At 41.5% G+C, this 72,089-nt stretch overlaps 1 protein-coding gene across 1 annotated transcript; it reads left to right on the plus strand.

Moving 5' to 3' along the window:
• Positions 1 to 18,483: 18,483 nt before the first annotated feature.
• Positions 18,484 to 48,548, plus strand: sema3d (sema domain, immunoglobulin domain (Ig), short basic domain, secreted, (semaphorin) 3D). Its single transcript, XM_083973203.1, has 18 exons — positions 18,484 to 18,620; positions 25,687 to 25,945; positions 29,830 to 29,990; positions 31,817 to 31,879; positions 31,973 to 32,092; positions 32,200 to 32,293; positions 32,825 to 32,953; positions 35,288 to 35,424; positions 37,265 to 37,379; positions 37,628 to 37,697; positions 37,786 to 37,930; positions 38,444 to 38,666; positions 39,200 to 39,300; positions 39,527 to 39,568; positions 40,179 to 40,336; positions 42,326 to 42,390; positions 42,539 to 42,678; positions 47,400 to 48,548. The coding sequence occupies exons 2-18, from the start codon at positions 25,738 to 25,740 to the stop codon at positions 47,853 to 47,855; spliced, it is 2,427 nt and encodes an 808-aa protein (XP_083829329.1). The 5' UTR covers positions 18,484 to 18,620; positions 25,687 to 25,737; the 3' UTR covers positions 47,856 to 48,548.
• Positions 48,549 to 72,089: the final 23,541 nt, after the last annotated feature.

The following is a 72,089-nucleotide window of genomic DNA, read 5'->3' on the forward strand; positions in this document are numbered from 1 at the left end:
GTCATCAAAACCACAGTGTGTCCTGCAGAACGGCAGGGCAGACATCATCCTAACTACGTGGTGACAGGACAGACGAGATGGTAAATACACATTAGGAGGCGCGTCACAGTCCCTACAGGGAACAGAGACAGGAGGAATGGAAGGAGACAGAAAGAGATGACAGATCGGTATATCAGTGCCACAGCCTTGGAGGTCTTATGAACCCAACAGACTCTGCCAGATCCCCCCTGCGGTTTTAATCCTAAAAGGTAGCACACAGGAGAGGTACGAGTTTTGGCACCTAAGTGACTTTGTGATGACAGTGTGAATTCGGGTCGGATAAAAAGAGAGCATCCTGTAAACGCTTGGTCCGAGGTGCGGAGAGGTGAACATACAGCAAGGCACCTTCTCTGTGTGTATCACCCAGCCAACATCGTGAGCAGTGCAGTGGGTCTGCTGTCAGCAGAGTGGCTCTGTGACAAACGAGGGGAAGGAGGGTTAAAAGAGGCAAAAAGTTGTGGTTCTCTTGGGTATTCTTTGAAGACCAGAGCCCAGGAGATGATCTGACCCCTGGAGCTGCAGCCATCCCTTCCACCCCCATCTCCTCGTAACCTAGGTACAGGAGAAAGAGGGGGAAAAAGCAGAGGGGATGGAAATTTGTCACCGCTCTGTTTTTTTGAGCCTTGAGGCTGCAGAGAGGAATAACATCTCCAAAGCTAAGAGTCTTAGAGTAACAACAGAAGAGTGGGAAAACAGTAGAAAGGGAAATAGAAAGGATGAAAGCCTTCATTGATTTTGTATAATCTGCTTTGTTTATTGTTATTATGTTGATTTAGTATAACACAATATTAGTACAGTATTATTTTGGTCACATACAATAAGTCTGTAGGTCTAGAATTAATTTCAACATTGACTTAAACTTGTTTGTGTGTGTTTTGACCACAGGGTGCTGACATTATGAGATATGACTCCTCCCTCTGGATCTATTGAAATCCTTGAGACACACTCCTTCTCCCTGTTTATTTTTGTTCTTTGCCTTCAGAGCCCCTGCATGGAATCATTCTCTGATTTTTTTTAAAGAACTCATCCCAAAAAAAAAAAAAACTTGTCTCTTTCTTTTTTACTTATATTGTTTGTCTAATTGATTTCAGCCCCCCCCCCTTTCCATTGGAGAATTTTGCGGTTAAACGTGACTGCGACCCTGGCATAGCAACAGCTGTTTTTGCTTATTTATATCCACCACTTGAACTTGAAGCTGAGCTGTTTTAAGGGTAATTGCCTCCCCGTCCAAGTATCACGTACTGAATTGCCAGAAATGAGTTCTGTAACAGCCACATTACAGAACTGGCCCTAAACCTTCACACTTCTATGATATCTAACACCAGATGATGCTGTCTCTTTACACCATCTATCAGCATCAACATGCAGCCAAAGAACACACTGATTCATCTCTCCACACGTGTCAGAGATCTTGATTTGGAGCTGGATGCCGTGCATGGGGACTATCTGATCTTAAGCTTTGCTGCCATTATAAAGTTAGAGCACTGACATTATAATGATGTCCCTGTCCCTGTTTTCAATTTCACACTCAATGGCTTCCATGTGGTAGGGCTTAATTGGAGCATCATCAGGGGAGTGTTTAAATCTGAACGTCTGTATAGGTATGTGTGTGTGTGTGTGTGTGTGTGTGTGTGTGTGTGTGTACTGTATAGAGTCCCACTGTTTTATTACTAGAGAAGCCTTGCTAAGATACTTTTTTATGACTAGCACAAAAGCAGCACTTTTACTGGGCTTTTACCCCTAGTGCACACACTTAGCATGCTCTTAAAAAACAACATCAATGAGTTTTTTTATATAGATATATCAAAACCAGAAAAAGCATTATAATATAGTGAACATCTGGAAGTAAAAACAACAGCAGCATGACTCCATCTGTGGTTTCTGCACAGTTTTGAGTTCTGGGTTATTAAAGAATAGTGGATGAGCCGATCAAATAAAACAAATAGAATAAATATGTCAACAAAAAGCAGAATTTGTGTGATAGATGTACTGTTAAAATCATTCCACTGCAGCAAATCCAGAAGCAAAAACACAGAGGGAGTGAGAGACAGTTGGCACAAGCACTGCTTTGCCTGTTTTCTTTGACTCTTGTAAGTGTTTGAGTTAGGTGTCCACACCTTTTCTTCCACCACTGGATGAGAGGAGGATGTTGAGTTTGGACAACGCCTCTAATACCCTGATGGATTGCATAAAGTTAATAATCAATCTTATTGCATCAACTTTTTGTTAAAGGTCACCAGTGCTAATGATCAAAGCAGTCTGACTTGATGATGCATGGAGATAAACTTAAAATAATAATAATAATAATAATAATAATAAAACTGACTATAATATGTGGAGTTTGGCTTTGTAGTACTCTTTTGATAAAACAACTTTTTTTTTTTTTTTTTTTTTTTACAGTGTTCCAGGTGTGTCTCCTGAGTTTGACTGTTTGACCTGCCAGGCTCAGCCCAGCTCGCAGACATCAAACACATCAACCTGAAGCTCCATCGCTAACCACACATCAAAGGTCTGTAGTTCTTTCTGGCTCCATCCGTCCTTTCATTCCTCCCAGTCACTCCCCAGGCCCAGAGGGATTGTGTCAGCTCTTTGGGATAGGCAGTCAACAGACCATTTCCTTTTAAAGGTAATAATAAAATTCACTGGCCTTAAGAGGAGAGTGAGTCCATGAAACTAGGTTTACAACCCTGACTTTCTTTGACAACAGTCTACGGTATTGCTGCAGCTCAAGTCAGAATGGGTGCATCTAAGACATTTTGTTAACACTCTAACAAAGCAGAGATCTCTTATCCTCAGCAAGGCCAACTCTGGGGCCCCAGAAACATTAAATTGCTCTTCCCCCATGGCATTACTGAATGTTAGTAATCAACCATCACTACATTTTTCTCTTACACTGTACAGCATCCAGGTTTGGCATATGCTTCACCTTATGGTTGTGCTATTAGCTTTTAACAGGGAGATGATGGTACAAACTTGATAATTGAGTTCTCTGAACCAATATTTCACCTTTACAGCTCAATTCTAAAAATGCAGAACATATGTAATGTACAGACACTGACCATATGGATAGCCAGGTGGCTCAAAGTTTATACTGTAGCTAAGCCAAAGACCGAACAGCTGTTTTCGATGTGTTAAAATCTCTGACAAATAGAGGAATGAAACAGTGAAATGCACTCGGCTATACTGTGCTCCAGCTGGAAAGGTAAAGCAAAAAAAAAAAAGTAATACCGCAAATACAAAAGTTAGTAGTTACACTTCCACATTGCAGTTGTGTAAAAGCTGAAATATTCCTTTTCTAATCTCCTCTGTATCTACATCCATTCATCACTGAAATGAATGTTGCAGGTCCAAGCTTGCCGAAGCTGTTCAAGTACCTTATTTGAAATTCTAGTCCAAAATGAAAAACCTCTGAATATTTTCAAAGTTGTCAAAAGATGAGGAGATCAATAATACTATCACAGCTGTCCTTTAAAAATGAATAGCACCAGGAGACTATCTTATCTTAGCATTAAAAAACTGGAATTGAGAGGGGAATCAGTTTGCCTGGCTCTCTCTAAAAGTAAAAAACTGTCTATTCATACAAGTTAAAGTTGGATCTCCTTTGGGCTATGCACGAAAAATTAAAAACAGTTTTATGCTAAGCTATAATAACAATTTCTTAGCTGTACAGATGTCAGAATGGTATCGGCTTTCTTATCCAAATCTGGCCTTGAATCCCTCCTGTAAGTGTAAGATGGATCTTATAAATTGGAGCAAACTTATACTGCACAAATAATGTTGATTCATAAGTGACATTGTTGCAGAGCATGGAAAACATGAAGTTCTACGAAGTGTGCACCATTATGGTTAGACATGTTTAGACAAGATGGCTTTTAGGACATTAAACCTATAAGTGTATAAGAGGGTAAGAGTCTAACATTTTATACATTGAATGTATTGTGGATTGTTGAATTGGCAGTTTGCTCTTACACTTCCTCAGACCTGTACAAGAGCTGACAGTAATGGATATGCTATGAAAACAATCTGCTCCGTGACTTGGATTCTGTCTCACTAAAACATGTAATGTACACACATTTGCTGAACGGTAAAGAGGCATGATGAAAGGAGGATGTGTCACATACGATGATGTGGTACATTAACCACAGCTACCAGCTATATCCATTAGAAAGCTCCTAAAAATGGTTTGAAGAGAGGGAAAGAGAGTTTGGGTACTTGAGAGAGAACGTATAAACAGCAGGAGAGTGTGCATTTACAGACTTTCCCCGTTCCTCTGTTCAGCCAACAGGTGTGGTGTATCAAGCTGCATATGACTTAACATGCACACCATAATAATTTCCAGAGCTAGACTGAAAAATGCGAGCATCTTTTTGTGCATGTAAGACGTGTGTGGGAACAGGCGTCTGTGTGTGTGTGTGCGTGTGCGGTGCACATGAAAACAGGAAGCTAATCAAATGAAATACATTCCATATTAATGTGATTTATTACTGCTGTGTAGCCAAAATCTGAACTTGCAGACCGTCAGCAGAGGGAATGAATCTATTTCAATCCTAACTAGCGACACATGCCACAGGCCCCAGGATGTATTGTTTTCCTCTTTGCTGACAGCCTGTGTTCTTCTGCTTTGCCCTAAGGGATTGTGGGGTTGAAGAAGCGTGCTCTAGTTTTCTTGTGAATGATAAACGTGAACACACAGTCACTTGTTAGAATAAAATGTGTAAGAGCAAGTGTGGATTTAACAAGACAAAGCAAGTATTACACAATTTTTATTGCCTAATTAAATATTGAGCCTCAGCCAGATATGGATCAGTTGGCCATATGATATACAGTAATCCATTTAAAAGCAAAAAAGCTAAATGTAATGTAAGCTTCATCTGACTTCATCTGAAAATAATTAAAATGTATATAAATGAAAAGCAGAAAATGCAAGAACACAATGCCAGATGAGACACTACTGCTGAAAGGAAGGAGCGGGTAAAAAATAAAACATGTCAAACCAATTTCCCCTGTTCCACTGTCAGACTAAGGAGACGATGTGCCGCTCGGAGAACATGCTTTGAGTGTGTCTACCTGTCAGTCAGAACTTCACCACTAATTGGAAGCTGCCTTGTTGTAACCTTGGAAACAAGGGGTCACACTAAATTCACAGACCACGGCAATGAAGGTCATCTCACAATTTCAGTCTCCACAAGAAGCATGAAAAAACATGCTTTTCATGAAAGTATTTTTTCCTGTTACAGCATGTCGGTCATAATGAGGTTTCCTGTGAGGATGCGTCCAAGTTTTGGTGATGCCAAAAGTGAACTGCTTATTACTGTGGCAACACAAATGTGTTAGTCCCATCGCCTTTTGCTGTTTTACCAAGGTTGGACAGGGTCATATCTTCGGAAGTTGCAATTCTCAGAGTTCACAGTATGTTGGCAACAATGAATGTTTTATACACACACACACACACACACATAGAGGCAGGCAGGTGACCTCATGCCAGACACCTCATGATTGATTACCAGCCCTCCGGCTGTCCCTCTTTCCAAACTTCCTGGTTTTTAAGTCTTGCTTCCTGTGAGGATGCCATGATCATTGCATTTTGTGATGTGATTAACTGGCCAAAGTGAGGTCATGATTTTAGCTGATTTTAACAGGCCAGATAGGTTCTAGGTTAGCTTGGAGGGGCAATCATTTGGCTTGAGGGGGCAAAAGGGTTGTAAAAATGTGGGGCTCTTTATGTTCTTACAAAAGATCAGAGGATGTAAAAATAATTATTCTTACAGCCATTTAATTGCTTGCCCCTATCACTATGCTAGATAAAGGCTACAGTCCAAAGATGGAGGAGATGGGAAACAATATTTCAACAAAATCTACTGGCAATTCTAAAAAAATTACAAATTGTGGTTACACATGTTCAGTAATCTTTAGAAATGCTGGTGGACTAGCCGTTTCCTCATGACTTCTGTCTTCATGCTAAGCCTAGCTAAACCCCGCTGCTGACTGTAACTTCACTTAGGCTAACAGACGGACGTCAGAGTGGTGTCAAAATTCTCATCTAGTAACTCTCAGCAAGAGAACAATAAGTGTAGCTCCCAAAACGTCAAACTCTTCCTTCAAGCTAAGCAGGTATAATTGTATTGATTGCCTCGGTCCTCATTGTCTCTCTCCATATGTTTCATTTATAAAAGTCAGTGAGAATCACTCCTCTTTCAGTCAACTTAACACACATGGAAACTTTGTCTCCTCGTGTTTCGGTCCATCACCATATGTAGCTTCCTTTTTTTCTGTCTGTCCATCTCTCGTCTTGAGACCCTGTGCCCTTATATGACCCTGTTAGCTTGCTAATTGAGTCGCTTCCGTTAACAACCATATGGTATTGGTTTCAGTTGCACTGGTCCGATATAATGAGCTATCCCATGTGGAAAAAAATAAAACCCTTTAGATTTATAACTGGCTCCTTCTTGTGATTCTACAGAGTGACCCTGTGATTTAAAAGGTTGAAAATTTACTGCAAGCTCGCACATACTCAGCTAATGACCATTGCCGCAGATGAAAAGCAGATAAAGTGTTTCATTTTCAAACTTTATCACTGCTTTACCCCTTTCATTCTTCTCCTCCGCTCTCCCTGCGCTCTATTTATTGCCCATTTTTCCTGTTATGGGTGTCAAAGTAAGGCATCTTAGTGCCTAGACTCCTTAACTGCTACCAACCAACACCAACCAACACACAAGCAGTCTTCATTTACCACAAAGAAATGTATCCAGGATATCAGGAGGATTACAATAATATGTAAATAAATAGGATCAAAGTGTCTAAAATTCACTTAGATTTCATGTGTGAGGTAGCAGTGGTGAGGCTTTAGCTGTTAAAGTTTATTCACACCATATATTTTGTTTGTGCCTTCACACAGTACTCCATCTGTATTCATGCAATCAGCCGTTAGAGATTATTGTTGCATGACACAATTAAGTGTTACCAGCCTGTGACAGCGTGGAAGCGGGCGTTAAGCTAACATGCCGCAGTGGGGAGAGTGGTGCCAGAGAGTGAAATTCCATATTTAAAACTTTGCGCCGCTGCTTTTATTGGACCCATACGCAGCCACACACACAGAGGCTCGGAGGCTACAAGTTGCTTCCTGTTTCACCATCAACGCCCTGCAGGTTAATAAGCACCGTGGCAGATGGAAACCTTGCCATCACTTGTAACATATATCCCTGGCTTGTCCCAGTGCCACCTCCACTTCATAGTGAGTCATTGTACCAATCACTCCTCATTTCCTCTCCAGTGAAAGCTTGAGCTGTGTGGTGGCAGCCAGAGTGCAGTATCCAGCAGCCTGACACGCCACTCATTATGGCCTAATAGAGGTGAAGGTGTTTTTATGGTTCAGTCTGGCCCATTCAGCCAATCAGGTGCCACACAAGACTCTCTCTATGGGCCTTATTACAAATGCCCTTACATGAACACTTTATCGACACATACACACAAAATAGTAATTAGTCATGTCTCCTACCTTGTCAAGGCTCTGGGGTTTTGCTCCTATACCCCTTTGCTATGTGCCTCCATTGTAGGCCCCTATATAGACCTGCTCTACTGTATGAGTAGCCTTTCTTTTATTCGAACTCCTAACTGCTGTGAATTGTTTCCAATTAGTTCAAATTGGTCAGTTAAATCTTGGGTTTATAGTAGGTAAGTGACTTACTGAATCACCTTTGAATGGATTGGTACCATATTAGCATTGAACTTCTCCGTAATGATGCTGGGGTTCCACAGTAATCAGGATGTGTTGGTAATTGGGTGCTTAACTGCTCTTAATTGTTTTCAATTGTTCGAAACACTGTAATAGAGTGATTTATGGCGTACAACAGGCCAGCCAGAACCAGACATCAACGCTGAGCAGTAGATTAAAAACACACCTGATGTAGACTTTTCGGATTGGTAGTGAGTCACGCTTCAGTGGCACACACATTATCGTCTGTACGTTCCACAGAGACCTAATGAAAGTCATGTAAACACATTCCATTGTTATAATGAATAAGTGCAGAGCTACATGACTAATAATAACTGGCAGAAAGCGGGAGTCAGTGGCCCGGTAAAGAAGATTAGAAGTAACAGGTAAGACTTGATGCTGTATCAGTAATCTGATCATATTGTCCAACGTTGACTGTGGTGTGTTGGCATGTCTCTTCTAACTTCTAGTGAGAGGATGTTAAACAGGAACAGAGGAAATTTGGCTCTTGTTAATGTTAAACGAATCACGTAGATTCTGGTATTTGTAGGACAGGATTCAAGGAGGGACATTTTTCACAAGCAAGAGAAAGGTCATTGGCACATTGGCATGCAGATGGTTTCCAATCCAGTTCTCGAATAAGGGTAGCGAGCTTATCGTGGAATCCATCTCCCTTTATGTGTTCTCCCCTTCTCTCTCTTGCTCTTTCTCGCTCTTTATGCTTGAGTGACCACAATTACAAGCTGAAGCCAGCACAGGATGCAGCAGTGATTTAAAATGATTCATTTTGTGGATGCAGAGGGCTGACACACTGAAACACATACTCCCATTGCAGCCTCACATCCCACCCTACACAAAACAATTGATTAAATGTAGATCTACACTAATTCTGTAAAGAAAACATGATGGTACATATATGTCCTTTACAGAGAACAAATATGCTGCCCATTAAGGTGTGATTAACAATAAAATGTTTCCTTTTTTCTTACCACACACAAGCATGCAGTATTCCCTTAGTGGAGCCAACAGTATCACTGTTTACTCTGGCACGTCACATCGAAACTCTCTCAATGTTTGCGAAGGCAGGGCCCCCCCCCCCCCCTCTTTTTTTTCTCTTCTCATTGCCCCTGAGTGAGTGAACACTGATGTTTGATAATCTGAGAATTCAGCCTAGCTGGGCCACAGGCATTGCTATGTCTCTATCCGCAGTCCTCTCTCTACCCCTGGGATTTCGCTATCTATACTTACCCCCACCCCCATCTGATAGCCTGAGAGTGTAGATATGAATCACATGTAAACAATGTAGCTGTAGAGAAAAAAAAAGAACAGAAAAAAAAGAAAGCTAGCAGAGATGGAAAGTGGGTAGGTGAATAAGAAAGAAAAATCCACCATCCCCACTGGCACACAACAATTAAGCCCACTGACAGGAAGTTGAGTGCACATGCCTCCTGTCTCCGCTTCCTCTGTCAGTCAGTGGTTGCTGCCAACATCTGACCCTCTATAACCAGTGGAAAAACCTGCATGACTGCTGAATACCATAATGACATGAGGAACATTGTGTGTGTTCTTTTTTATGCCACCTCCTTATATCTGCTTCTGGTTTGTGTGACATATCCTGACATATATCTCACAAAACACATACTTGTTTGCTATTCTTTTCAATTCCTACCTCATAAGGAGTCTTAAGTTAAGAGATACAGATAAAGTTTGAAATGTTTTGCTATCTTTAACACCTAGCAGTGAGAGATAATGGGATCACCAACTTGAAAACGTTTTGTGTCTGAAGCACGACTGTAGAATTTGGATTTATTTTACACAGTGAGAACAACTGATCGAGGGAGGATAGGTCTCCGTGATAAAACGGCACAGTACGCAGCTGTGCCGCATCAGACAGACACACACATATACACTCACAAACGACACAAGGGAGGATGTTGTTAAATGTGTTTTGTTCAAAGACTCGCAGACCATCTGAGGCAGCATGTCAGCCTCCTCCCCAAGGGTTTAATTTACACTCTATCCTTCTATCAGTCACTCTTTTTCTCTCTCCTATGAAGTACCACTGGCTAATCAAATGAGATTCACAGATGTTTATTTCACCGAAGAGGAATGTAAAGGTCTATCAGGTTCTCAGACAGACGTCAGTTCAACTATGTAGTCTGGATGCCATGCCAAACAATTTCTACGGTTTGTCTATGAGAAAAGCGCTTCTTTTGTCAGGATGGGGTGATATTACGAAAATCCCCAAAATATGAAGCCCATGTTAACATCCGTGATCTGTGAGTTAGAATTTCTGCTGCACCAGAATCTGCTGATGATTTTCCTTAGAATAACACTCAGTAACTTTCACGAATCACAAGATAACATCCATCCATTTCCTAGGAAAGCCACTCCTTCCTTCATGATCAGTACTTTCTTCCTCTCTCCTGCAGAGAGCAGATAAATGCTTGGGAGACAGTGATGCTGATATTGGCAGTTCTTCACTTGGAAACATCTGGCACAGCCTAAGTGAGACATTTGTGGTTTCCTCTGGTTATTTCCTGCATATTATAATTTCAGATACAGAATAATTTCAAGAAGATCCCTTTGTGGTTTACAGTGGAATACCCTGTTCACCAGCTACTATTTACAGTAATATGGACCTACCACATGCTATTGTAATTGAATTTCTATAAATTAAGATAAAAACACAAAAGTAATATTTGAAAGCTAGGTTACTAATGTTATACTGTGATTCATATCTCACCCATACAAATATGAATGTTAGGTTGGATAATGAAAAATGTGTATAAGCAAATTTTTTTTTTTAATGCTGTTTCAATAAGCACACCTATATGGATTAAAGCAGAAGTAAGTGGAATGTTTGTGTTAATATAAGTGTTAAATAGTTATATCTTCCAACAGCAATCACTTATACAGAGTGTTTGGTCTGAAACACGGGTCTGTCAGTCACTCTGCTCTGCTGTAAGCCGAGGAGAAAACTTTCCTTGTATCCTACAACCTTTATCCAATGAGGAGAGAGAACGGCATAAAGGGGCGGCCCTCTCTGTGTGTGCAGCCAAGGGATGCGCGTGAATGTGGTGACGTAGGGACGAGGGCGGGGACTGCTAACTCCATCGGCTGACAAGAAGTTAGCCAAAATGACCGGATCGCTTACTTCTGCTTTAAATAAAATTATATTGTAATTACCAAATATAGTTCTACTGTAACATCTTATTCCAATTAAAGCAGAAGTGAGTGATATATTTGTCTTAATATAAGTCTTAAATAGTTATATCTTCCGACAGCAATCACTTACATAGAGTGTTTGGACTGAAACACGGGTCTCTCAGTCCCTCTGCTCTGCTCTGAGCCGAAGAGAAAACATTTATCGTATCCTACAGTTTTTATCCAATGAGGAGAGAGAACGGCATGCAGGGCTGTGTGTGCAGCCAAGGAACGCCGTGAATGTGGCGACGTAGGGACGAGGACTGTTATGGTGCGTTCAAGGAAACTCGTATTTTTCCGACCGTGAAGTGGTACCAGTTCGATCTGGTACGAGTTCACCGGTCGGAAGTTACGAGTGGCCGTTATAGTGACTTTCACCGGTAAAACAGGTCGGAAAAACACGAGTGGGTTGCCTGGAACGCTACAAAGTCGTAAGTTGTGACTTGAAGCTGTAATTTACGATTTCAAAAGCCTGCCTGGAACGCAGCATTAGCGAAAACGACCGGATCACTCACTTCTGCTTTAAGAATGATCATCATGTAGATATTTTTAACATTTTTTTTATTTGGTTTATCATCTCCTTTACTGTCAAACATCCTACATGTTCCTAATAATCTGATTTTAAAACACCTGTGTGTCAGCCTGCCTACAGAGGTAGTCATGGTGATTTTACCTGCTTTGTTTTTAATGAGTGAGATTCAGTGAAACTCAGGCATACAACTGAAATGAATTAGCTAAATAGCTATAGGGGTCAGTCCCTTGGAGCATTAGACATGTGCCACTAAAAGAGATTCAATATTTGTAAAATAAATAAATAAAATAATATGTACAGAATATGTACAATCCAGTACTGAACAGTGACAAAATGACTATATGGCATATATTGCAACATCACTCCTGATATACCACAGGTTACATTTCTGTATCAGCTGAGATGCCAAAAATCTGATAGGGGAGACACCTTGAGAGAAATAAAGAAAGTATTTTTCTTTTTTGACTGCATTCAGTAGTTAATTAAGTTCAATCTTTCTCATCCTTCGTGTCTAACAAGATAACAAAGACAACATTTTCCTGCTTTAATCTTTGGTACTGAAATTTCTTTTACAGTAATACTTACTTTTTCTTTACTTTACTTTACTGTAATATATCTGTCACACTGTCTTGATCACTCTCCTCTCCCAGTTTTACTGTAATGCATCCCACCTGTTTTCTACTTTCAGGTCACTTCACTCCAACTGCAGAAGTTTGTTGCTTTAGTAAACCACAGAGCTGTATATTCCTGCAGAAAATAAATAAATAATCCCACGCTCAGACACTTGCCAATCACCAACACACTTAAAGTAAGAATGTAAATAAACAGAATACAGCTAGCGGGAAGGGGAGAAAAAATCCCAAATTTTTCAGAGTTTGTGTTTGCTCTCCATATTACCTTGTATGTTTTTGCTGCCGTTGCTGCCTGATGGGCACGTATTGTTTAGAGTTTAACTTTTGACGGTATACAGTAGCTTTGTGAATTCTGAAATATGTGTATTTGGAAAAAATCATTTAATTAGGTTGTGGGTTTATTGTTTAGACTGTGTGACTGTGATGTTGTTTGCCTCCAATTTTGTGAAGGAAATACAGTCTGGTGGTGTTTTCTTTGGGCTGCTGTGTGTGTGTGTGTGTGTGTGTGTGTGTGTGTGTGTGTGTGTGTGTGTGTGTGTGTGTGTGTGTGTGTGTGTGTGTGTGTGTGTGTGTGTGTGTGTGTGTGTGTGTGTGATAGAGAAAAAGAGAACACTCAGTGGGTTGACTATTCAGAAAATGTTTTTTCACGCCTGAGAAGGGCCAGTGTTTGTTTAAAAGTTACAAAACTATTGAGATATAACGAAGGTTTTTACAGGAAGTTAGAGGAGGAAAATAAGCAAAGATGAAGTCATGTGTGACTGGGCACTGCAGCACATTCACAGCAGTAGTAGAAAAGCTACTTAAATCCTTTTACAATGACTGATGAAAAGTAATGATGAAAAATTGTGTTTCTCCAGTGAACTTTTACAGCGGTTCAGCAGAGCACCTGTAAATTCATGTTGTGCAGTCAGTTACCAACTTCACACTGCAGAGAGGCAGAGCTACAGTTGGATCTATAAGTTACAAAGTGACACCCACAGGCTGAAAAACAGCCCTGTGATATACGCAGTACTGCTGATGTCATCCCAGCACACAGCCATAAGCTGGGAGTATGTTGAACAACAGTTTGAATGTTGGCCATATAGTTTTATTGTGTTTGCTGTCGTCCATCATTTCATGGTACATTAACGTTTTACTGTAACCTCTCTGGGAGTCGTGGAAAGAGAAGGTAAGTTAGATTCCATGTGAATGTGTGTGTATGTATGTTCATGTGTATGTTTTTTTTTGGTGTTTGATTTGAACTAATGATCGGTTTTATCACTGAAAAGCAATCAGCTACTAGGGGAATAAACAGCACAGTAGAAAAATGGCATCTCAGCATACAGTATGTTAGAAATTTGGGGGGGAGACTCCGACATTCTTCCATGCTTGTTGACATGTCTCGTTGAAATCTAATTAATAGTCCTTATCCCTGATCATCGATAAGTAACAATAATTGATAATTAGCTGGGCTCCAGCTGTTTTAGAGCACTACTAGCCTGTCAGCAGCTCAAGTAATCAAGATTAGTTAATCAGTTCAAGTCTGTTGGCAGGCCTGTGTGTGTGTGTGTGTGTGTGTGTGTGTGTGTGTGTGTGTGTGTGTGTGTGTGGAGTCGGAGCTCTTTGGGTGACCAAGCCTGGCTGACTGCCCTCTCACTGGAGATCTTCACGATTACTCAAAATTACTCACAGCTTGTACTGCATTCACTATGCATGTGTGACTGTGCACAAGCCCCTCTCCCACATGAACACCACAAGCATTCAAGAAAAGCTGTTTCCTTCTCCAAACAACCAAGGACCAAAAACCTATTAATGGAACATTAATGCCCAAGTTTATTAAAAAAATGCATTTAATCTGACTGGAGACCATAACTTAACCTTCACTGTTTTACCAACTGCCAACTGTTGCATTACAAAGAGGCAATGAATGTGGAGCAAACACAGGGAAGTGAGATATTAGCTACTACTAACACATCCGAAGTGTGGCACAATAAGCAATGTGTTTCCAATTGATAAAGAGTGGTATCTGTTAGGCCTATATAAAGTATTTTTATGTGGGTTTTTCTTATGTTCCTATATGTTTCAATGAGAGGAGAGGAAGACGAGTGATACTTGTTATTGAAATTTGAGGTGTTACGTGAGGTTATCACCAATAGATGGAAGTATAAGTCAACTGATGGAGTGTACATCTAAAATATGGTAGTGAAATCACGCAAGACTTTGAGTGTGTACAGAGGAAGGAGAGAGTGAAGCCAGAAGTTGTCGTACACCTAAATTGATCGTTGGTATGGTTATCCAACCGTTTATTAAAGGTGTACAGAAATGGCCATTTGTCCTGTTTGTCGCGCCGAGTTGTCACGAGTTGCCGCACGAGTTTACCCGATTAAGGAAAAGGAATTTGATTGGTCGTTATCGAGCGGGCGGGACATTCAAAACTTGGGGCGAGACCGAGCTCGGCGTGTGTGTGTGTGTCTCAGACGTTTAATTGACGGATGACGGATCCAATATCACCGTGTGCCTGCATTATCCAAATGCGAAAAAAAAGTACCACACTTTCATCCCGGATTTAATCAAAAATAGAATTTTGCACAAAGTTTGGCCTACATCGTCTGATAGATGAGTTATTACACTAATGTTAAGACCCACAGTGGGCTCAAATTCAATTTTCTTTTCTGTACAGCTTTAGATATATATAGCACCGGTTTGAGATGACATCATTCTGTGCACTGCTACACAAGCACATAATGTACCACTGAAAGTGTTTTCAATTTGTTTAGCACTGATCCCTGCAAACGAGTGAAGCTTTTGCATCCTTACAGAGAAATTTCTGCTCCTCTCAAACACATTCTCTCTCCTTCAGTGTTTATGATCTTTAGTGTGCATTGTCCAATGCTATTACAATTTTGGAGAGGGATTGTTAGTACCATCCAAGATGGAATATCCTTATGAAAAAAGAAACATGACTATACCTGCTGATCTCCCATTTGTGCAGCTTCCCACCTCATCCAGAGTGAACGGTTGATCCTCCTTAATGGAGGATCAACTGGATAACAACATTGTAGAAATGACTGGGGATTAGGGGCCTATTCTTTGGTTTGCTTTATCATGTCTTCCATTGGCAAATCCTCTCAGTTCACTCACACTCCATACATCAGGGGATAGGGATATGGAAAAAAAACAACATAAAACAAGCTTCCATTGTGTACGGGGTTTACATTTGGGAAAAACACAATTAGCATATAAGTGTATGCTGTGCAGATCAGTACACACAAATACACTTTCTGTGTAGAGACTGAAGATTCACTTTAAAATGAAATCACATTTGGCAACAGTAAACTGGAACCAAACCATAATCACATTGCTCAGCCACAGTTTTCTCCCTGTTGTGTGACTCTTCAACCCAAAACATTCATTGGCATTCATTTGGAATAAATGTCATTACAAGGAAGCTGAACAACCGATGATCGACAATTCTGTCCCTCACTCAGGCGTCGATGAACTGCTTCTGCCCCTAATTGGACAGATTGGACCACTGGCTGGGCTGTCCTTGGTCTTTTCTCCTGATTTCTAAATAACTTGGCAGCTGTTCTGGGAACATTGCCAAACTCTCTTGAACTATCCACAAAAAAACAGTTTCTCAATTAAGCCACAACAAAAAGCAGACAATGTTCTTGTGCTAGCGACGCACATGGCTGTCAGCATCACTCTCTTTTTTGATACTATGACGACGGGTTTGCAAGGTCGGAAATGTTCAAATCCTACAAATAGGGGAAAAACACATAGTTACTTAACAACTGTGGGTGCCACTGTGGCTGGGTGCACACTGTGACCAGCTATGTCCCAAGATTAAATAGAACACAGAACCTCTATGTCCCTCATTTTCTGTCATCTTTGTACAAAAATGAAAAAATACAGCATTATGGATTTCTGAAAAACAGCAAGTACCCGTAATGTATTTTAGTAATTGTTTTAACATGTGTCTGGAAATTCTGAGACTTATTTACATGTCCTTCACCCCATATCAGAGAATAAAAATGATTTATGTTCTGCTTTCAGTGTGGAGATTTGGTTCTCTAAAGTACAGGAGCATGCACAAGGCTTAGCACAACTCTCAGGAGGATGGGCAGGGATGGAATAGACATTGGACAACGTTCAGTATTTGACACAATTTATGTCATCAGTACTGCTCATCACTCTAACTGTGTATGTGTGTGTGTGAGGGAGAGAGGGAGTGGTCCTGAGGAAGTGCACACCCTGACACTGAATCTCCCAGCAGGGAGGGAGGACACTGCTTTAACCTGTTAACCGACTCACATCTGCTACGATTTCCACCCAGCAGGTTATCTGCCACTAAAGTGCAATAACAAGAATATCCAAGCTTGTATTGAGGGTGGGATACACTGCAACTGTCTTTTCTGGGTCCAACATTGCAGCTCTCATTTAGAATGAATGTGATCTCTGTGTGTACTTGGCTCCAACCCTTCTGCAAGTTTTGTTCAAATAATAATGGAAAAAAAACAACAACATGTGGATTTCAAATTGACCAACTCATATCTCCGTGTAGATTTACATAGAAGAGAGCCATGTTTACTTCCAACTCAGCTGGGGGAATGAGCCTGCACGCTTCTGTCTCGTGGACACGCGGCAGAGGCATCCCACCCTACTGGATCTGCTGCCTTAACCCAAATACAGCTGTCCGTTCTTTCATCTCACCAGCACTTAAGGGAAACCCAAAGGAGCAAATACATGACTCAGAGAGATGACCAGTATGGACCTTGACTGGACATTCATGCCCACATATCAAAAAAGATTAGATTAACCATTAGAGGATTATCCCAAAGGCATGACACACATTTTCATGATCACATCCATATGAGCAACTCCCATTTACTAGAACTATGTAGCTCTCCGCCCAGTATAAAAGTATTATTGTTCGTAGTGGTCAGTTTTATTGAGCTCATTGTATCATGTCTTGTCTTATCCTATCCATCATATTTCTGTGACATTTTCAAAATTGGCACACTAAAGACTGTAAGGCCGCGTTCAGACTGCAGGCATATCTGATTCAAATCTGATTCTTTCTCATATCCGATTTTTAGGGCTGACTGTCCACACTGTTTTTAGCAAGTGTCCAAATCGCATTTGGCTCTGTTCAGACTGGGCCACATTATTGACCCATCTGACAGGTTGCTGTAGCAACGACGTCGGAGCGGAGGCTCCGCCGTATGTGACAGGCGATGCCTCGCGGACGCGGCGGCTGCAGCACCGGACAGATCAGCTGCTGCACAGTGATCTGCCCGGTGCTGCAGCCGCACTACCCCGCTAGTTTCAACCTCAGCCCGCCCGGTGTGTGTCTACGTGTACCAGAGACTGGTGTGTGTGTGTGCGTGTGTGTGTGTGCGTGTGCACTGTGCAGCCACAGAGACGGGAAACTCCAGCACCCCAGAGCTGGGAACGCGCCGTCGCCGTCACTCCTGTCGCCGACAACACGGTAGTTTGCATAAAATAAAAGTAATAAGAAGGAAATTGATGTTTAACTGGAGCTCACGGGACCATACGGGACCTGTAACACAGTGACAGCGCCGCGGAGAGTGACGTCACGGACAGTCAAAACCGATCTGAGTGTTTGGAGCTGTTCAGACTGAGACGCATCTGTCCAAATGCGATCTGAAACTACCTCCTGGAGGTGGTTTCCATCCGTTTTGCAAAAATCGGATTTCATGTGATTTGGGACTGTTCAGACTTAAAAAGAGCCATCCAGTTCCAATCTGGATGGGCTAAAAATCGGATTTTGGCTGGCAGTCTGAACGCAGCCTAAGATGTTATATAATTATGTCCAACCTTATTATAACCTGTTATAAGACATTAAAGAGAACTGCTGTTCTGATGCCAGATTGTGTTTGCATGACACTTGCGTTGGACAGGCTACCTCCAATGGACCTTGGAAGTGCTGCAGAGATCGTGGATCAGAATCCACTACTTTGAAACGAAATTCACAGCTGGGAGGGAAGGATTATTTCATTATACTGTAATTGTCCACATGCCACAATCAACCTTTGCTCTTTTTAAAAGCGTCAAGGACATGAGGATGTGAAGTTACCATAGAGGTCTGGACTCAGTCCTGGCTGGCTGGCAGCGGTACAGATGCTGAGGGCCCCACCCCTCCAGGAGCAGCAACATAACAGGGAGTTTACCGTCTCTTTCCCGAGGCGAGCGGTCACAGACTAACCAGCCGTCCAACACGCACATACGCATGCACGCACGCACGCACGCACGCACGCAAGCACAGAGACGCGGCGCAGTGCATCGAAAGTTCAAGAGCGCTGGTGTGCGTTTAACAACATTGAAGGGGAGTGGAAATATCTGGGGGAAGTATTGAGTTTATCCATCCACTTCTCTTTTGGTCGGGACGTCGCTGTGCACGTGTCACACTTTTAACTGCGTTTCTTTGTGAGTCGGGGAACTTTCAGTGAGAGTGGGCATGTGTTGCGTGTGAGAGGAGACGGAGTTTAGAGTGCAGGTAAGATGAAAACAACGAAGACTGAATTCAAGTATAAGTTTAATTGCTATAAGAGGACATGAATTTCTACAGAGTTTCTGTTTGTCTTTAACTTTATTTGATGCATCATTTTTGACAACATCATTTTGAAGATTTGCCTTTTTACCTAGAGTCACTTTATTTTCTGTAAACCTGCCTCTGTATTTATTTTAACATCTGATAATTTCAACAATTTCTTCAACTGCAGTAAACTCTTCTTACATTCTTTAGCTAGCAACCCTTCAAAACCATATGTGTGAGTGCTTTCCAGGATGCTAGCTTTTTAAGAAATTCGTAAAATAGCTGCATTGGCAATACAAAATAAAAAAAACAGGTGATACAGAGGATTTTTTAAAGACTTTTTTAGCTGAAGATGTTGGACAGTTGTGTATGTAACTCCTCTTAAGACTCACCATTCTTGGTAATAATTGCAGTTTACTGGGGACCAGTGATGTCTTTCTTAATTGTATGAGCAGTCTTGTCTACAGTATAACATATTTATATAGAATAGAGCCATAACATGCAATATGCATTTTAAATTATTTTCATTTAAAGATTTTCAGCATCAAAACTAATCCATCAATATTTTATTTTATTTTCACCCCCGAGATCTATGGAGGCACAGTAATATTATGTTTGTAAGAAGCTGAGTGGCAGAAGTTTTGGGAAGTATTTGATACTGTAAGTGTGTCGACGGAGAGGGTTAGTGTGGGTGCTCCAAGATTTAATGTGACCAGGGACATTTAAGCAGAATATTCACATTGCAGACCTAGTCTATTTAATATGTTGCAGTACTTCATCAAATGTGTTTACACTGCATTTCTGTGGTTTACTGTTCAGCTGAAAGGATTTTTTCTTCTTAAAACAACAACAAAACAAACACACAAAAAAAACTGTTGTGGGGTCTTGATGTTATTTGGTGGTATTCCTCCTGCCTGTATACAGTGTTGAGGATCCTCTCTCCACTCACTGCACTTCTGAAGGTTTATCTAACTCCCTACAAGGAGCTTTGGGTCGAGCGGGTTGTGAGAGAGGCAAAGAAACTGTGTAAGGAAAGCAGAGGGAGGGGGAGACATCGCATTTGTGTTGATATTGATTTCACTGGCAGTGTTTCAGGTTTTTTCGATCAGCATGACTCAGGTAAATAAATGATTTCTGCTTTAGGCCACAGAAAGACAGCTCAGAAAACCTGCTCTGATTTTCTTCTTTAGACTCTGTCCAGTTGTTACGTCAGTGGGATGGTTTCTGCCAGGCATACTAAATACAGACTGCTGTATATACCAGCAGTTAAAGCTCTTTCTTGACTGGGGATGAGGGAGGCTTAAGACTGCCTCTGAAATCATAGCCAGGATAGCCTGTGTGTTTGTGTATAAGAGAGCTCTGAGGAGTTTGAAAGAACTTATGTGACAACACACTTAGTGGCTGAAACTGTACCTAATCTCATCTTTGTGACAGCTCTGGTAGGACTGATTGGAAGGTTTTAGAATAGGGTGTGCTATATTAATCAATTCAAACCCATGCTGTGTTAGCCCAGAGCCTCCTGTGTGCTCTAAGTCACTCCTGTTCCATGTAATGTGCGTGTTTGCCCTAAAAATCACAGCATCAATATTCAGCTGTGTTTTGAATGGACTACAGCACCATTCCTGCGCTCCGTGACAGCGTCATGCAGTTCACACTGAGGCTTTTTCCTGGACGGTGATGAAAACTAAAAAGTGAAAGAGTGCTTTCTCAAAACTCAACAGGTTTTGGGTGGAAAGTGTTATTAAAACATTCTTGTAGCCACAGCCTTATATGGCCATTTTGCCAGAATTCTTCAGTGGAGACGGACAAAGGAGCTGGGACACCTTCACTGCAGTGGTGATGTTAGTATGTTTAGAGAGTCTACAGCGGCTAGGTGCCAATGACTTGCAGACAGACAGACTGGCTGGCTGGGTTTGCCTGCCCTGCAGCTCTGTGGCCTCTGTGTTTCCCTTGTTGCTAATGAACTGTATTGAGGCTGGTCTGGAGATAACCGCATAACAAAAGCCTTCTCAGGGTTGAGGGGAAAAAACAATAGATTTATGTCCCACATTGGCAGAGGACAGTAATGCTCTTGAGAGGAGTCACTGCATAGCATGCATGGGTGTACCCTTGTATCCTCAGGGCACAGCGAAACAAGTGAGAGCACTCAGAACTGTCAGTCACTGTTTTCATGCCCTATTGCCTCCATCTGCCTACCTCAGGATGGTATTAGCTTACATACACAGATATGTTCGTACATGCAGGCGCTCATACACATTCAGAGTTTCATGGCTGGGTCATGCCCTGTTCAGCACGTGTAGAGTTACTTGTTTCGTTGCCCCTTATCAACAAACCAATCAACATGTTTATTGTATGTGGCGTCGTCTTGGTTACATGGTTTGTTCTCCGTTGTGAATAGCTGCTTGAGTTTGTTTCCTACTTGTATGTTTTTCCCATTTCCATCTTCTCTATACAGAAGAGTTGCACCACCACCCATACCAGATCTAGTATCACCTCCTACCCCCACTCTCCCACCCTTCCATTCACCCTTGGTCCAACAGCAGACCTTAGCTGACACTGTTCCAGTTATGGCTTAGCTAAGGAGCTGTGGGCTATGTCCTCTATTCTTCACAGATGGAAGGATTAAACGGCAACATTGAACATAAAGCGGGTCTGTAACAAAGGCAGGGCAAACTCTATTATCTGGCTGTGGTGTATTTGGTTACCATACCGGCAGTTGCACAGAGTAGTGTCTCACCAGGGTTTTGAGATAATAGATTGGGGAGGGACAAATTGTGGACAGACAGGACCCCAGGGTTGGAATCTTATCCATCTCCTTTGGTTTTTCCCTACAGACACACTCTTCACTTCCAAAACGGAAGGAATTCCTCTGGAATGTCCTCCAGTCTGGGCAATACCATTCACTGATTTCATGCCTAAAGGTTTCATGCAAAGTGTCTAATGTAGTGTTGTAAATTTGTTTATATGATTCAACACAGGGCCTGAACGATTCGCTCTGAGAAATCCTCACTTAAACTCTTTTGCTAGGTCAGTGGTGTTAACTGTCATGGGGCATTTGGAAATAAGGCAGCTTGCGGATATCTGATCTATTGGATTTATTAGAAGGTAAGCGACTACAGGAAATACGGACTTTCCTAATGGCAAGGGATCAAATGATCCCGGCTCTAGCCCGTGGAGAGGTATCAGATATCCTTACCAAACATGTGTTGCTCCATTCATTCATTATTTAGGGCTAATTTACTGCAGCATGTTTGGCTTCAAATACCATCTCACTCTCAATCACAGTGTTTGCATGATTGAATTTTGTGTGTGTAAGGGGATATTTTGGCAATTTATTTTACATTCATTTTTTGGAGTGATATGTAATTTCCCAAGAGATGAGCATGCTGTGCTGATAGATACGGTGTTTCACTCAGATAAGGTGTGGTAATGTTTGTGGTTTACATCTAAAATGAAACACAGCTTCCTGCCTTGATGTTTACTTTACGACTTGAGTAAGCAAATCACAGAAAAACGAGCAAGGATTCTATAAATCATGCCAAAAAACTTTAGTGTAACAGTATGTAGGCTGAGGGTTTTTTATCTCTGTCCAGAGTAATGTTTCATTGCTCCAAGGATCACATGTTTCATATTTACTTGTTCGCAGCATACAGTAAATCATGGTGAGATCTGCAACAAGTGTACATGTTGACATTGTTATGGCAAAATAGTTTAGACAGGTGTGAGAGGATTTTCAACCCTTCAAATCAATATTATGACTTTTTATTAGTAGCATCTGTACCTAGAGCTGACAGCACTTATTTACTTTGTGTCCAAAATCATTTATCTTGTTATAAAAAGTGTAACAACGTATCCTTCTCTTAAAATATGGAGCCAAAATATTACGAGTAATAGTGGTTCTTGTCTGTATTTTTGCACAGGGTTGTGTTCCCATCTTTACTGCCATCTATGACCGGTGTTATTGGGAACAGAGCAACTTTAAAATTTAACGCTCCTTGTGTGTGCTTTACAGTTTGTGTTTAGTGAAAACACAAACAGTGTGGCCTGGTGGCAGTCCGGTATTTTCTCTATGAGACATGAACTCACACAGACTCACAGGGGAGTTACATGCCTGTTTAAATGCAATGGGAAAAAAAAGAATGATTGACCAGTGCCAAGAAAAACAAGTAATGTCTTGAAACTAGAAACAATTAGCTATGTTGTTATGCCAGGTCAGTGACTGTGGTCAGGGAATAAAGACAAATAGCTGTGCTTATGCGCTCTGTCCTGTGGAGATAACGAGGTTTGATAACAGTGTATTCTACAGAGCACCTGGGTGTTGCTAAATGCCTCATTGAGGGTGGTCTCACTCTCACTCTCACACTCACACTTCTTCACTGTCTGCTTCTTCCTCATGACCGCTGATAGCTTCTGCTAATATTTCATATATCATTTCAACTCAGTAAAAAAAAAATGTAGACGCCGTCCAAATGTCTTGATTTTGGTCCATTATTGATTGATTGTTTTACGGCACATACAGGCCTGCTCTATATTTGTTTGATGTTGAACCCAAACAGGAAACACCACTTCATTTTTGATGATGTGACACTTGTAAGATGCTATATGTTTGACATCAGTGGCACTATACCGACTGCTGGCTTTAAATCTGTCACCATGGCCATCAGGATTGTTTCACATCACCCCCTGCGCCGTGTGCCGGCCATGCTGCCAAAGACAACAGGGACTCTAGCCGCCAGGAAACAGGGGTGTTAGCTTAAACCACATGGCACAAGCTGTATGTTTCTCCTCCTCAACCCTCACTCACTCGCTCTCTCTCTCTTTTTCCTCTATCTCTCTTTCCATCTCCATTATTCACTCACTTTCCACGGTATTGAATGACGGACATGCCCCCGTTTTCATCCTTTTCCCGCAGCAGATGGAGAGATTTTAGTGCTTCTCTTCCAGCACTTGAGCTCTCTCTTTTGTTTGGGGGCCATTCTTGTAGAGCGGTGTCTGTACTGCTGATAGATGTTTGTACTCAAGCGGTAAAGAGAGATACATTACTTGAACGCCACTGACATGGGTGAAATTGTGTCACTGCTCCCCTTAAGATGCTGTCGGGAGGACGGGCCCCACAACCAGCACTTTTGCCGTCTCTCACAAAGTATGCAAAGACAGCACAGAGTTAGACCTCTTCTCTCTCTCCGTCTCTTCACTGATTGCCCATCCATCACCCGCAGCTCTATATCTGTATTTCTAACCCTGAAGGTGTGAAGGTGCCTCAATTTGTCATCTTAAATAAACAGCAGTCTGTTTATCAGGTTCTAATCCTATCGAGTTTAAAGCCACAGGGGGTTTGGATGGGTGCCACTCTGCCCTGATCCCCCCTGATGTTTAAAACAGCAGATGACAAAACTGGACAGGAAAAATAAATGAAGTGATATGATATATGAAAAGAAATACTGTTACAGCTTGTATCTGTCTCCTAACATGCCGTTGTACATTTTATCACACTATGCAGATCTGTGTGTGTAGATGTGAATGAATGAGTGTCACCTTATATACTGTGTAGGTGCTGCAAAAACAATATTTCGCCAGTGTGATGGTTGTGTTTTCTCTTATGTGTCCAAATCTTCCAGCTGGAAGCATTGTGCTGGGCTTCAGCCTTTAAGACATGTGAGTGTGTTTGCCACAGCAGATCTATTAATTTTAGGATGACATTGTTTATGTTGTCACAAGACAAGTTGATGCATGTTATCTGAGATGGGGGTGGGAGGAAATTAACGAGGGAGATAGCAATAAGGTCTAAGGAGGGGGAGGCATTCTTTTGATGCATTCATTAATTTCCTCATCGATTGGCTTGGTTAATTATTAGCTAGATGGCTGTTGATAGGAATGCAGACCAAGTAGCTTGGTATGAGGTGACTAATCTGTTTGTAATTGTGCTGATCTGATCAAGAGGAAATATTTTATTGAAAATGTTATCAAAGTTTAGTTTTAGACAGATACCAGCAAATTATTGGGTCATGGCTCTCTGCCATGATATCTTGTTTTGAAAGTTTTGAGAGTAATTTGAGAAACAAATGAATAAACCTTCCTTTGAAGTTATATAGATATTAACTCTCTGTATAAAGCATTAATTAAAAAAATGATATTTTTAATTTCATACCCTACAACTCACTCACAGAACAACAAAGTTTTTGAAATCAGCATCAGAGAGATAAGTAACACCTACACATTAACTCCAAAACATGATGGACGATCATCAGGTCAAAAAGGCTGCAATTGAAATGTCATCATGTCTCCAGTGATTAAATGTTCCTAGTTCCTAAGTGAACACAACCAAAAATAAAGAAAAAAGAAAATTCAATTTTCTGGTCAACTTCCCGCTTTGCTCTATGTTCAATTCCTGCACGTCGCTCAAGTTCTCCCTGCTTATTAGTGGCAGAAAGGCCAGTGAATGTTCCCATGACTGCTCACGCATACAGCTCACTTCTCACACAGACTGAACTAATGTCTATGCCACAGGCCTCTTTAACACACTGTGAAGTCCCTGATAGGACATGGACCATTTTTTAGACGACATATAAAGGAGGAGCTGACAGGGTCATCAGCCAATGCTAAAAACATTGGCAAGTATTATTTAGCTGAAGAGTTAAATGAGTTATCCATGTGAAAAGGAGATGGAGGAGAGTAGGAAACTGAAAGATAGCAGAATGTGACTGTTTTGTTCCCCTGACCTTTGTTTTGGGCAAACAGATTTAAAAGTGACACAAAGGAAAAGCTAGTGACAGGCAACAGCTGATGTGGGACGGGTAAAGAGAGGCGACATGCCTGGAGGGCTCCATGGTGAAATGTGTGTACATATCCTGTGTGAAGTTAGATGAGACTGCACTCACACACACACACACACACACACACACACACACACACACACACACACACACACACACACACACACACACACACACACACACACACACACACACACACACACACTTATGATTGCTCCTCCCTAGCTTAACTCTATACACCGGTCTCCCTCCAGGGTTTGCAGAAAAGGACAGAGTGAAAACGGAACAAGACCACTCCAACCACCATGAAGAAAGAAGGCTCTGGTAATCAGAGTATGAATGAAGTTGGGACTCTGTTCTCCACGTCTGGCAGTAATTATGATGGCAAAGGGAAGAGCATTAAGGTGCTATCACGTCCTGGGTTCCCATTAGTGGGATTGATGTTTTTGGCCACCCTCCCTTTTGGAACAAGCATCAAACAGAGTGTCCCCAGGGTCAAACTCAGCCACAGAGGTAAGAAGTGAAATATTGTTGTTTTGTGTGTTAATGTTATTGTTATTGCCTATTTACGAATTTGAGGTTATTTTCCATATTTTATCTCAGTGCTCAACATGCACCTTACTAGAGTTGTAGTTGTAAACAAGGCAAATGACTCTGCTGACACACAAGTGTCTCCCTTGTGCTTTTTGTCTTGTTTATATATGTTTTTTTTTCTTAATCATTTCTATTTTTCAACCACTCAGTGTGCATTTTCTAAGGCTGTGTTGAGCTTTGTTGTCTCTTGGTAACACTTTGCCCCCTCTTCTCTTGTGACACAGCCGAGAAGAAAAGTGAAAAGAGATATTAGCACACTTAGTTGCACTGTTAAATTAGAGTGAGGGATTCAAGATACACTTACTGATCCATTAGCCCACTTAATAATTCCCTATTTGTCACATTTATGAGCATGAGAATGTTTTCTGGGCACTTTTTTTTCTCTGTGAAACACAAACACAATATTTTAATCCTCTCATCAACATAAATCCGCATGACATCAACCTGAAGTCTGGTTTGTATTTAGAAAATGTATGACAGGGATGACAAAATGGTAAATGTGTGTTATTTTAGAATATGCTGTTGTATTCGAAGTCTAAGTAAGTCACATGTAGAACACACATTTCATGTTGATGCTCCTGGTCCATGGGAGACTATCGCTGGATCTGCTGTGTGTATGTTGTGGCCGTGTCCCTGTGTTTATATTTGCGTTAACTGACTCTGTTTGCTTTGTGCCACCGAGGGAAAGCTAAATTATTGCTCCCCTTAAAACCCATTCTAAACTCCAGCGCAAACTTTACTTCAAAGTCTCCATCCCTCACGCTATGTATCCGCTGCACCCAACCACACAAATGAACTTCAGTCTTGGTCCATAAAATTGAATCCCCACTGTGACCTAAAAGTAAACTCACTGTGACTTCAACCTCCAAAATCTCTCTTCTGGTCAAAGGCTTCCAAAACCAGTATGGCTGGAAATAGACACACATGTATGGTCTGAGTGTCCAATATAAATATGTGTAAGTATCTGCAGGAATAATGATTGCTAGGGACAGTGTTTACTCAGCAGTTAGCCTTGTATTTAGCTCCATAGTTTGTTTTATTTCATGTTTGTTCCAAACCAACCAATATAAGATATTGATAAAACAGTTCATTATTTCAGATGCAGCTGCATTTTATTGGGTCTAGATATTTGAGGCGAGTATATATATATATATATATATATATATATATATATATATATATATATATATATATATATATATATATATATATATATATATATATATATATATATATATATATATATATATATATAATTTTTTCATATTCTGACAGAATGTGTGTCTTGGCTTTGCTTCACTGCCTTGACTGTGAGCACGGCTGACTAAACTGTTCATTCAAGAGAAAGGCCATCTGACTACAGTATGCAGTGGTTTCCTTTGGACCTCAGAGTATCAACAGTAGAACAATGTCCATGTTTGGCTTTTGCTGTCAGAAAGACTTAAGCAAAGAAGAATCCATCAAAAGCAAAATCACCTCCAACCCAGTGCACACATCATGCACACAACTTGTCATCATCTCATCAGTGCACACTGCTCTAAAGCAACACCAGCCAGCAGTAATCACTCTTCAAACATCATCAGCCTCCTGTGAAAGCACAGCCTCAATGAGCAAAGGGTGAAACCATCAAAGTGAAATCATCCCTGAGTGGGTGAACACCTCCAAACAACTGCTCTCTATTCTAAACCTATGACCCTAACTCTGAAATCACAAGTTTAAGTTTCATCCAGAGCCACGACATAGACTGTATGGCCCTCTGCCAAATAAAAAAGTTAAATCATCTTGCCATGATTTAAGTATCTTTAATATGTATTTTTTTGTTCTTAATGTGTGAGCAACAGGATTCAAGTGACACTACAGTAGATCATTAATTATTGGGACGTTTTCTTCCATTTTTAAAACTAGGCTCAATAACTAACCTCCATTTAATGGGTAAATTTAAAAGGACATTTGAGTAAATAAAATCTGGCTTCCCTTTAGATTATGTTTAATAGCTTATTTCTTTCTTCTTGTCCCAACATTTCATCCTGGCTATGATGTCACTCCATGTATTATGAAACCATGGACAGAACTACGCTGCATATTAATGACAGTCATGCAGCATGGAAACAAAGGCCTCATTTCAACTGTAGCTTTAATGCAGCTATAATGATCAGCAGGTTTCTTCTAATGATTATTATGCTAAAATTATTCTGCTCCTTTTCCCGACGCATATGGCCGATTTGTATACAGAGTCATTACATTAATGTATCTTGCCCAGTTTGTGCTCTGTTTTAAGCTTATCAGACAAAAGGGAACAGTGAGATTGACGGAGAAATGCCTTACTTATCCTGAATTAAGTTAGGTGGTCTGCACGTGTGCAATATCAGGAGTTATAGTATTATAGAGCTTAAATCTAGTTTATCAGAGGAGCTTAAACCTGTTGGCAGCCAGCCAGCTTGGTGATGTCTTGCTTAAACCATGGGCAGAGGAGCCGATCATGAGCTGCTGAGGGCTCTCTTCTTTGGAGAAAGGTGTGGAGCCCAACACTAAGCAGGCTGTTTCAATGGGCTCATAGTGCTGCGTGTTTACAGAAAAGATTAGCGTTAGCCAAGGGCTAGCAGCCTAATCTCCCTGTGAGGTTTAGTTTGCTGCTGTGGCCACGATGTGTGTATATGTAGGGGTGAAAGATATGAGTGTATGTGTGTGTGTGTTGGGGTGCTGTGTGTGTGTGTGTGTGAGCCTGTGTATAGGAGGAGGTATTAAGCTGGATTGTGTGGTGTGGAGGGGTCCTAGAAGTTCAAATATTGGAGGTTGGTAACCTCTTCAGTCCTTCACACCAAGAGGGTAATCACAATGTCAATCCTTTCAGAGTGACTCCCACAGGACTCCCCCGCGTTGAGCCGGTGTTTATTCAAGGCATGTTGCTATACTGGCGCAATGAAAAGAGCGTGGTGATAGAAGAGATTTCCTCAGATCAAGGAGATCAAGGACACAGCACTGCACTGAGGATGAAGTCGGTTTTCAGCTAGCAGAAAACTCTCTTTGTACTAGACTGTGGAGGCTGGGAGTCCAAAGACCAGCCAATACTAAATGAAACACTGTCTATATATAGTGTGTTCTTATTCATTTTAAACAACAATATTAAGCAGCACAGATCATAAGCATTTACAGCAAACTATTCCATCATTTAATGTGTGAGCAGCAGGAATTGCACCTGCTCTAGTGTGATCTAATTTAAACTTTAAACTACAGCCACAGCTCATGTTTATGAAGATGTTCAGTCATCTGCAAATTGGGTCTAGTCAGGACAAAATTGGTAGAGAGACAGGTTGTTTTTAGAATAAATAAACCCCCATCTTCTTGTCGTCAGCTGGTTTTAAACTGAGACATATCATTGTGATTAATGAGGTAGTTATGAAAATACCCTGATAGAGGTATGCATATCTGTAATGTGTTGTTGAAGTCTTTGCTACTGTATCTCCTCTCTGTCAGCGTGTGCAGCTGAGGTGTTGAACCACAGAGGATTAGGCAGCTTCAAATCAAGCCAAGACATGTTTTTTAACCCAGACGACCAAACCCAGTGCTTGTCTTTGGGATTTGAGAGTAGAGAATAAATTAAGCTTGACAGCGTAATCCTGCTGAAATATTTTTATTTATTTTTTTTTTTTTTCAGTGAAGAGTAATTCAATGTTAGAAGGTGCACTTTTACATTTAAACTATGTGCACACACTGTATTGCAGTGATTTATTAATCTCTTTGTCTCTCTTTCTCTCTCTCTCTCTCTCTCTCTTTCTCTCTCTCTCTCTCTCTGTCTGGGACAGAACTGCTACAAGCCGGCAGTGTATCTCTGTTTTTGGGCCCCTCCGAGGGCCTCCACTCCCACTCGCTGCTGCTGGATGAGGAGAGAGGCCGTCTTCTGCTGGGAGCCAGGGATCACATCTACCTGCTTGACCCTGACAATCTGGTCAGAGCCCCCAGAAAGGTACAAGATACTGGCATGAGTGCTGAATACTAATGTTTAAATTATGTATAAAGGGATAGATGGGGAAAGCTCCAAAACTAGTGCAACAAATAAACAGCAGCGTTTGCTTTTGCAGCTTCTCTAGCCATTTGCTACACTTGAGAGGTTGTTTAGGTAGACTCTGAAGTGTTTACAGCGGTCATAAGAGTCCCCACACCCTCTGACAGAGGGATATTACTGGAAGAAATTCAAGTTTGAACAGGAGACGGACTATCTCCTTCACACACAGTCACTGACTCAATCCCCAGACATGCAAAATCCTGCTTGCGGTCACTTGAGACACAACCTCTTTTATTTGCAGTGAAAAGCTTATAATTATGGAGACAGTCATTTTACTACAGCTACATGACACTTATTCCTTTCTTGCCATTGAGTGGGGATGATGTAAAGTATTATTTTTCCATTAACGTGTTGCTAAGCCGGAATGCTCTCAGCCAGGAGAGGAGCTCACCTTTCAGTCGGCAGCAGTCTGAAACTGTCTGTCTGCTGAGGTCAGGGTCATGATGTTAGAAGGTACACACACAACGCAGACACAAGTGTGCAGTGTGCACGCAAAGTATATACACACTCACCTAGTGTGCGCACTCGCTCTCACGCTCATGCTTACACATTTACACAAACACACAAATGCAATTGGACAAATGCCATATGTTAAAGTTTGTAGATGTGAGTGTGTGTTTATACAGCTGAGGTTCATGACAAGTGGGACGACAGTGTGTTTATTTGATCCTTATCTAGTTGTTTTAACTCTTAGTCGTGCACTCAGAGTGTTGCCTTTTTGTTGCCTCTCTGGTCACTGATACCGATGGGAGATCGGCACCAGAAGTCTCTGAGCCTTTTGGGAACAGCTCTCGACAGTGAATATGATCTAGAGATACAAACTTAGCGTTTATCAGTAAATAAAGTAGCGTACCTGGATGAGGGCCTCAGGGCACTAAAACACAGCAAAAAATATTTTGCTTGCAAGACCTCCAGTTGTTTCTGTCTTGATTTTCAGGAGATAGCTGCTATCTTGTAAACTTTTCATCACAGTCTTTAAATATCCCCATATGTGGTTGTAAAACTATAGGCCACTGATCATTTCATATGCAGAGTCTGCCCATATGCCAACATACATAGCACTCTGCAAACCTTCACACTGTCATGCTGGATTTCTGCATGAAATCCTCAACGAACGGCATGCAATGATTTGGAATCATGAGGTGTTTTAATATTTGTGCTGGTGTGTTTGCATGTGTATCAAAGCTCTGTCGATCCATGCGTAAGATTGGCGATAGCTCCCCTTGGTAGGCTTTAGGCGAGGTAACACGCTAAGCACATAAGCCTGTTATAACACATGTGTGAACATGGTGAGGTACATTGAAGGGACCCTGGATGTTATATGTCCTTCGTACCAGCACCCAGGGGTTTTAATTGTTGTATGACTGAGATCTATTGTGCATTAACTCCAAAATGTGGGGAACGGTCAGAAGCTTACTTATAGGAACACCTTAAAGTAAGCCATAAAACCGTATATTCTACTTTAAAATGCACAAATAGCCATCGTCAATACAGGAGTAATATGTACTGTCCTTTTAGATCTTACAAGGAGTCTAGGTATTTCACTTTTGCACTATTAACACAGTGTATTGGAAACAGAGCGCTGCAATAGTTTTTCCAAGTTGAAAAAAAAAAAAACGTAATATTTTTTTTTATTGTCTTAGCATACAAAGAGAAGTGGGTTTAAAGACTCATGTGTTGGCTATATTATTAAATGCAAAATAAATTTCTTCTCTTGCATCCAACAGATTTACTGGCCTGCTCCACGGGACAGAGTTGAAATGTGCAGACTGGCGGGGAAAAATGCAAACGTATGTGCACAAAATCTTAACACCCCTGTGTGTGCTGTGATGTGCTGTTCTGTGTACCTGATGAAGTTAGTCCCTGCTCTTTTTCTGTCACAGCTGGAGTGTGCTAACTTTGTGAGGGTGCTCCACAACTACAACCGCACACACGTCTATGCCTGTGGTACAGGAGCCTTCCACCCCAACTGCGCTTTCATTGAAATCACTGGGCGCAGAGAGGTAAAGTACATACACACGTGTGAATCTCAACAGGATTAATTTTGGCGGTTCAGGATTGGGATTTGAATTTTTGAAAATGTAATGTTATCTGCACTTTGGTCTCCAAGGATGGTGCGTTCCAACTGCTGTCTGGTACGGTGGAGTCTGGCAGGTTGAAATGTCCTTTTGATCCGATGCAGCCATTCACCTCGGTGCTCACAGGTAAGCTGAACCATCGCACAGTACTTGAACAGTCCTCTCTCCTCACCTTATCTCTCATGCGCCAGAGTTTCAGCGCTGCACAGCACTGTATCCCCGGAAATAAATGATGCTTCTAGTCACGTCTCCTCTCATTCGTTTGAGTAAATTTATATTCACGTATCTCATGTAGGCTATCTGTTTTCCCAGCACTTTTCCCCAAATTATTTTGGTTCATGAGGCAAGCAGACATTTCTCAGGCAGCAACAAAGTAACTTGGCAGGGAGTTGTAAACAACATGTGTTTTTGAGCCTTATCTCCTTCATATGTTTGTTTCTTGAAATCTCTCTGTCTGTGTTTTTCTGTGGGTTCACTGAGGTAAGCCAAAGAAAGGATAGACACTAAATAAAGAATAATGTAAACTGTTAAATCTGTTTTATGATGACATCTTTTATGGAACACGTATTGCCTGAAATTGTTCAAAATATAAAACTGAGAAGCATCTGCAATATTTTTATGTCGTAATTGATTGACCTGTCTCTGTAATTACTCCAGATCAGTACCTGTATGCGGGCACATCCTCTGACTTCCTGGGCAAAGACACAACGTTCACACGCTCCCTTGGCCCTCCACCTGACCAGCACTACATCCGCACAGATATCTCTGAAGACTACTGGATCAATGGTAACACACATGCTTGCACATTAACACTCAAAATTTGTTTTTGCTTTTTCTCCAAACTTCCAGGCCTCTCTCCTGATACAAAGAGCCTTTTCTGTGCCCTCAGGATGGTTATTGGCATTCCAGCAGAGAGGAAACAGCACACTTATTCATTTAGCTGGAACTTTTTATATGGCCACACCTACTGGGGAATTTACAGTGTGCCACAAAGTTCACAGTCTTAGTCACCCTACCGCAAAGCCACAGGCACACACGGGCATGCACAGTCATCATGGAGGAGGGAATCTTCTCTCTCTGTATACGTCTCCAGTCTCAAGTGTTTTACGGCAATTGATGGGCTGTCGTGTATCAACAGTTGTCACTGGGATCTAAATCCTCACACATGGTCTCCACATTTCACAACTACACAGTCAGCGATGTTTGGAGTAATTACGTCTCTCTCTCTCTCTCTCTCTTTGTGTGTGTAGTGTACTGTACACAGCCTGTGCTGGCGCCGGCCATGCAAGGGAGAGAGAGAGAGTGAGAGAGAGAGCACATCGTTTCGGTGTTTTTGTTCATGTGAGCCTGTGGAACATCTTTCCACATGCTGCAGGACTAACAATGACCTTCTGTTGAGTGTGTTAGCAGTTGTACATTAAGCCGTTCCAGTGGGGGGAATCACCCTCTGGTGGTTGGCTCGGCTTCTGGGGGCTGAGCTAATTGTTGATGTAATGTCACTGCAACACATAAGGCCTTTGGACTAGTTACCCTGAATCAGGATACGGATATCAACAGGCTCAACATCTTATTTCCCTTAACTACTATTTCCCTGCAACATGTGTAGTTTTTTTTTTTTTTTTATATATATTTTTGGGCCTTTTTTTTTCCTTTATTAGATAGGAGAGTCGAGAGAGACAGGAAATGGGAGGCAGAGAGGTGGGGAATAAAATGCAGGATAGGACCGCTCGGTGCGGGATTCGAACCGGGGTCGCCTGCAGTGAGGACTATAGCCTCATCACATGGGGCGGTTCTACCAACTGAGCTAAACACCACCCCAATGTGTAGTTTTTTAAAATCATAAACTATGATTTACTTATTATTGTACTTAGTTTTTAACAAATAACAGTAAACAGTAAATAACAGTAACACTTTCCTATGTTTGGCTGCTATAGATACTGATATTTTCATCTTAAAGGGACAACGAGGAGTTTCTATTCGGTTATAAAAAAGTCTCACGTTAATGTGGATGAATCTCCGCTACCCACACTTGTTAATGGGCCCATTTTTGATAAATATATCGTTCTGTCTCTATCGTTATTTTGTTATTATTAGTGGTGGCGGAGATGCTGGTCGAGCCGACCAGCGTTTTTTACTTTCGAGTCATGAGAATAACGCAGCTGAATCGCCGTTTATGGTCGGAACTACGACGGTATGTGAACCTCTTTGAACCTCTGACTTTAATTATTGATGAATGAAAATATGAGTCTGTCTTGCGCCGGTCAAAAGAATTTCACAGTGCGCGCGGAGGCTCATAAATGTAGTGTGAAAACGCTTCGCTTTTCCAAAACTCCTCGTTGTCCCTTTAAGATTTTAAATACAATATAAGATTATCCTATGAAATATAATACAAGATCTCAGAGGGTAACATGAAACCTGACTCCCATAGTGACCCACAGATAATTATCACCCAACTCTGCAGCCTCCATTTTTCTCTGCGAAGAATTTTAGTGAGTAAGAGTGTCATACTCGTACTTGTTGCTTTTCCAGGCAGACAACTCTAGATAAATGCTTACAGTATGTTGTTGATAAAGTTTTTAAGGTGATACTATTTCACTGTTGTGTTTACAGTTTGCTCAGTTTTCCCACCAAGTGTGCAAAGGATCAGCTATTACTGTTATAAATAATATTTTGAAAGAAGGACTTTCACTTGTATTTTGCTGTAGTGCTGTGTTTACAGTAATTACAGGATCTGGATACTTTTTAAAACATTGAGGACATATGATGGTAGATGTTTGAGCCTGGGTGTTCCAGCTAGTGGATGATCTCAATGCTGCACTGCTGCTGAAAATCATAGCAAAGTAAACAAAACTGCTTTTAAAGTAACCTAAATATTCTGGCTATCACTTTATTAGTTCATGAACAAACAAAAAGTTGAAGATTTATGTGCAGCCCAGGTTTAAGTTTAGTAAATAGAAATTGTAATAAATCAGCCATCTCGGTAGAAGTACAGCGGGATTGTAAATAAACACACGCTAAGTGTAGTGTTAATACCACTTACCCATGCTGGACATGGCAAAGCCATTACCTGACACATTTTAACACTTTCCTCTCGCTCTCTTTGCCTTTCTGTGTCTTTAGAGGCCAGGTTTATATCTGCTCATCCCATCTCAGACACCTACAACCCAGATGATGATAAGATATACTTTTTCTTCCGGGAGGTATCGTGGGAAGGCAACGACAAGAGCATCCTGTCCCGAGTGGCTCGTGTTTGCAAGGTGAGATATTATACGGCAGAGGTGAGGAAAGTGGGAGGTATTCAGTGGTAAGGAGGGCTGAGGATATGACCAGTGGGTGGAAAGGTAGTGGAGAGAAAGAGGCGGATGGAAGAAAGAAAGAAAGTCCTAACCAGGATGCTAGATGTGGATGTTGAGACTCTGTGCTTTGAAGATACAGCCACAGTTGTTGAGATGTAGTTGGACAAGTGGAGAAACTAAGAATTCTTACAGTGTGTAGGGGGTCTTAACTCCCACATTGATCTGATTGGATAAGGATCTTTGTGTCAGCCATTACTGGAGTGTTTTATGTCCCCCAGGAGGAGGCCACACTGATAAATCCTTATTTTGTAGTTGTGAAACAGTTGCAAGGTGCTGCTGTCAGGGACAGTTAATCATGTGTTGCTGTCCAGATTGCTCTGAGATCGATTTGGTTTAAACATTTTCACACTCTCTCACAATGTCATAATTTTCTGGCCAAAAGATTTGCATATATTCTCATTAAAAGACTGATGCAGATGTATTTTGTAGCACTCACTAAGAAATTGTTTGGCTTTAGAGAGGTTTAATTTGCATGCTAATGCTTGCACATGTACTACGATTACATTACAGATTGTTTTATCCAGGGCCGTTTACACTGAGCATTCAGCCTCTAACAGGACATGAGCTAGAACTCTTCATTCAAAGGCCCATTGCCAGAAACATGTGGCCAAACTTGCATTGGCAATCCAATCCTCCTCCCTGTTCGGCTGTTAGATGCTGTAAGCATATCATGTTTCAGTGCCCATTAAGTTCCATTTGACAGCATGTCAAAACAACTGTAAGCTTGGAAGGGCATTGCACATCTGATTGAGGACAGAAGCACAATAGATTCATGACTGGGACCCTTAAGTGTACGACAGAGTGTACCATTAGTCATTACAAATGGGACTAGTCCACGCAGCAGTTTGCTATTTGTATTCGGAGGTCTATTGCTACATTCTTCGAAGAAAAGCTTTCAGTGTGTTTATGACTTGGGAGTAAGCTGCAAGGCAGACTGGAAGGAGATTCCTCTGGAGTTCAGCCCTCTCTTTTTCCCTCTCTCTCTTGGGTATCCCTCTCTCTCAGTCTTTGTATTTGTCCTTCTCTTTCATTATCTGTAAGTGTGTTTTTCCCCTGCATGTAAAAGCAATAAGGGCACTTCACTTCAGTCCTCTTTGAAGATTATCACCATTGTGAAACATCCTCATTAAGTGCTTACATTTTTTTCTGGTCTCTTAACCACAAGTGTGTTTTTGTGTGTGTTGAACCATAACGGTCTTTTCCATAGCACTTGGTTAGTGTGCCGACCGAGTTTAATGGGGAGGTTCTCATAAGTTTTCTATGAATTACAAAGAGGTGCACTTCAGCGCTCTTATCATAGCTCAATCAAAGGTGGCTTACTTAAAACAGCAGTTCATATGCTAAGATAAAACCTGCATTATTAATCAGCAGCACTTCTCTCCCAGCGTGCTGCACTTCCATTTGTTTCTTTTCTCCTTTTATGTTTTCCTCTCTCGTTTCAATTCAATTACTCCTGACTGTCATTTCACTAACAAGAAGGTCTCCTTTGTGCTGGTAAAATAAGCAGATCCATGCAAGCGGCATGTGGCTCACCTGTTTATTTTCCTAATTAGTGCAGGAAATCAGAGTCAGGCTGTGATTCAGTGTGTTGTCTCTGTATGGACGTCTGTTAGATAGATTAAAGTCAGATTGTGGTTCATTACAAAGTGTATATTTTTAATTGTGGTCGTCCTCTGGCCACATTGGACAGCTGAACAATGCCGACTGTGGTTTTGTGACTGTGTATGTGGTTGTGTTTCAGAATGATGTGGGTGGGCTGAGGAGTTTGACCAATAAGTGGACCACCTTCCTCAAAGCAAGGCTTGTGTGTTCTATCCCTGGCCCGGACGGCGTGGACACACACTTTGATGAGCTCCGTAAGTGACTGAAGGGAGAAAAAGTAGAAATGTAGGCCAACAAACTAGGTTTAATGTTCAGAGTGCATTTTAGAAAATGTACCAGTAGTGGAGTTTATGAGAGGCCTTAGTGGGCTATAGTGACTGCTCCCAGTGAATACAAAATAAAGATGCAACAATAAACAGTAAAATAGTGAACAATAAAAATAAGGCAATACAAGTAATAAAAACAAATATTGGATGTTTCCTTCCTCTCTTTCTTTTTCCAGAGGACATCTTTCTTCTTCCTACCAGGGATGATAAAAACCCCATAGTGTATGCAGTCTTCACCACCTCCAGGTAAATTTTTGTGCTCATCGCTCTCTGTGGTCTCTCCTTCTCTTTTGCATCGTTAACTAATAGTCTCTTGTTTCCACTTCCTTCTCAGCTCCATTTTCCGTGGCTCAGCAGTGTGTGTGTACAGCATGGCGGACATTAGGGCCGTGTTTAACGGCCCATATGCCCACAAGGAGGGGCCCGACCACCGATGGGTAGAATATGAAGGGAGGATACCATATCCACGTCCTGGAACGGTGTGTTGGTTGTTGACCGAAGAGGACAGAGACAAATAGAAATCTCATACTTGATCACCTCTAGCAACCAATTTTTTTTCTACAAATTAGATCACAAAAGTTCTCAAAGCTCTTGTTAATTACAAAATAATAAACATGGCCTAATTAGATTCAAGGGTGAAATGTTCAACATGCTGTAGGGTATGCATGCTCACATCTGCAACTGACATGTTAATCAGATTCTTGTTTCATTGAGTTGAAAAAAGTTAATCGGGGGGTTGAGTGAGTGTGTGTGTGTGGGGGGGGGGGGGGGGGGTTTGGGGGGGGATTGCATACACATAAAAAGTGAGCAGGAATGTTACAGATGTTCCAGATGTGCTTTGGCCCTTGCACTTTTTTCATTCAGCCACCAGAGGGAGACATGTACCTATAGATCAATGAAGAGAGGTGGTCAGTTCTTGATGAAAAGGGACATACAGCAACAACAAAAAAAAGACTTTTGCATCAGATTGACCTATTTTTCCTGTCCTATAGTGTCCCAGCAGGACATATGATCCAAGGATCAAGACCACCAAAGATTTCCCTGATGAGGTTGTCAGTTTCATCCGATTCCACCCTCTGATGTATCACTCTGTCTACCCTCTGACTGGCCGGCCTGTCTTTACACGAGTCCGTGTGGACTACACCTTGACTCAGATTGTGGTGGACAGGGTTTCAGCAGAGGATGGACAATATGAGGTCATGTTCTTGGGAACAGGTGAGACACACACACACACACACACACACACACACACACACACACACACACACACACACACACACACACACACACACACACACACACACACACACACACACACACACACACACACACACACACACACACACAAAACACATACGCACCCACTCTGTCTCTTGCAGCTCTACATCTGACCAGCAGAGGACACTAAATAACTATGAACTGTAGTCGAGCTGAAATGATTTTGCTGATGCTCTCATGAACTTGATTTGGGAGAAATAAATAAATGTAAGATTGGTGTTGGATCCAATAACCCATCCCAAGTCTAGGCACTGACATTTTTTTGTATCTTTGACATTAATATTGCATTAAAATGTCTTTTACAACAAACCTAAATCTAAAAATGTTTCGGTGTCAAAACTTTTGCTCATGCCTTAGAGAGGGTGTGAGTGTACAAACTGGACGTATTCCTCTTCAGTGGATATGAAAACACTATTTGTATCTGACTGCTTCACATTATTCACTCTCCTGTGTATGACTCTCTGTCACAGACTCTGGCTCAGTTCTGAAGGTGGTGAGCATCACTCAAGACAACTGGTCAACGGTCAAGACAACGGAGGAAATTGTGCTTGAAGAACTTCAAGTTTTCCAGGTTTTGAGACCAACACAGCTACACACATAACCACACAAATCCACAATTAATTGACTGTGAAATATTAATCATGCTTTTCAAAAGCCATTAAACAAAAGCTGCAACCCTGATGGTTTTTCTGTGAACCATCACTCAACAAACTCAGCTGTTGTTTCTACCAACACACACTGCTCCCACAGTATATGTTTACCGAGGTGTTGAAGTTTATTTGTCTAACTTTTTGCAGGTTCCCACTGCCATCCTGAGTATGGAGCTGTCCTCTAAGCAGGTTCGTCCTCATTCTCACTCATTTTATTCCAGTGCTCTTTACTATTTCTGCAGATCTTCCCTGATCTCTGCTTTAATTCATGTCACATGCATTCATTGGTGTGCACATGCCTCATACAAGACATACTGTTTTTAATCTCCTGATCATTCATGTATCCCGTTTTCCGCTCTCTTCTTAGCCCTTCCTATTTATTTCTAGCTCTCTCCCTCTCTCTCCCCACTCTGCCTCATTATCTAAGGGTCAGTGGTGTCAATACACACTTCAACCTCAATCACAGCTTCCATTAATCTCCAGCAGTGTGTGAGCTGTATGTGTGTGTATGTGAGTGCGCTCTCTTAATGTTTTCAGCGGTGGTTTGGAAGTTTTCCCTAACTACGGACGAGTCGGAGCACATTCTTCTTCATATTTGTTAAAAGTGCTCGCTGAGAAATCCTTGCATGTCTGTGCTCTGATTCAAGTTTCTGTTGATGTTTTAAATTGTGTTATTGGAACACCCCCTCCCAGTTATTTGGAATATTTAATTCAGTTTTTTCCATCAGAACAAACCTGTTGTCACTTGCTAAACTGTTTTCTCTACTAAAAAAGAGTGGTGTTGTGTTTTTCACCACAGCAACAACTCTACGTGGGTTCGAGCGAGGGGCTAGCACAGGTTTCACTCAGTAGATGTCACCTGTATGGCCAAGCCTGTGCTGAATGCTGTCTGGCCCGAGACCCCTACTGTGCCTGGGATGGACACACGTGCTCACGATACATCCCTGCATCGAAAAGGTGCTGTGAAAATTAAACACCCTCTGTCTTACCTCATTACAGGAATATACAATCTATAATACAGTACCTAGACTTTCATGGTACCCATGCAGACCTCTTCATCATGCTCATAAATAACATGGAAATAATGATACACTGGGGAGCCAAACAGTGGAAATGTTTTATTTACTGGAATGAAATGATGACACAGCAGCGACCACACTGACACAGATGCATAAAATATGAGTAATGATTTAAGTCATTAACATCATCATGATTACAATCATTACATTCAAATGTTTTATAAATTGTGCACTATACCACACCCATTTTGCTGGACACACACACACACACACACACACACACACACACACACACACACACACACACACACACACACACACACACACACACACACACACACACACACACACACACACACACACACACACACACACACACTTGTGAGTACTATTGTAACACCCAAAAACGTGGTGTGAATTCTACCTTTAAATCTTTTAAATTTACTGCTGACTCTCAGCTATGCAGAGCTGCTTCTCGTTAATAATGGCTCTGTGATTTTTAGAATAGTTTTGTTTTTGGGTGGTATGATTTATAACGATAAAACTGAAAATATGTGTGATCCAAAAAAAGAAAAGAAGAAAGTGCAACTGCTTTTAACTGACCCTTGTTGCCCTACTTCTCCATAGTGTGTGTGTGTGTGTGTGTGTGTGTGTGTGTGTGTGTGTGTGTGTGTGTGTGTGTGTGTGTGTGTGTGTGTGTGTGTGTGTGTGTTCTTTATTCTGAGCCTGTCAGCAGGAGTTTATAGTTGTTGCTAAATATGTTTTCTATTCTGGTTCTCCTCACCTCTTCAGCACTTTTTCCATGCCAGATGGTATTATTCCATTTGAGTTATTGATTAGTATTTCTTTTTTCCTTGACTGATTAATGCTACTGTCATTCCACACCTCTAGAGTCTAGTCCTTGGAGTGTAAAAATATGTTGTTGTTTTTTTTGTTTGTGTGCTTGGAAAGAATTTATCCCCTACAGAATCTATACCCTGCAGTTAGAGATCACACTGCTAGATTACCAGCCAATGGGGATGCTATTATGGTTTGTGGAATATAGTGGAGGCCCTCCCTTTAGTCTCCAGGGCTCTTTGAAAGCTGATCTTCACAGTGCGTGAGTGTAGGCTACAGATGTCCCATCACACGGGACTGACAGGAGGTGGAGGAGGAGAAATCAATAAAAACTGAAGGAGCCCAACACCAGCTAGAGGCTGAAGACACTTTTAAAAATCCATTTCTACTGTAATATTCACTGCACAAATTACCCCAGAATCTGGAGATGTACTTGATCAGATTTGTCAAACTATGACCCAATAGATGAAATCTGGATTTGACATGCTCCCATCATGATCCCATCATTTTCAGATGTCATACTTTACCATTTATGACAATCCAAAATCTTGGAACAAGCTATAAAGGATGCCACTGGATTATTTGGGTCATAGTGCAGTGATTTATGTAGGATAACAAACATCCATCTATGTATGAGGTGGAGTAATTTCACTTTTACTGCAGTTTATTAGCTTAAGTCAACATCTTGAAATTTGAAAGATTCAAGGTCTTGGGAAGTTGTGTAATTCTGTTATGTTTTCACATGTCAACCACATGTCAGACGCTGAGGGTCACCAGTAATAGGAGGTCATCTTAAATCATATTTTAAATGGTCGTGAAAAAATGTTGCTTGAGGTAAGACTGGCAATATCTTCACATGCTCACCACAGCATTCCAGTTTTTTCCAGTACATGCAAGTTTGACATTGGTAAAAACATCCCCCTGTCAGACAACGTGTGGATTTATTAATTCATTGAAGCTGTCAAACTGCACAGATGACCTTAAAATGAATGTGACCATCAGTGGAGTAGGGTATCTTTGTGTGCTCAGCTTTGTTTCTGTTTGGCCAATTAGGGATAATGTTTAAAATGTCTTGTGTTTTGTTTTCCAGGCGAGCCAGGAGACAGGACATCAAGCATGGGGACCCTGCCAGTCAGTGTTGGGACACAGAGGACAGTATGTAGACTTTGTTTTTTTTGTAAGAAAGTTGTTTTTCTCAGCAGATAAATGAATCACTTAAACAGCCACCATTGTAAACCTGCATGACAGACTTTCTTTGAACCACAGAAGGCTCTTGGATCAATAATGGTCTTGTTTTCCTTAGGTCGTGGTGGGGGACGGGTGGAGGAACGAGTGCTCTTTGGGGTACAAAGCAACTCTACCTTCCTTGAGTGTGTCCCTAAATCTCAACAGGCCCAAATCCGGTGGTTCATACAGAAACCTGGGTCTGAACGCAGGGAGGAGGTAAGAACGTGCACACATCTCCACACTCTCACACACGCATACACACACCACCCAAACACTGAAACAAATCATTTTGAAATACTGGCCTTGTCTTTCGCTCACTCACTCTCAATCTGAATGCAAGCTTTGGTTTTGCTTTTGTTGACTTTACTATACCTTAGGGGTTACATTTTTTTCATGCCATGGTCAAAAACCAGAAACGTTTCTTACATAAGAGGACTTCAAAGCATCCAAAAAAACATTACACTTGACTTCCTTCTCACTGTTTATGAGGTCTGAGCCTTGAACCCTTTAACCACTGTTTGTGCCACAAATCACATCACTGCAGGTCCTGCTTGTCTTGGGGAAGATGAAAAACATAAAAACATTGCTTGCATCATGACCACAGCATTCAAAACTCACACAGCCTTAAATACCCAAAAGTCACATCCGTTGTGGAATTATTGCTAATAAGGGAGCAATCCTGGATCTCACAAATTCACTGAATAAGATCATTTTGATATTTATGAGTGTCAAGGGGTTTTTGAATATTTCTGCTGCTGCTCTGTTTTCAAGGAATGTGAGGGATGACTTAAACCAGAGCCACCCTAGGGGATGGGGATGGGGATGGGACATCATCTATCTCATATGAAAAATTAAACCAAGAAAGAAGATGAGAATTTCATTTTACCCTGCATCTGCTAGCCTTAATTTCTCGTTTTTACATTGAGCAGCCAACTATTCATGCTGGAATGCAACTGCTGTTCCCCAGTGGCCACTGTAGGTCATTCAAGAGAAGCTACAGATTCTTTCCATTGTGTTCAGGACAGAAAAATGAGGTGCTGCATGAGGGAAAAAAATACAACAAAGTACACACATAGAAGTTGAAGGCCAATTACAGCTCAATTCACCATCTTAAACTGTTTTGAATGTATACTAGCAGATGATATTTTAGCTAATGGAAATTAGCGGATTTTTGACTTATTGTCAGTGCAAAGGATGAAAATAAGAGGACAGGATGGTGAGCCTAGAATGACGCACAAGGACAGGAGTTTGTACTAGAGGTGTGGAAAGGAGCTCATTGATGATGAGACAACAGCGACCTGCTTACTCAGCACCTCAGTGCCCTTCCTTCCCCTATCCAAACATGCAAACCCTCCTCCACCCATTGCGAGTGGCCTGTTTATCACTTATTCACCGTCTCTCTCTGCTTCCCGCTACACTTATTCACTCCCACAACTAGTCCCCAGTCCTCGCTCTCAGAGGTGAATGTAAACACAATGACAGGTGCAGAGGCCACTAAAGACTCATGTGTTCCTTTATGGGCCCGCACAGCAGAAGGCCCTGTGCTTTTCACTTTGTGTGTGGGGATATATGCGTGTCTGTGTGCTTGTGCATTTTTCGTTATGATCTCCCAGAGCGGAAATCATAACAGTGTGCTCCCTAGGGACAACCATGTGTTTTAGGGTAATGAACGCAATGGGGTATTCTCTCTGTTTGTGTGTCTAGACATGCAATGATATGTGACCTATTGTACTCTAGACAAAGTGATGAAGGAGTGAGTGCAGGAGTCCTTCCTCCCTCAGGAGAGTCATGTGATGGACACAGAAGCTAAAAAAACACAACAGGATGTGCAGATTTAATACGTTAATAATTAAGGTCAGTGGTGTTGGTTGTGCAGGAGTTTTGACTGATAGGCACATAAAGTAATTTCTAAGTTTTGTCTCAGTCTTCTCAATGGTAATCCAGAGAGACTTGAAATAAGAATTCAGACTAGGGCACAGCTTTACAGCTGAAATATTTTGTGATTCTTTCCAATATTGAGTTTTATCCTAAGATTTATAACTTAAAAATGCTGCTTTGGTGTTTGAAGAGTGTCCTGACAATGCCTCCTTAAAGGAAGCAGATGGTTCATTATGATTCAAGGGGAAAAATGATTTAAATGGACAAACACAGCTTTACAGTACAGCAGACTTTGCATGAATGGATGAATGAATAAATCAGTAATTGAATAAATAAATGCAATTATTTGGCCCAGCAGCCAGTGAACATCTCAAATGTTTGTAGACATAGAACGCTCGAGACAAGGGGAAACTGCAACACAAACGCTTGAAACATTTTAAGTAATTATATGGATGAGATTGAAGAAAAAAAACATTTCCTCTAGTAATGGTCTAATGAATTAACATTCCATCATTATATAAATGTGAGGCTTTCAAAGTTAACAGGAAAACAGGAATTAATTTGAGAGAAATGCTTTTGTGATTCTGGAAGTACAGGGAGTCTGATGTTTGAATAAGTTCTCCATTATGCACAGACACAGTGATTAATTTCTTGATTAAATGAGTAGATTTATGTTTTTGCACTCTTTGCTGCCATTAGGCACACGACTAATAATTAGTAATGCTACAGACAACACAAAGTCAAGGAGCTTAAATGAACAACACCGAGCTGGATACACACTCTGGACTGGCTGTGTGTGTGTGTGTCTTACTTTTAGCTGACGTGTTATGTCAAGAGCGTCTTTGTCTGAGCCTTGTGGTTTATGCCCTTTGACCTCTTTAGGACAAGGGAACTTCACTGTCTCTGTTACTTTTTTCCAGTTCTTGTTCTAATGCTGTGTTTACTGGCAGCTGTGTCAAGTACAAAAACTTCAGCCCCATTAGCTGCATTGAATAAACTAAATCAAGACACCTAACATTTGTCATCGGGAACAAAGAGCATTCCTGTTTCAGGAGCCATTTATCACACAATCCAACGGTCACTTAGTGGCCCTAACAGCACACACACACACACACACACACACACACACACACACACACACACACATACACACACACACACACACACATACACAGGAGAGTGTGTTTTACTTCTGATTTGAGCCAGTATTGGGGATGTGAGGTTTCTACCTGCTCTCACAGCTGTGGGTGTGTGGTGTCAGGGCAGGTGATGTCTGAAGTGTCTGGTTCATTTCAACCTCTCACTCTCTGTGCTTTTGGTCCCACTCTGTTTCCCCCTGTCTGTCATCCCTTCTCCTGTCCCGTCCTTCAGCCTCCCTCATCAGCCCCACCATAATCTCTCCTCACTTCCTGCCTTCACGCTCCTTACTTCGCCTACTTTGTTTCCTCAAACTTTTCGTGTCGCCTCCATGCGTTCCCACAGTCTCTTTCCTTCTGTGTTTCTCTCCACACTTGCTGCCTCCTGATGGTTTTTTTTTTTTTTTTTTTTAAAGCCAGCTGCTCATAGCACCTGCAGCCCACTCCAGTGCTTACTCTCCTCGTTCACTCATTCACACACTCCCTGCTCTTATCTCCCCGTAAAAATAAGCTACTAAAGAGATGAGCTAGAGGAGATTTCTCTGCCTTTCTCCCATTATGTTTGTGTGTTTGTGTGTGTGTCTGCTTGTTCTTGTGTGCGGATTCACCTCCTGGAGCCTGGAATGCTGGCCCGATTAGAAAATTAGTAATAGGAAAAACATGGATGTTGGTGAATTTCATGCATGATGTAGATTTGAACAAAGTACAGCACGGAGCGTAGCTGCATTGCTATTCTTTGCAGGAATTTGTTAGCTTAATCAGATGCCCAGATACACACAGATACACAAATAAGGGCACACCATCTGGGTGAGTTTAAATGTCTGGCTTTGTTGTTTAGTCACAGATGCCTTGGTAGGCAGAGGGGAGACAGTTCCACAGGCATACAAATAAACCCATCAAATATCTTCACAGACACTTTGCATACAGTAAGTGAGGTTGTAGGTTTTCAGTATATACAGATACCATATGTTTTGGCAAATCAGTCAGGTGTGTCAGCAAACAAGAATGTGATAGGAGACAAGCTATTAGTCTAATGTGAGTTTAGGGCCAAATCCAAAGAGACTCTGAGGCCTGTGAGTCTGTCTCTGCCTGGACAACAACTCATCAGTGTCAGACCTAGAAATCACCACATAGCTATGCACACATTTACACACACACACACACACACGGAAATGGGAAAACAAGGCTGCAACACACATATGGGTGGTTTTCTGTTCTGTGTATGGATTTACGCATGTCCTTCCATCTGTAGCTGTCTTATCAGTTACACCTCTAGGGGGGTCGGAGCAGGGCGGTGGGAGGTATGCTTTTGAAGCACACACACACTTGTGCTCTTTGACTGTTCTCTGAACACAGCTGTGTTTTTTTAGGCCCTGACAGCAGCCATGCCACCTGATGAATCACGGAGGATGCTAAATGAAAAGAGGGGACTATACACATTAGCAGACTACTTAGCCTTACACCTTAACAACAACCACATGCACATCACCACACATGAACATTTTCCAAGTACCTTTCTTTGCCTTTTTTTTTTTTTTTTTTTTTTTTGCTGCTTACACTCATCATGCATCTAAAAATCTCTCCACACCACATAATGACCTCTGGCCCCCCAAGCTGTGGTTGACTCTTGCCACACCCAATTCAATATGCTTCCTGTTTCAGGGGTCATTACCATGTTTAACGCACCCTGGATACAAGTCAGGCATGAAAATAAATGTGTAAACAGGGTGGGATGTGTCATGTGAGTGTTTTTTTAATTGTGTAGCAGCCTGTTGTATTGAATTAGTACACAGAGACACAAAATGTTCCTGTCTCACTAAAGTGAATCTTGATTTTAATTTAAGAAGGTTCAGATAATTTTGTGTTGTGTTGTGTAACTCTAAGCAGCTGTGGTCACACACTCTTCATTTGCATTTTCTCCAGGTCAGGTTGGATGATCGTGTCATCCACACTGGAAGAGGCCTCCTGATTCGCTCCCTCCACGCCACTGATGCTGGTGTGTATATTTGTGTTGCTCAAGAGCACACACACTTCACCCACACTCTCCTCCGTATCACACTACAACTTGTTACACACGGCCAACTGGACGGGAAGTCCAAGCACAGCGAAGACCCCATGGTGGAGCTACGACACGGTGCAGAGTCCCGTCAGCGATATAAAGACTACCTGAGAGTGATGAGCTCTCCTATTACCTCTCTGGAGGAGTACTGCGATTCACTTTGGCTGGAGAAGAGGCCATCAAGGGCGCGAGGACGAGGCTTGGGAGGTGGCAAATGGAAACACATTCAGGAAATGAAGAAGAGCAGGAACAGGAGACACCACAGAGAAAGGGGGGAAGAGAGAGGAGGAGGGAGGGTGGTGAGGACAGCACAACCATGAGGCTGAGGTAAAAAAAAAAAAAAGAAAATCTGAATGAGCTGAGTATTCACCTACTGGGTGATGAAGCAGATATGACACAGAACTGTATAATTGCAATGACAGAGCAGTTCATGAGCAAGCAAAGTCTAACTCCAAGTAAATGGGGCATGAAAGACTGAGTTCCAAATGAATATATTAATTTCAACAAGCAATTTAAAGCAGCGTGAGTTAGAGACTATGTAATTTTCTTCTTCATGTGCCAAATGGGTAAGACAATTTTCTATCTTTATTGTCTTGAATTCTAAAAGGATGATACACCCAAAGTTAAGGGTACAGCTAAAATTATGAGTTTGTCCTGTTTTCAGATGCCATGTGTTAGAGAAATTACCAGAGAACACATTACAGACTCGTGTAAATGAAACAGGCAGATGAAGAATTACAACATCAGTGTTTTTCCTCCCAAAGCACATATTAAACTGACTGTTAATAGAGCTGATCAAGGAAAATATGTATAGTAGTATTAAAAAAACAAATAGATAAGAAGTCGAACATTTTCTCATGGCAGTGACAATGCATTCATGTTGAATGACTGTAAATATTAATATAACATGTACAGTACAGGAGAAATGGCATGCTAAAACCATTCCAGTTATTGATCTGTAAACTCTAATGATAATCATGTATTGTGTTTTTTTTCCTGAATTAAATAACATATTTTTGTACAAACACATGTACTGTAGGTTTAGTATACTGTAGGTGTATTCATTTTTGTTGTTTTTCAGTTATTTAAATAAATGTGTCCCTGAAGCTCTGTTCTCTGAATTCTGAAATCCATGCACAGAAATCACAGTAAATCTATCAAAGGTGCAGGTACAGGGAGTTTGAAGCACATGGCAGCAAGTTGAGAATGGGTGGGGGTTAGCTCAGCCTCTCTTCACCTGATATACTGTAGCAACAGAAGTGCCTGTATGCTGTATGCTGTATGCAGATGTCACAATGATTCAGGACCAGCTGGTCTCTTGCTTAATGTAAGTCTGTGAGTGGAAGAGAGAGAGTGAGAGAGAGGGAGGTAGGGAGGGGAGAATCCATGGTAAATATGAACGCTTGTGAGCAAATTAAGCAAGGTACACGTTTCCTAGAATAAACTGATAAAGCAGTAAAGGCATCAACATGGGTGGAATGAGCGTGAAAAGCAAGCCTTATGCAAGCCAATGTGCCTGACCCAAATAGTAAATTATACTTATATAATAATGTAGACAATATCATGCACAGTGCTTGGATCCAATGCTGATAATAATATGACAAGGATCTTTCTGTGAAAAACATAACCAAAGTCATGGGATCTCACAGTTTTAACTGATTTAGTGGTGACCTCTTAAATTGAATTTTGGGCCAGCTGCTCAAATTCTGCTTCTGACACAGAGTAGAAATGTTTTCCAAACAGATAAATATATGGAATAAAAACAATCAATTATAAATATTTCAATCAATTATTGTCTATTAGGTCTCCATCAACACACAACCATTACAGATCGTATGTATAAATGATGACAAAAAAGCTATTGTGTCATCATGTTTACTTGTCCTCTACATACTTACGTACATATGAACAGTATTCACGTCTTGCATTTTGTGTTTCTCCACAGTGTTTTCTCCATGTTTCTTGTAACAAAGACAATAAATATTTCAAGCACTTCCTCTTGTCTATAGTTTATTCATCAGGCGGCTGCAAAGAACAAACTACATCTACCCTGAAAAGGAAACAGCAAGGCGACCCCAGGAAAGGACAAAAACAGGTTCTAAAACATTTCATCGTGAAGTTATAAAATAAATACTTATACCCACTTTAGTACAAACTACAAGATAGTTTGTTGACGCAAAATATCACAACATCACAAGAATAAATGGTGCCTTTTAATCCTCTAATACCTATACTACTATACTACTATATACTATTTTCTGGATATTTGCCTGTATCTCTCATTCTTGTGCATTAATTTCCCAGACATGGGTAAGTGAGTGGAAAGTGATGACAACGGAGGGAGAGGGAGAAACAACATTCATAAATGAGAGAGAGAACACCAATATGCTGCATGTCCTGCAGAAAGTCCACATACCACACATGCATTACTGTGACGTCTGGACAGTGTCAGCAGCAAGTCAGTGACATAACATGACTTGTTTCTTATTACAGTGAAGGTTATTTTACCAGCAAATCTCCCATTTGCATGTATCAGCTGACATCCTTCCCTGCATAATAGATCTGTTGTCAGATGTTGTGCATCCTCGTAAGGAGCTCGGCATGGTGTATACATAGTTGTGCGTGAGACAGTTGCTCAGCATGCAAACGTTGCACACAGCTAACTTGACCTTCACATTTGGCTGGAGAAGAACCTATGAGTTAAGATAACTTGCTGCGACTGACAGGCAGACTGAAGCAGCAGGGGTCAGACAGGAAAACTGAATTCAAGCTAAGAAACCAGATTTTACGGAAGGAAGTGCTTAATTTGATGTGATTGGTGTAATGAGTGTGCAGGTCTGCTCAGGACCCCTGTAGGGTTCTTACACACAGACAAAGACACAAGCACGCAGATATTTGTAGATAGTGCTTCTCTGTGTCCAGTGACCCACAAGGGCAACCCAGACCAAGATCAGGTACAGTGCATGAGACCAGGGTCCTCCCAGGGTTTGGCATTGGATTTTTGACAAAAGAAATAAAAGAAATAAGACTCTTGTTCGCAAAGCTCTAATTTAAAACAAAATTGAAAAGAAAGCACTTTAAAGTGGTTCATTTGGCTAATGTTATTTACTTGTGCATCATCAGTCCATAATTACAGTACATTAGCCAGATAACACAGCCCACAATTAGCTTTGCAATGTCATACTATGAATTAGGCACCAATAAAATAGTGGCTGGTTTCTACTCAAATATAGATCCAGTGAAATAAAATTAAATTATGAGCAACAAAGGGATAACAAATGAGCATTTAAGAGTAAAAGAGAAATAAATTAAACTCTATTTATTATAAGTAAAAATGGACACATAAAGACTATGGTGCTGGGGATAAGAACAGGCACACATACAGTACCCTATATTCTCTTCTTTTCAAAAACTGAAAAAAGTAACCACCAGGTTCCTTATGAACCAACTTTATACTTCTTTATAAACTATAACATTAACTGAAAACTGTGTACTGTAATAAACATGGACCCCTGACAGTCGGATGTAATTGTTCTGGGTCACTTTAGTTGTGATTGAGTAGCAGATTTTTGTGCTGCGTGTCTCCTTTGATTTACAGCGGTCGAAGAGAAACACAATCCTCCAAATATGCACCAGAAAATAATTATCAAAATTGCAAGTGTCACCACCAAGTGTTAGTTGGCATATACAAATGTCTGCTCAGAATGCAATATCTGTTGACCCGAATCTGTCATTCTGTCTGCTTCCACCAGTGAGCACATATTTGCCTCAGTTTATGCAAGTGTGTCCAGGTGCAAGAATTCAAAAGCAAAGGTGTTTTCCAATAAATACCGTCCCACAGAGAACTTCCACAGCGCCACGCCACAATCAAGATATCAAACAAACATGACAGGAAGACTGGAGAGCGAGAAAAGAGAGGCGAGGCGAGCGGAATTGAGATGTCAGTCCACAGACGTGTATCTTCTTTATTACAGAGTATTTACAGCTGTGCAGATGTGTGTTTGTCAGGCGTTGACAGTGAACTTCTGGGTCCGAGTGGAAGCACAGCCAAGTGCTGTATGGGAGCTGTCGGGCTGGGTGGTATTGATGGCTGCCTCGGGGTATTGTAGGGCTGGAGGTATGTGTGTATGAGCTTGAAACAGTTGTTCCCTCAGAGTAATGACTACCTGTGCTCCCTCTGCCTGTTTTATGGGCGTACGTGATCTCTTCTCACTTCAGGATTTGTGGCAGGACAGACAGGATACAGTTAATATACTAAACACAGCCTGTGATAGATGATTTCATTTGTGGTGCAAAGAGCTGCTTTGAAGGTCCATGTAAAGAAGATGTCTCCTGCCAGTCCTGTCGTACGCCCTTGCTGCAAATTCCTTGTAGATGTGACACAGGACTGAAGCAGGATACAAACTCTCCTGCATTGGCTTTGAGGCTATCACCGTTGATTGGATATCAGGTGTCGCTTGGTGTTGTGCACCCATGTGTATCTGCTTTCACAAGGATGTTGATCAGGGCCATGTTCCTCTTGTTAGAGGTCAGGGGTCACAAGAGAGGCTGAAAGGCTTAGAGGTCTCTGATATCAAAGTGCTAGAGCTGAGGGAATACTCATTTAGATTTTATCAGAAGTACAAGCAAACCCAGCATAGTTTGCAAGAGACAGTGATTGTAATGTAATGTAATGAGGTGGCTTGAGTATAATCAGATGTAAAAGATATGCTAATAAATGTCTCTGTGGAAGTTTAATGTAACTTGTCTGGTCTGTGGTTGTGAAATTCAGTCGAGTCCCTACTGGGATAAGGGAAATGTTCTTATTTCATGTGCGTGGGAATGGCAGCCACACAAACCTCACAAGACACTTCCACACAAGAAAACGTTCTGAAATGCCATGTTACCGTACCGTGGTCACAGCCTCCATGTCTGTCCATTTGAGTTAAGTCCTATAATCACATTAATCATCAAGGATCACACATAAAACTATTTTATCATCTGCAGTGGATAACTGTTTACACTGCAAGTCTAGAATTTTGTAACAGAAATGTGACATTGTGTTTGGTCTACAGACCTGCAAAGTGAAAGATATTGTGGTCCAAAAAATTTGATATTTTTAATCTGGAAAGAAAATTATACGTAATTTCTCATCAGTTTTTTTTTCATTTAAGAAAGCAAAGCATGTGATAGGGGTTATACAGGAGCAGATGTTCACACGCAGTGATCAGGTTTCCAGAAGAGTTAATTAATCATAACATCATTGTGATTATAGTTTCAAAGTTCCACAGTTTGTGGTGCTGCTGTATGTGTCAGAGAATAAATAAATAAATACTAGGCTTGTTTCACGTTTTTCAAAGAAGAGGTTACTGTGAGTCCTCATGTAACAGAATCTGTGAACATTGTTTCCTTCTGTGTTTCTATTTGTGCTCAGCTTTATTTTACACTGTTGCAACAGGATGCTAAACAAACAGCAGCCTCCAGTAGTTCCTCTCCAAATCTAAATGCTCAGAAAAGAAAGTATCATCTTTCAGCACCTGGTTTATGCTGAAAGAAGTTCCAACCCCTCGGTAACAATCTAGAGGGATGGTGAGCTATAATTCACAACAAAGATTTGACTGATGGGTGTGCAGTGCTACTGTCATGCAAGGCGGAGCAAGTAGACTGTGTTTCCTCTTACACCCTGTTACCTTGTATGTTCCAGGTGGTCTGGTTTATGTAAGGTCTGCTGGCAACAAATGTTCCACAAATGAACTTTAAACTTTTGGGCCATCCTCTCTCCTCCTCTCCTCTTGGTTTTCTAACTTTGGTGTTTTCAGAAAAGGTAAAGGTATGGGAGTGTCATAAATGCTTTAGTGTTCCTATGGTGGGTGGGCGGAGGGTTGAAACAGTAAAAGAGGGAGTAGACAGAGCGCAATGTATGATCTCTTGGTGGCCTGAACAAAACCCACAAGAGATTACCTTCAACTATGAAGGTTAATGAGGTCATGAGGTCGGTAAACATGGAAATCTGCCAGAACATTGTGAGACAGGGAGGATTTTCAGCTACTTTTCTATGTCTGGGCGTGAAGAAAACACTCAGATTTCAAGCTTGATTTTGTAGATTATAGCATACAAATGGCTGCAGTTATTTTCTCAAAATATCCCATTCCAACAGCTTCAGGTTAACTCCACTCCCAGGCAGGTTGTCAGTGTTATGAATTCAGCTTTGTTAAAATATAGACAAACTATCTGATATATATTGACACATTCCAACATTATGTTGTAGCCTAGTGTATGCTGTGTTGGCCTAACGTTGACCCACAAGGTTCACACTAGTGTGAAAACATAGCAGGATTAAATAAAACTGAACGGTCATTTCATGTACCACCCTCAAAATAATCTGAAGGATTGTGTTTGGTTGACGTTGGATTTTACTGGATCTCAGAGCTGATGGGAATAACACCCTGGATATGGAGGAATGGTTCCTCCAATTGGCTGCTCTGTCTATTTATTCAAGTATCATTTTTCAGTTGTTCAGGCAGAGGACATACTTCATCACAACTTGATCAACTCAGCATCTTGCATACAAATCCTTAACAGAGAAAAGATGTAATGTGTAAATGCTGTTAGTCTTATTGTTTCACTGTTGTTATTTGAAAGTGATTGCAACACTTTCTTATGAAACAAGTCGCTTTCGCAACACATGCAATCTAAAGTTTTCATCCTCTTCTTACACAATATTTGCACATGTTTGAACACTCCAATTTTAATAAATAGAAACAGTCAATAATAATAATTTAGGAAGTAAAAAAAAAGAAATCCTCCACAATAAAGGCCAAATAATTATCCAGAATTTTTTTTCCTTCTTCATTTATCCTTTGCATAGCTACATCTCTGCCAGTCTATGGTCTCTGCTAATCTAATGCACCACACTCCAGTCCGGTAGGTGGCGGCAATGAGCCTATAAACTGGATGCCAGGCAGCCAGTCAAATTCAACAGATAAAGAAGAAGAAGAACGAGGTCAGCGGATTTAAGAAATTAGTGAAGAAGACAGTGGTCGCTGGATTAATTGAAACTCCGTTTTCAGGATTTATATTTTCACGAAAAACTTGAAATTATCTAGAAAGGTCGGCCATAACCCATTTTACTACTAGGCTACCAGGTGACACTCTGGTGAAGGGAAGACTCTGGTGGCGCTCTTAGCTGCTGCTGCTGCTGCTGCTGCACTCAGGTCCCTATTACAGATTTCCTGTCCCTCTGCAATCTGATCTCTGCTTCGCTACGAACATCTGCAATGGTCAACCTGCCCTGGCCAGGCTGCCACACGATCAGATTGTCCGGTGGTTTTGTATTTGGACTACCTGTTGTGTGCTCCCAAATCGCCATGGCAACAGTGTGGCATAATGAGCTGTTTGTAGGCCTATGTAAATGGACTGTGCTCACCTGGACTGCCCTCTGCTTCATTTTCAATTTTTTACATGGCAGTAGGCTACTACACCAGCAACTTCACCGCTTCCACCTGTCCAACCCACCACCAGCGCTCTGCGATCTCATATCCACTGTGAAACCCCACACGACACGGAGCTGAGCTTAGCTTAGCCAGCCAAGGCCAAGTTGGCTAACGACGTCAGCATCAGTCACAACCACAACAGCATCATCCTCGGACTATTCAACATCCGCTCCCTGGCGACCAAGGCTCCTTCAGGACTTCCATCCTGACAGACCGTAAGTTGGATTTTCTGTATTTGACAGAAACGTGGCAACAACCCAATGACTTTTCACAGCTGAATGAATCTACTCCTCCCGGGTTTGTTTACATCTGTCAACTCAGTCTCTGACAGAGTAGGACGTCTCCATTGGCAAAATTAGATAAGATAATTGCAGTAGCCTATATTTATTTTGGGTATTGCAGTGTTCAGGCACATTTCAGTATAAAACTGATACATTTCATACTGAAAAACCTTTAATATGTTGAGCTTCAATGGGACATACTGTATGGGCTGCCCATGGTCCTACTAAAGGCCCAGAGTCTGAGCCCAGGGTGGCTGCTGGTGAAAACCCATGACTCAAGGCTAAGCGTCAGTCTGGCATTTAAAATTCCAACAACTTAATAATAAGACTGACATAAGGCTGAAAAGAGCACATAAATAAAGAAAAGGCTTGACTGACAGGTTGTAATTTTGTTTTCACAGAATAGTACAGTACATTAAAGGGGAGACAGATAAATATCATGAATCATTCAAACTGTATTTTTTTTGTTAATTTTTACAATTGTGAGGCCAATTCAGGGTTACATTTAATACTTATTAAATCACACATATATTTTCACTTGCATCAGTCAATTTTACTATCATACTTTAATAACAGTAATAAATGATTACTAAGTAATACTAGCTTTTAAAGGGTTTGTGATTTACGAGTTGACATCCCCAGGTTAGTCATTACTCCTACTCTGCACAGCTTTGCAATTTGAACATAATAGGCCTACATAAAAACAATGTGCACAAATTACACGTTATCAGAAGATCCATTTTGTAGCCTTCTGAGAAACTCTGACAGGGACTGGTCGTGTCTGCTCATGGGTAGATTTTACTGTTGTTGTGCATTTCTAGATATGGCCACTACTGTAAATGGAGTAGAACTACTAGAGTGACAGACTCATGCTGTAGATCTGCAGACAATTACCCAGTTAATTCAATATACTTAACTGGCATATGAAGTTAAATGTGTGTGTGTGTGTGTGTGTGTGTGTGTGTGTGTGTGTGTGTGTGTGTGTGTGTGTGTGTGTGCGTGTGCGCAACACCAGGACGACCACATTCCTAACTGAATGTGTTTCTGTATGTGTGTATGTGTGTTTTTGCACCCCTGTGTGTGTCTCATGTTGCTGCTGGCATCCGCAGATCCCCGGGGCGAACACAGTGTGCATATCCATGAAATGGATAGGGCTTTCAGTACAGTTTGATGCCACACCTCATTGACCTTTAGCCTTCCAATCGGTTTTTCCAATTGGTCACATATCTTTACTTTATCCCATGTGGCCGCTTTGCTCTGCAGCCACACAGACTACACTAATCTCATTTGGAAAATATTTCCCTGATTTATGAGATGGATATCAACTCTAAGGAGAGGAGGTACAGCCTGACTGTCATTATATTTCAATCTATTTATATTTGAAATGAGTACCACTGTGTTATCGCTGTATCTTACTTAAAAAAAAAAAAAACTTTAATTCTCAAGTACTCTGACACTACTGGGTACTGTTAGGTAAGAACTTAAACTGCTGGGATGTCCTGACAGTTAAGCTTCTGGAGAGACACTAAACCACCTGAGCATCCATCTGTCCTCCCATGTCTCAGCAGCTCCCAAAACACCATAATGATTTATTGTGATTAATTATTTTTTAGCTCCTTGTCTGACAGTTGTTGGGATCAATAACAGAACAGTATATAGGACCCTGGGATAGAGAGACAGATGAGGATACAGAGATAAAGAGTGAAAAGGTTTTCATTATATTGACCTTAGAGACTGAGTTGGCAAGTGGTCAGGGCTATCAGATGTTAGGGTAAGTGGTGGGGGAGGAAGTAGGCAGAAGTGCAGGAGAGAAATGTTACTGAATACTTGAATGGAATTAGTATCCATCTACAGCCTGATGGCACGCCGTGACATCCCCTCCTTATTCTGTTGTACCACATCGCATCATACCACCGAGGATTTGGCAACTGAAACCAAACACCCTGCAACTCTGCCCTTTCATTCTTGATTCCCTCTGCTTGACTCCAAGGTGAGCAACATTTTCATATCAGTTTAAAAATCCATTGGCTTTGCATCAAGAACAGTAGGTTTAAAAGTAGACTTTTTCCTGCCATGGTCCGGCGATCAACCTGTTGAGTGGTGGTTCACATATACGTGGTGAGTTAGTGACAGTGCTGTGGCTCAGCCTGGGTCGTGTTGTCCACTCACTTTTGCTTTTGGTTATTTATATATTTCTAAATACAGTATCACATCTTACTTATTTTTACTGCAATACCACTGTCTTATGCTATCCCCAGATTTAATATCTGCTACTGTGCTGTGTATTTTAGAATGGTGATCTGTACCTTTTGACGAATTGACGAACACGGCAGTGCCATACAACTATGTAGCCAGAACATTTGTTTTTGCTAAAATACATCTGTACTGTTGAAAGGCATTGACATTTTTGTTGGGGTATAGGGTGAGCGAGGTGTACATCCTGAGCAGGTTTCCTTTTTAACAGCCATAGTTAAATCTGTTCTGAATAACCTCCACTACTGTCATCATCTGCAGTAATCACAGTGGTAATGAGATAAAGAGATCTTCACATTTCTGAAGCTATGACAAATCACATAAGAAGATGTGACATATCTCAAATGTTAGTGGCTGCAGGGAACAGGGACTTTAGCTCCTTAGCTGAAAGGTATCAGTCCTGTTTAACAAATTAACGAACGTGCTGGCATAGAGACTAATGACTGCTTTTGAGACTGTAAGTGTAAAGCAGTGTGTGTATGTATGTGTGTATGTGTGTGTGTGGACTCAGTATGTTCTAAGTATTTTCCAGGGGTGTGAATGGTGATGAGTTGCCAGCGTCGGGTGATCAAAAGCTTAGATGAAATGTTTGTCACTGTAACAGCTGCAGTGCAGCGGATTTCCACTTGATACTGTTGAGCGCAGCCAAGACTGCAGGCACCTCTGTTCTTATGTCTCTGATGAACAAACAAGCTCTTGCAGAGTTTGTTTCCTTGAACTCCAAACATTTGCAGGGGAGCTTCTTGACGTTTCTGCCTGTTTACTCTGGTTCTTCACTTCCATTTTACAAGGTCCACACTGGCAGTTCTGCAAATGAGCTGTTGTTCTTTTGCAATAACACACACAATGTTCCTCACTGTTTGACTGTGGACGATTTCCAAACAGAGCTGTTTTATTGAGACCGAGGGGTATTTGATTTAAGTCCCCAGGTGCCTCGCCAAATTCAAAACAACATTACGTAAGACTAAATCTGGACAAAGTTTACTTCCACAAGAAGCAATAAAAGGGGAAACTACAGTAACAAGCTGACTAATACCAGAGGTGAGACTATTAAACACAGCTGTCAGTAACCTATAAGAGATACCAAGGAAAAGTATAATCACCAGACTGAGATACCTATATAGATATGCATTTGAAGTGTCACATTTCCATCTATGATTGCTAACAAGGTTAAGTGTTGGCACCCCAGCTAGACCCATTGGTATAGTAGCGCAAAAGCACAGAGTATTGGCATTCTCAGTAATCAGTCTCAGTGGTGCAGAGAAATGTGACAGCCATGCTCCTGTTGAGTAAAATTGGTTTGCAGATTCAGGGCCACTTAGACTATGCCCCAGCCATTAATGTCAGTCATCATGAAAAAGCCCAGTTGGTAAAGCCTGTTGTGTACAGCTCTAAATGAAAAATTACATCAATGTTGCTTCATCTTTCATATGACTGATGTCATGGCCTGGCGATCACAGCAGGTCTTCACACAGCTTCCTTGTATTTTAGACAGATTCATGTGATGGATGATTCAGTGCTTTTAATAAAGGAGGAGCTGCCTGTGCCTCTTTGACTGTGATAAGCCCCCGTCTCCTAGTATTTGTCTTAATGAGCTCATTCTACATTCATTGGTAGCTAATTACTTTCCTTAATCGTCACCAGACACATGGTGGTCTATTATCATTATTATTTGGCATAGACAGTAAAATTGACTTTCTTTCTTTCTTTCTTTCTTTCTTTCTTTCTTTCTTTCTTTCTTTCTTTCTTTCTTTCCTCCTTCCATCCTACTTCCTGTGGTTCTAGTAACCTCACCCATATGGCTTGGTCTTTGATGTCTGTCCCAAATCCATGTGCTTGATGGTTGTCATGTTGCTTCGTGGCAGGGACATTTCTCTCTTCCAGTGTGAGGATGCAAAAAATATAACATACACTACTGTGTGACATACAGTACTACTATATATATTAATATTACAGTTATTGGATTATGTTTTCAGTTTTTCTTTAATGCCCCTTATGCTAATTTCATTTACACAGCTCTAATTAATGAAATACAGGAGTTCAGTATAAAAGTGCTTGGATAGCTTGGGGTATGAAGGCACCGGTTTTGGCAAGCATGAAGGGCACTGCTATCGTCAGGGCAGAGGATGTTTGGTAGCCTTCTGCAAGTGACGGATGGCCGCGCTGACTGCTATTTTATGGCCCCTTCAGCCATGCTTAAAGCTGAAATATGTGAAAGAATAAGCAGAGAATATATTTCACACCAGACATGGAGGTCACATCCAACCTGCTATGAATTTTATGTGGCTCAGATTCCTATTCACTGGATATACTGTGTGTATGTGTGTGTGTGTGCGCATGTGTATTTTACCTCGAGAGAAAGGGACAGGGAGAGTAAGAGATGAAATAAAAGTCACAATCAACTTGATAAATGGTATACCACGCTCAGTGGAAAGTGTCATAGCATAAAATTCATGGGTCTCGGTCGTTCCAGCTGTTCAGCTCTGCTCACTGGATTCAAGGCTCAACTATTGCTGCCTGTCAACGCTGTCTCATATCTATCCAGGGAGTGCTAGACAGTCTAAAAGAATATGAAGGTTGAACCTCATTCAGCAGCACTTTTTTGCCTCATTAAGAGAACAGCATTTACTACTGTTTGGCCATTACTGTTGACATGGGTGACTTCTGTCAACCGCTTACATTTTTGTCACCCATAACGTGTGGTGGGATAAATGCCTATGACATTATTGCATTACATGAACAAACTATTTAATGTTGAAGGGGTAATTTTTAATGACTGGTAATTTGGCTCGATCATATTTTACAAACAGAAATGTCCTGAGTACCCTTTTGTGCCAGCTTCATTTATGCAAAGTGTATGCTAATGGTCATTTGTTCTTGTGTGCGTGTAGGCGTGTGTGTGCACGCGTGTGTGTCTGTGCGTGTGTGAAAGGGTGCAAGAGAGCGATAAAGAGAGGGAGATTGATCACAGAGAAGTATTTCTCCCCTGTGGGTGTTGTAAGAGAAGCACTATTATGCAGATGAGCAGGTTAAATGTAGCTGGACACCACCCAGCATGTCATTAAATAATGGCGGTGGGACCTTAATGTTGGGTTGCTGTTGTAATGCGCTCCGTCTTTCCCCTTGTTGTACACTGAACAACCCTGACCTGCATTAACCACCTGGCAGATCCTCTCTGATACAGACATAAAGACATATTCAGATAAAAATACAAGGATAGATAGATACGTGCTGTGGTTAAGGCTCTCACTGTGGTTCGCTGGAGTCCCAAAGCTTTAGAAATGGCTTTGTAATGCGTTCCAGACTGATAGATGTCAGTGCTTTTGTTTTTTCATCTGTTCTTGAATTTCTTTGGATGGTGGTATGATGTGTTGCTTACTACTTCACTTTGTCAGACAGGTTCTATTGAAGTGATTTCTTGAATCAACAGGTCTGGCAGGGATCATGCCTGGGTATGGATAGTGAAATTGAACTCAGCTTTCCAAAAAAAATGTTTTATCATAGTTAGGCTAGTTCATGATTTAACAAGGTTTGATGATCTTAAACATTTAAGTGTGACAAATCGGCAAAAAAAATTAAATTCAGGAAGGGGGCAAATACTTTTTCACGGCACTGTAGATATAGGTGTCTTATTCTGCTTAACATGTTTAGTTAATTCTTTTAATTTTTTTTGTTTTTCTCGATATTCAGTTTTGTCTTCACCTGGGAGTCTCTTCCTGTCTCCATCTGTGTCTCTGTCTTGTATTCACTCCCAAAATAAAAATACAGCAGCCAATTACCTCTGGCCCATCCTATTATGCTATTGGACAACTAGTGTAGATGGAATAAATATAGCAGTCCATACCTGTTTGTAATGATGAGCTCAGAGGACCACAGTGAAACCCATTACCGCAATTACCCAATTATCTCAAATGATGGGTGATTATCACACATCACAAATACTGAGTAGTGGTTTCGCTGGTCTGAATATAACTATTCATGTCTCCATTTTTCTTAGCGTCAACAGCGACACGCGCACACACACGCACATGCATGCATTTAGTCCTTGGCCTGTTGCTTGCCTATTTTGACAGGTCTTTCTGTGCAGTCAATGTTTCCTTTTCTGAACCATTCAGGGATCCAGGATGAAGCTATTCAATGGCAAAGGAAACAGAGCTGTTAGTGCAGGGTCACAACCTCTCACCTGTCATGTGAGAAGACTGTTTGCGTGTCGGTGTGATATGTGAGTAGCGCACGTCATGCTGTTCAACATCCACTGATATGTTGTTTTTGTAGCTCCTCTGTGTCTCGTTCTGTCTCTCCATCTGTCCTCAAATCCAGGCTCTACAAAGCTCAGTGAATAAAGCTCTGTTAGGCTGCCGGGGAAAAAAAGAAAAGAAAAAAAAAAAAAACCTTTTGAAATGACAACGGTAACCAAGCTTTAATACAGGTTGCATGTATGGCCTTTAATCAGTGATAATAGCCCTGGGTCTCTCTCTCCATCAATCTAAAGTCAAGAATGTGCCTAAGCACTCTGGCAATCCTACTTCCTGATGATTATCCATCTCCTCCTCCTCTTCCCTCCTCCTGACGCCTGATCTTCCCCTTCCCCTCCTCCTCCTCTTCATCTTCTCCACCCACCTCCGACAACTCATGGCATCACAGCCAGTGATGATGGACATCTCAAGCACAGACTACTGTTTACTCAGTCTAAAAATAAGAGGTTAGGCTGCAAACGCCATAACCCTGTGAATGCCTGACATGGGATACAACAGCACTAAGTGTGTGTGTGTGTGTGTGTGTGTGTGTGTGTGTGTGTGTGTGTGTGTGTGTGTGTGTGTGTGTGTGTGTGTGTGTGTGTGTGTGTGTGTGTGTGTGTGTGTGTGTGTGTGTGTGTGTGTGTGTGTGTCTTGTGTGTGTGTCTTGTGTGTGTGCTTTGAGAGGTCGGAGAGGGTCATTGGTTATAGGTCATGTGTATACATCTATGCCAGGTAAAAGAGATGTCCAACGAAGGTCGATGGCGTCTGTGTCTACTCGTCATCTCCCATGTGGCAGAGTGTCACCTGCCCCCTTTTTGCCTCTTCTCCCCACTCACCCCCTCTCTCCCCGCAACTGGTGGTAACACAGGCAGAGCTATTCTTAGCTTCTGTGTCAAGCCTGTCTCTGGGGAGCAGTCAAGGGGTCTCTGTTACATTACACACACACACACACACACACACACACACACACACACACACACACACACACACACACACACACACACACACACACACACACACATAGGCCTACACACAGGTGTCTAGAGACATCTCTATTTGATCTTTATTAAGCACTGTAACTCTGAAACCAATTTGAAGAGCAGCCCTCTAAGTACTAAGATCATGTTCCACCACAACTGAAAACTCAATTAATTGAGTGGCATGCAGATTGGGTTGCTTCAGCAGGCTGCCTGCAGTTGACATGTTGCTGGTGATGGCCTCATCCTTCTCTTTCTAGAAGCCGTATTTATTCACTATATTTTGTGCTACTTATCCACACAGGGACACTAATGTTCATATGCCGTCAGATTGTATCAGTATTATCTGTGGCCTTTGCTTTACATAGACATATTGCCATATTTGCACAAGTGTTGCTTTACTTTCTTACAACATTTTCAGGTTGTGTTTTCCATTTGAGATGTGGACCCACACAGGCCCCACTATCTTGCACTGGACAAAACAAAAGATCACATATGACCATTTCAAAAATCAGTGGTTAAAGTGATACGCCAACTTTTTTTTTTCGTGTCTTGCCTCACTCCCGAGTCCATGACAAGCAGATAGTCACCATCTTTTCGACTGTGCGTGCAGTAACAAGGGAGATAGAGCCGTATCGCCCGTAATTAGCTTAGCTCAAACGCTGGAAGTGTATAGGAAGGGATAGCCTGCCTCCTAGCTGAAATCAGCAGTCAGAAGCTGATTTCATTTTAGCTCAAAACTAATATAAAATATAAAATATATATCAACATTTCAAACATTTTTAGGCGAGAAAGTAGCCGTTTAGATCAGCAGTGTGTCGTTAATTTGTCTAAATACCAGCTGTTTACAATTTTGTTCGGACGAATTCGGCACTACTCAAGCTAGCCGTTGTGACCAACGCACTTCCGGTTACTTCCGATTACAAAATAAAACACCCGTTGCCCTTTACATACAGAAAAACCATGACGATAGAATTTGTGCTTTTGAAATAGGAAGCTAACCTACCCTTGATGTAGCTAGCTTGAACCAAAATAAACCGTCTTTGCTTGAACCCTCCGTTTTGACCGATCTCGTCCCGTTACCGGCATTTGACCGCTCAAGATGCCTTTCTGGAGAGTTTCGTCAGCTCTGAGACGAAGATCGGCCCGCCGGTTTCCGTTTAGAGTTGCTGAAGAGTGTCTCTGATGACTTTAGGTGGAGGCAGGCTAACACTTCCTATACACTTCCAGCGTTTGAGCTAAGCTAATTACAGGCGATACGTGCTGTCTCTCGTTACTGCACGCACAGTCAAAAGGATGGTGTCTATCTGCTTGTAATGGACTCGGGAGTGATTGCAGACACGAAAAAAAAATGTTGCCGTATCCCTTTAAAGTTGAAGGAGTGAAATATAAATCACGGTAAAAGATGAAACGTTGAAGAGAGGAGGTGCCCCCTGGGTCACTCTGCATGTGACACATCAACATAAAAACTGATGCGATTGCCCTTGTTGTCAACCCTGGTAATTCTAACCTCTCCTTGATAGCTGGCTGCTGGTAACTCAACCTTCCTCTTAGACAGGATGTGTGCGTGGCTCTGATCTACTTTCTATGACAAATTTGTTACTCCCATCACAAACTGCATGAGAATAAGCCCGCCTTGTGTTTCTCAGTGAGGCAGTACCACCTGGCATTTTGGTGGCAGTTGTGAGAGTGCGGGGTGTGAGTACACATGTCTGGATCAGGAGGGGAGTCTCAACTTCTCCCCGACTGCTCTCATGTAAATCCTGAGGTAAGCGTCTTGAGCACGTAGCACTTCATAACAAGGGCATAGACTTACAGACCACACGCAAGATCGGCACCCAGCTAAAACCGTTCAGAGGGGTAGACAATCCTGTCAATGTGTCTCTGTGTGTGGCATAGGAAGGGACACGAGGAGGAAGTTCTGGTTTTGTCCTCAATGCAGCTGTCCTGGCCGGGGTTATAGGACTGAGCTCTGCAGGCAACTTCAAACACACTATGAAGCTGAGACAAATACAGCGGATTATTGTTTTATTTTGTAAAATGCAAAATTTCCTCCACATACATTCTGTCCTCAAAGCTTTAATTTCCCAGATTCAACAATTTGGCCTTATTTCCAAATTTAGTTCATTTATCACATCATCTCTAATATTTTATGTTACTTAAAATGCCTTGTGATGATTCAGTTGAAATTCTCTTACCATACATTTTGGCCGTAAATCTACGTATATTCAAATTTGCAATAATGTAGTTGTATCCTAAATTCAAATTTTAAGTGATCATACACCAAAGACCACGCTCAATCAGTTCTCTGTCCTGCAGCACCAACATTTATCATAAAACCCCAATAAGTGAATAAAGTCCAACAATTACAGAATCAGATGTTTAAGAAGACAGAAGAAAAAGTTATACAACAAAACAGTGTGTCTACAATTATTCATTTTCACTGTGGTACCAAAGTTAAATACAGATAACTAATGTTCAATATTGTGCAATCCGTATGAGCTGTTATATAACTGCAATGTGTTTCTGTGTTGAGAGTGTCTGGATCAACAAAGAAGAAGCCAGAGCTGAGACACATTCAGACAGAAATCAGAACTGTGTGAGTCTCTCACTGTAATCAGCTCTGTTGTATACAAAAATAAGTGCTTGATTTATTACATCACGACATGAATAGCCTCAGGACCAGAAGACCCATTTGTTGCACGGTGATGATGTACCATATTTGGTTCAACGGTTTTGTAACAGAGTCCGCAGTCGTTTGCTCTGCCGCAGAGCTCTAATGCCGCCTTTCTGGTGGTTAATGGCCTCCCATGAGCCCGCTCCTGTTTTACTGCCCAGCCTGTGGGAGGAAGGGAGAGAGGGAGGAAGGGAGGGAAAGAGTGATGGCGCCTGGGGGGAAAAAGAGGTACAGGAGCCCAGAGAGACGGAGAGATAAAACAGACATCAGGATAGGGCAAGAGATAGGAGGATAAAAGGAGGGAGGAATTATGCATTGATACAAGATGGGGAAAAAAGAAAGATGACAAGGGTAAAAAAGGTAAAGAGGGACAGGGATTGTGGTGGGGACATGGTGTAAGGTGACCCAGAGCCCTGCAGCCAGTCTGACTCCTGCTGATGGATGGGCTGCTCAACAGGAGATGTCTGGACGCTGAGCCACACACCATCCCTATGCAGTGATATGCAATGCTGTGCAAACTATACAGGAAATTGCCCCAAATACCAAACCCGAACTTAATCGGTGATAAATATATTTTTTTAGAGAAATGGTTTGAAGTTTCTCCAACATAGGCTGTAAACACTCTCCACTGTAGCACGTGAGCTGTTTATTGAACTGTTTATATGTGGGTGATGTGTGTATGTGGGTGATGTGTGTTCTTTACTGGTTTCTGTATGAGGCCTCTAGTGTACAAAGGTGCACTATCAAGTTCAGGGTCATATCTACACCTATTAATCACAGACCAGACTCCAGATTGAAGTGCAGTCTCTGCCATTGCCCCAATTCAAGCAAGCTAGGTTGTGAGTTCAACAAATGTATAAAATATAATGTATTGCACTGGAATATTTCATTTAATATGATACACTTTTATTGATGTCAATGTCATACATTTGGTTGGAAAAAATGCTTTATATGACCATATACTTGCTCATAGAGACGCAATTTCCCATATTAACGAACAAATTATTTTTGAATGAGTCTGAAATCTCAATCTCTGTTTAAGTTGGACTATAATGATGGCTCACAGGAAGCTGCGGGTGGACTTAATAATGCCTCTGTCGTCTATTATATAGAGTTAGAGTCAGTTATAGGGCAAAGAGATGAGCAGCCACACCAAAGCAGCTTCACTGCAGTTATATATAGAGCCTGTTCACCCCCGCCCTGCTCTGGAGGTGAATGGGCTGTACGCAAACACATTCTACAGCTTACATGACCTGTTTTCACACCCACCTCCTCAGTTCTTCTTTTCTTTCCTTTGCCCAGTTTCACAGCTCCGACATCCATTGTTTTTAGTCTGTGGTTTGGCAGAGTAGAGCAGTATGTGGTTCGAGAGAAAATAAAAAGCATGCAGCAGTCTAGTGGGAAGGCTGTGTTAACTCCCTGTCATGATTGTTGGCTCAATTGGTATTTATGTATGCACAAATATACAGTTCCCTTTGCACTTTTGATATATTTACTTTAGGAGAAATGTCAATTTTCACACCCAAGCTGCATCTGAAATTGTTCTTGCATATGTTCTACAAGAACTTTCTGTATTATAGAAGTAGAAACTGTGATGTTGACAGTTGGTGACTGTGTAAAGGTCCCACTGATGCCATTAACAGCACTACACATGCACAGCTGCAGGTCAGCCGGGGCTCAGGGTACCCGTAGTTTTATTGATTCAGTCGTAAAGAGACTTAAATATATAACTCCTTAAAGTAACATCTGCTGGTTATGGACACAGGTTTTTCATTGTACTACCTTTTTTTGTAATGGTGGGATAAGTAATTGTGAGTTGATGGAAAGAGACAGAGAGAGAAAAGACTGAGGGTGAGAGAGGACGGAGGGACATGGAGAGTCAGACTGAGAGAGAAGGAGAGCTGACAGCAACAGGATGCATGGACAGTGTCATGGAGGCCACTGCTCTGGTCGAGGCCTCCCATGGTGTTGTGAGTGTTTTCTGTGCTCTTGATTTGAGTGTGTGAGAGGTCAGAGCTGGACGGACACTGTGGCCATTGTCCTGAGATGCCTGACCACTCTCACACATTTCCTCTCCATGACCAGGTGCTGGGGCCGTACAAATGACCTGCTGTCGGCGTGACCTGCGATATGTCTGTTTTTGTGCGTTGTGTGCAAGCACTTTCATATAAGCTCCTTTTTTTAGATGATAATTTTGAATAATGCTCATGTTGCATCAAAATAATATCTTTATTAGAATTGTCATTAATATTACACAGTGTATGGAAGGGCAGTATAGGTGAGTGTTTGTGTACCCCTAGATTCCCACTGAGTGCTAATCACTCCCCTGCCAAGTCCTGAGAAAATGTTGATGCTATTTAACTTTAGGTCTTTATTGAGTTCGTGCCCCTCCCCTTCCTTTCCTCTCACTTTCTCTACAGACTTAACACACGAGGTGTTGCTTTTATTGCTCTGTCTTGGTTGCTCCAGGTTACCATGTGGAGCTCCTGCTGTGTGTGTAAATCAACAACTTGTCACACACACAGGCCATGGCCACCTGTGACAAAACGAGAGGAAAGCTGTTGGAGTGAAAAAGTGAAAACTGCAAGGAAAGCAAGTGAGGGAAAGAGAGAGAGAGAGAGAGAGACTGGAGACATCTGTAAGTGTCCCTCATTCTTCCGTTTTGCTGTTCACTCATCACGTGACTCATGGGCGACTGAATAACAATAGCAGCCCCATGAGACACTTTGCACTCAAACACGTTCCATATCCCTGAGATGTACTGACAAACACACACTGGTCGTCTGCAGTGTCACAAACAGCTGCTTCCCCACCACCCTACGAAAAAAAAAAAAAAGGTGAAGAAGGTTGAAAAAAACTTAAGGGTGGGAATCCTGCAAGTCCAATGTTCTCAGATTATCCACTCGAGAGAGTTAACAAGAAGTTGAGGTTTTGGGGTTTTGTGTGGCTGGAAGAGCAAAGTGAGGAGGAAAATGGCCTCAGTGGCAATGTGACTGATCAAAGACACACACTCTTTCTGTGGCCCAGCTGCTTTCTACATGACTACATCACCTGATCAATCACACTTAGACTTCTGGGATCACAAATGAGATACATTAGTTGTCATTTACACATGATATCAACCTAAACACTAAACAGAGGGAAACCAATATTGATTCAGTGGGTTCAGATTGATTTTAGCTCCGCATGAAAATCACTGGACCACTCTGTTGACACAGTCGGGGTGTCAACAAAGATGGTTCTGAGAGGTGGTCTATGTTCTGTACTGTATATTACTTGACTGCTGTACACGAATACTAGAAGTTTATCTTAAATCTTTGGTTGCAAAAGTTGAAATCGTGCTGACTTTCCAGAGTTTCAAAACCCTGTCTGATAGTATTGTACAACACTGTGCAGTATTTTGACATTTGATAAGCCTTCGGAATTGGACTTCCTGGATCATATTTCATGTCTCACCAATAACTACAGCAACGTAGCCCCCGCCGTCATAGGGTCTGAATGTCTGCTCAGAGTCCAAAATGCTCTCTTTTCAAGCGTTCGTCCATAATTGCTAGCAGAGTTCCTGGACACACCTATCTTAAGCTCCTCATCTTCTTTAGTCAAGTACGCAGTCCATGCAGTCGTCAGTCCGCTACAGGTCCAGTTACAAAACATTTCCGCCACAGGTCGAAATAATAAATAGTCAGACCTGGGCAGGTCAGATTAGAGAGACTGGTGTGTATTTTCATACAGCTGAAGACAAGGGCTGCATGCTGAAGCTCTAAATGCCCTACAGATGGTTCCACTCACTTTAGTGAACTGCAGGACGTACCCTCACTCCATCCTGGCTATTTGATATGCTAAAGCTTGACCAGACCTCTGATATGTCTGTGTAGACTCGGAGAGAGGAAGGACTTTATACAGGAATTCCTCCTGGATTTACTACGTCAGATAATAATCTGCCTGTCATAGTCTACAACGACTATGTGCATCTCTCACTGACTGTTGAGCAAAAACACAGAAATTATTAGGACCATTGACCCTGGGTGGGTTACCTACCTTATCAATGAAAAGTTCCCTGTAATGCAAACACTGTTTAAGAAAAAAAAAATTCTCACAGGAGAAAACAATCTTTATTACAAGTGACTGCCACAAGAAAATGATTTTCTTTCCAGACTGACTGTTGACGCTCAACAGTCACAGAGACAGAAATCCATCCAGAATAAACATCCTCTCGTTCCATGAGCAGGACCTGCACTGTCTTGCTTCTGTAAAACCAACAGCTGCAACCAGTCCAGGCAGATTTCTTCTGGGATTTGTTCTAAAACTTCTATAAAAATGTTGGAAATCATTAGACGATATGAAACAGAGGTGGATGAGGGATGGTTCAGACATGTTGTTCAGTGTCACAGAAGACAGAAGATACATCAAATAGATAACTCTAACAAAATAGTACAGCGATTTAGATGTCAGACTTTTTGTGGAGGATTGTTTGAAGAGTTTCTTAGCTGGTTTTCTTTCTAAACAGAATCACCAGTCGCTGTCTATCTTGGCTGTTCTAAAGCCTCACCAGACCTCTGCTATTGTTCAAATAGACATTCTTGGAAAAGATCCTTTATACAGAAATTCGTCAAGGATTTTCTGTGTCAGATAATAATCTGTTTGTCGTACAAGATATTCTGCTGTTCCAAGCTGTTGGGGTAAAAATAAAAAGGAAAAAAAATCATAGGTTTGCTGAAGTTGCCACCCACCTAGCTACTGTAGATCAACTTACCCTAAAACATATACGTAGTGTTTTAATAAAGCAGTTCCTTTTGGCCTAACATACAGCCACGTGAGTGACCAAGTCGTGTGTCATAAAAAGATAAACCAGCAGCAGTATTTGCTATTGGTGGTTAAAAACACTGGAACTGCAGGAAATGAAGAGAGGATGTCCAAAACCTGTCCAAACATTCCTGCAACAGCTGTCAGTCATCTCCCCGAACCAGAATGCAACAGGAGACAGGATAAAGACCAAGATTTCACTGTAGGAAAGTCTTCACTGTTACTAAAACCTTTCAGATATCACTTACAACCTTGATATTAACAAAGGTAACTGAATGCAGCTTTGAAAAGTTACATAGATGCAGGTTGTAATTAGTTTTTTTTCTCTGAAAGTGAAGGAGCAGTAGAGAAGTATCTGCTCTGGCAGTGGCTACAGAGTGTTTTAGGTCAGTTATTTCCAAGTTTTGATTCAACTCTGCTTGATCCCTTCCTGTTAGGAGCAGATGTTATTCCTGCGCCCAAAGGGCAAAATTGAAATATTTGAAAAACAGCTCAATTTACCCTGAATATATGCAAAATGTCTGCATAAGCGATTACTGCTTCTGGACCCATTTATGTTGTGACCCCCGGAGAGTGATGCAGTTACCCCCTCCAGCCGTTCATTACTGTCTGCATTCTTCTGAGTCCTCTGTGCCTGTTTGATTGTTTCAGTGATATCAATTATATTGTCCACACATTGTTAAGAAAATGGATATAGATTGATCCTATTAATCATATTCTAATTCATTATTTGTACCATTGAAATTGCTCCAGCCTACAGATTAGGTGTTCTTCGTATAAAGGGAAGACATGCAGTCACATGTAATAAATATTATACAACAGTTAGTTCCGACCGGTCCCAACCGAGCAATTTGATTGGACAACGAGACATTCCATAGTGCTGATATACAGTATAACAGCACTGGGACTTTTCACAGACATAATCACTCCGCTGTTCAGCTGGACAGGAGCTAAGTCAGAGCCAGGCTCCCCATACAGGAGCTGCCCCATCTCTCTGCTGCTGCTGCTGCTGCTGCTGCTGCTGCTGCTACAGTTATAAACGGACCTGAACATTAAAACCTGGACCTGACCTGGTCCGTCTAATTGGCGATAAATCTCTACTAAACCCGGCTGGAAAAAAAATCGCCGCGGGGGCAACTACGTTTTGACGGTGATGTGTTTTGATATTAGCATTAGCTGTTGTTAGCCACGTAGCTCAGCTACTTAGCTTCAACTGTGTTTATATTGATTACATAGATGATAAACAAATGTAATACGGTATCGATAACGTCTCTGTGTCTTCACGCTGGTCCTGTTGCTGCAGTGCTGATCAGACACGGGCTCAGAACCAGAACCATGTGGGAACATAAGGCTGTGGGAACATAGGGCTGTGGGAACATAGGAATGACCCCACTGGGAGCAGCTCGGTGGAGAAGCTTGTAGCTCGTAGCAAGCTAGTATGAAATGTTTATGTGTTGCCTGGCAACAGCCTTGTCTCCCTTCCAGTTGCGGAACTATTTCTGATGGCGGAGAAACAAACAAATCATAATCTCTTGTAGTTTATTACTGTTCTAAAAATGCGCTCGTAGCACTGTTGTATAAAAGCAATATCACACTCAAGGTCGTGCTGTTGTACTGTATATCAGCACGGTGTGATTATCTGCGGCACTCGGCCTGCGGCCTCGTGCCTACGACCGAATCACAGCCGTGCTGATATACAGTACAACAGCACTCCCTCTCGTGTGATATTGCTTAAATATAGCTATCGATCATCGTATTGAAATGTAAATGTCTGTGGTAGATAGGTGTAGAATTCCTCCCCTGCTATTGTAGCCTACTTTGAACATGACCTTGACTCTTCTCTAAAGTTAAGA

This window comes from Trachurus trachurus (genome assembly GCF_905171665.1).
Source record: "Trachurus trachurus genome assembly, chromosome: 6".
NCBI lineage: Eukaryota > Metazoa > Chordata > Actinopteri > Carangiformes > Carangidae > Trachurus > Trachurus trachurus.

Coding starts and splice junctions, on each gene's coding strand:
- sema3d (XM_083973203.1), top strand. CDS start 25,738: ATGAAGAAAGAAGGCTCTGGTAATCAGAGTATGAATGAAGTTGGGACT. Junction 39,569..40,178: donor TGGAGCTGTCCTCTAAGCAG/GTTCGTCCTCAT, acceptor TTTTCACCACAG/CAACAACTCTACGTGGGTTC. Junction 40,337..42,325: donor TACATCCCTGCATCGAAAAG/GTGCTGTGAAAA, acceptor TTTGTTTTCCAG/GCGAGCCAGGAGACAGGACA.